Below are 72089 nucleotides of genomic sequence, written 5' to 3'. Positions count from 1 at the left end.
AAAAAGCTTCTTCCATAGTGAACCATCTCCACCACCTCTTGGCAGAAAAACACTATCAGCAAGCAGGTGAGTTCTGTTTTTACAATGGTGGGGGTAACTTGCTGCATTTTCCTTTTGCTCAAAGTGTTACTAAACAAGTCATAATCCACTAAAACCCTCTGCAGGGTGCAATGCTATTTTCATGACTTACACTTGGAGTATCTTTTGTTCAGGGCTATAGAAGCTTCCTGTGTTTTCATTTTAATAAATGGAATCATATGCTACTACACATTATGAAGATGTTACAGTCTGTTACTGTTTCATATTTATGGTGCTGTTTATTTAATCTTCTACCCATAGAACTTGCACACCCATTTATACAGTTTACCCATTTTACTTTATGTTAAAAAGATGATATGAATGCATTTGAAAATACTTAAACAGATAAATATCTTTGAGGAAAATACAATGAAAATTCTACTCATAACAGTTTTATATGTATTTCTGCAGTACCAACAGTTGAAAGAACAGCGTGATGGCCTTACTGACTGAGATGCTATATACAGACCTGTTTTTCCAAGAGGCTTGGGATCTTCCTAACATCTGGGTTTAGCTGCAAGAAGAAAACAAAACCTTTAGGAAAGTGGAAAAGTGTATTTTCAAAATATTTGTCAGTAGCTTAAATGGTATTGCTTAATGGATATGTCCATGGCCCACCGTGTTCTTTACAGAATTGTAAAATTTGAGATGTCTCTGTAATGGAAGTAACCAGGATTAAATATCCATATGAACTGAATAATTAAAGAAAAAATTACAATAAAGGTAAGATTGTAGGTTTAGGAGAAGAATCTGTATTGGATGACTGCAATGGGTTAAGTTACCTTTAAGATATCAGCTCTACAGGCAGTCACACACTGATACAAAGATTCAGATCTATAGTCCGGAGCAAGACTGCTATATGGTACATGTCTTCCATCAAGTATTTGTGTACCAGTTACAGAGAGTAAGTTTAAAAGAATGATTGTCAATTGCTTTGATTTTTAGAAAGCCCAGTTACATGAAGAAACAGTAATCTGTTTGGTCTCTTTGGTCAAGCAGGGTGCATAGATCCTAACCTCAAATACCCAGGTACAACTTTCATTCATATCCTATCCATGTTGGTTTCTGAGGACAGAATATAGGAGATGGACAAGGAACCAGTAATCCTAGTGGACTCTGACATTTTCCAAGGAGAAAAGCAATCTTAATCAGAGTTCATGCTCCCAGCTCTGTTTTAGATTTCTCTCACTCACTTTGTTGTGGCTTGAAGAGCTACTTGTTCTTAGGTGACTAATTCTATCCATATTCTGCTCTCTGTCAGCTTAGTTATGTGCTAGATCTGGCAAAATGTTCCACTCAAGGTAATGACACTGTTATTATCCAAGTCAACCTTTGTTGTGATTTGTGCTCTTGAAAGACACTGTAATATTGCAATGCTGAAGACCAAATGAAGCTAATTAGTACATCAGATTACTTATTCTACTGGGTACGACTGAAATGCATCAGAGAATATGGCAAATAATGTATTTAGCTGGATGATAAAATTTATATCAATTATCTATGCAACTCTTTGATGTATTATCAGTAAACCTGCCTGATGTTTGTCCATCACTGGATGAACTAACAGTAGCAAATATTAATGTAACCAACGTGTTTTTACTATGGGTTAATGGTTGTCATGGCTGTGCATAACTTCAAAGTGTATCAAGTGGCTTCTTCAGGAGGCTTACAGTCTCCGTGAAGACAATAAATGCATGGCAGGTGACAACAGACAAGAACACAATTCTGAAAGCATAATTTCAAGAGCCTTTAAATTAACTTATGTGTCTTACTTTACTGCTATTGTATAGTTTCATCTTTGTCCTTTAAGTGTACAGAATGAGCTTTTTTATGCTAAGATTTTTTATTAATAAATATTTAATCAGTAGTTGGTCTGGTTTATTTTTGGCTTTCAATAACAACCTGGTGTTCCATGTTCTTTGTGGTGCAGTTGGTGGGTGGTCTGGGGGTCTTTGGAATGTATATATGTTTTTTTTTTAACATGAAGAATTTTTAAAATTTAAAATTCCCTCAGAGGTCTGTGTGTGTGTCACATTCTTCCTTTAGTCACTTCAAAGTCTGATGCGAGGTGAAAAAGGAACACAGGCTAGGAAAAAGACGCTAACGACTTTTTATATAAGATCATGTTGTAAAGGAAGAGAAAAAGACAACTTATACATTGCAAGAAGGTGATTGTGTCTCTCTTTGAAGATGCTTGAAATCACAGAAGAAATAGATGCTGTAGCCTTATCATTACACATGAGAAATACTCATTTCAGAATTAACGAGCTCCCCTACTACTTGTTGAGCTTAAGGTGTTTCTGTTCTTATATAGTCAAAAAATGGGGTGCAGAAGAGGCTTAAAGAGCCGATAAGCTGTTAAGACCCACCAAAAAATCAAAGCACTTTTGTTGTTGTTGGGGCAGCAAGGCTGGTAGTAGGCTCTATGAGCTACTTATTTTTGTAATGGCATCATGGTGATAGAAACCTCCGCTCTAGAGAGGTGTCCTCCTGCCATCCACATCACCTTTTACTGTGATCAGCTCAGCATTGGAGAGGTACCACTGACAACTCATAGTGATTTCTGCCAGTTCTTCAAAGTATGCAATGAATCAACTCAATTAAATAACCTCCAATGTTGTTATAACAAACTCCTGAGAGTATATGGGTTAATGGGACATGAAAGTGCTTGCTATCAAAGGGCTGCATCTTGTTACTTCAGGGTGATAGGGAAATGTTAATTTTCTTGATTTAAATGCCAACACAATGTAACTTTGGGAAGAGGGGAAAGCCAAAATTTAAAAGATTTAAAGAGAAGCTGTGATAAATACAAAAGGGAAGCTGTATTGTATAGTTTAAATACAACTTAGATTAAGAAAAAGAGGAAAATAATATGATTTCATATACCTATCTGGGCAAGACAGGGACAAATGTTTAATTATAGTACAAAAAAATGCTTTTTCCTGTTAGAAGGTCTATAGGTAGAGATTTATTTTGATGAAGTTAATTTGTGTATTGCTATCCATCTGGAAAAAAATAAGTATCAGAAACGGGACTTGTGCCAGTATGGAAGTACTAAGATCCAATTATCAAAACCAAATTAGGAATGGAGAGCTGGACTTGAGAAAGAATTTTTTTTTTCTCAAGCATGCATATAGCAGTGATATTTAATAATGGGCTTTCATTTCTTTCCCAAGAGAAAACTGAAGTCATATTCTCCTGATCCTAGTAATGCTCTATTTTAGGAGTCAAAATAAAAGAAAAATCTTATATAATTTGCTTTGGTTCAAGAAGGATGAAATCTTTCTATTGACCACATTTAGAGAGAGAAATTCATTATAATGAAGTATTTTTCCCCTCGTTTGTTGTGGTTTGGAAGAAAAGCCATAAAGTTACATTTCTTTCCAAAGGCTTTTTTACCTGTGTGTGAGGTAAGCAATACTACATATTATGGATGGACAATAGTGAGGATTAACTCTAAAGACTATAGCTACTGCAGTCTAATGGGATTTTTTGGCATAATTGCTTTTTCTACAGAAGCAAGAATGATAAATAAACCCAAGTAAATAAAACTGGTTTTCAAATAAGAATGAAGAGCAAATCAAACAGCAGGTCAAACTCATTTTGAGTTGTTGGGAATAAGTAATATCTCTGTAATTTATTTGTTAGGGTCACTTCTCTTTGTGATATTAAAACATTCTGATATTTTAAAATAATTGCAAATCCCTCTTTATTTTTTTCATTATCTTAACTAACCATGTATTATTTCTTCTCAAAAGCAGACTCTCTATAATTGTCACTTCTCAACTCTTCCATGAAGGAAAATCCAAGCAGGGTTTTTCAGCCATTTCTACCAGGATTAATGCTGTTTGCAAAACATTTCTCTGATTATTGCACTTACAATAATCCACAACTGGTGGCTGAAAATTTTGACCATGACCATGGTCCGTGCCCTGGCTGACTCTTCAGTGATGGAGGGATTTCTGTCATCTCTGTTTTGTCATCCACTCTGTCATATGCCATTTTAAGCCATTCTGGCAGTACCAGATGTGAAATATACTGCATGTAATCACTGGAATATAGGTCTTTGTAGTAGAGAGAGGTTATCACTAATGGGGAAGAGAATCATATCAGCATATTGGGAGGAAGTTGTGGAAAAGCATATTTTTCCTTTTTTCCCCATTCCATTTCTCTCAGAAACTCTGAAGAAAGAGATCAGTTTCCCAAACCTACACCAAAAGAGAAGATTCAGCTCCCAGTTGCAGTAGTCAGTGGTATGTTCAGAGGCACTCGATTGGCTTTTTCTCAAAAATGGAATTCTAAAAGTGCTTGTAGTCACAATGGCAGGGCATGATCTGGACAGAGATATACTGCTAGAGTAACTCATAACAGGAAAAAAAAAGGATTCGTGCAGTCAAACAGTTTCTTTTCTCAGCTGTATTAGCCACTGCATTTCTTTTAAACTTGAATCATCTTTGGCTTCAACAAAATTAATTGTCATTTATACCTGTAAAGCAGAACCTATAATCTCCCTTTACATGTTTCTTTGAGGTAGCCCTACTGGATGCAAGATAAAACCGTTTTGTCAGTTTGTAGAGGAGCACCAAGGTACAGCTTGATGTCAATCATCCTGCAGGGATCATCTCCTGGGCATACTGAAGCCAAGATGTCCAGGAGAAAGGCATCAATACTGGAAATAGCTTTTTAAAAAGACATTATTCAGATTTTGTTTTCCCTTTGTTTTGTTTTCTGTTGGTTTTTTTTGTTTTATTGTGAAAAAACAACTCATCCTGACTTTGAAGTAGTTAGTGATGGAGAGATCTGTAAAACACCCTAGTAAAATTTTTAGGGGTTGATCACCCTCACCTTTAAAGATCTTCCCCACTGGTACCAACTTGAATTTCTCTATGAACAGCAGTTCAGGGGTTATGCAGGAATGCATGACCCAAATAACAAGCAAAGTTTTAAAGTGCTGATTCCACCTCCTCTTCGAGGATCTTGACACTGATTTCCAAAGAGGTTGCATCATTTTGTTTAATATCCAGCTACACTGTCTTCAAGAAGTATTTCAGCACAGTAAGAGTGGATCAATAGGTGGAAGCAGCTGGAGATGTGCTTTTTGCTTCTGTGATTCAAAGCTAAAAGCCAGGCTCTTAGAGTATGTTTCAAACTGTAGTTCACAAACTGAGGGAGCCAAATGAGAAGGAAAAACGTGATGCGCAGTTTTGACATGGCATCAAAATGTTGGTCAGTTTAAAATCTTGGACCCCGAAGCACCACTCAATTCACTTGTAAATGGAATTTAATGAATAGATTTCTTAATATCACAAATAATAATATGTTTGAAGAGTTCTACTCATTGCAACTAACTACTTGTAAGAAATATGACAAAAATTAATTTTTTTAAAATTTAATTAAAAAAAATTCAATTCTCTCTTTGATGATACGTATCACACTTTTTTGTTTTTAATTCTATTATTACATTGTATATAGAGTTGCTTCTTCATCTTGAAAATAAACATTCTACATTTTAAATATATTTGGATATATATTTCTAAGAACCTATACATTTCACATTTCACTATCTCATAATAGTGCAGTAGTGCAAAGATAATACTAGGGGTAAAATACAAAATGAAATAAGTTCCTTTGAATGGATATTTTCCCATTGTATTGTACCCAGGTTAATTTAATGCTGTCATGACTCCAGCTCAGACTCACCATATATTTAAGTTCAGATGAAACCTAGAATTGCTATAGAATCAAATTGACAGGATATGTTAGTGGCTACATGATTTCTCCGTGGCAGTAGCAGATTGAGTGAAGTCTTGAATATAAAAGGCAAGGTAAATATATGTTGTATGTAGTAATTCTTTCACATTCTGCCACAATAAAATGCCCACCTGCAAAAACCACAATAGCTTTAGGAAAAAACCAACATAACCCTCCACCTAAAAATTCTCTTTCTTCTCATTTTGCATTCCAGAAACATATGTTTCTAATCAAGCATTAGTTGCTTTATAATTCTTTCTAGTGTTGTTGCAAAAGACTGGCAAGCTGAAATGCATTACCCAAACAGATTGCTACTTTCACTAGTAGTTTTAATTGATGTTAAAATTATTGTCCTACATTAATCTTATGCCATTATTGTTTAATGTATTTAGTGGGGGAGTTGTTCTCTGTTTATCTGTCATCATACTGTGAATGTAGCTGGTTTGTCGTCTGGAGGGGGCAGCTTTGTGGTATAAACACTTTTTAAACACCTACACGCCACTAAAATAGAGCTCCAGTTACTAAGCGGGTCAGCTCAGACCTTCTGAGATAAATGTGCACAGGCTGTAACTGTCTCGTGTAAGGACTGATTTTTATTCTGCATTTTTACAACACAGTATTAAACATTAATCTTGAAAGGCATCAACAGCTAGGCATTATAAAATTATATGAGGCCTTTATGACTGATTCTGAAAATGGATGTCCCTTCTCTTCTCTTTGGACGTTAAACATCCACAACATTTATTAAATATTTTAAAGAAAGACTTGCCAAGAGTAAAGATTAAAATTTATTGGCTAAAAAATTCTTCAGCAGGCCTTTTTCTGTACAATAACAGTCAAAAACTGATATCCTCTGTATATTTATCTTGCTCGCACTGACACCATTTAGTTCCACCCCCAAACAGGAAAGTCTCTTGAGATTTTTTTAAACCGGAGGCATTTCTTCTTCAATGTCACTTAATATTGAAATACACTGAAATCAAAAGTGCTTTGCATAATAAATAAATGTAAATTCATTGATGGTGGATTTGAAGTAAAAAAACCCAAAAACATCACAAGGTGAAGGATGTTGATAGTCATTTACAGTTACATGAAATCCTAATTATATGTAGGAAGCACTATGGCTCAAGGACTCATGGAGATTAAGTTGATCTCAATGCTCATTCAGTCTTTCTCCTCTCCCCCAGTTGTTCTCTGAACTAATTAAAAAAATCAACGCAGAAACAAGCACCATTTTAGCAGCTACAAAGAAATAATAGAGAAATTAGATAGAAAGGATAGCCATGAAAAACAGCAGTTCTTTTAGTCCTAGAATGGATCAGCCTGTCTCCAGGACATTCATCTTTCTGTCTCTGGTTAAGAAAAAAAATGCCAACAAAACCCCAGAAGTATTTTGCTGTGGCCAAGAAATAATCTAGATCATATTAGTAGCTCAGAAAGATCAGGTACTTGTATCATTTATACTGAGCCAACTCTAAAGAAGGAAAATGGATTGAAAGAATCCACAGTGTGGCTGTAAAACAGGGGGCAGGATTGAAGCACAATCTTTTGCTTCAATAAAACCTTGACTTTTAGGCTGAAAAATAGCATTCCTGAAACATGCTGACAGGATATGTTCCTGAGATGTCTAGTGGGAATTTTGTTTAAGAGCTCTTTTATGGGCTAGTCGTCTCAGAAATTGCTTCTCTTGTTGGCCTGTTGTCCCATGTCTCCCTCAACCCTGTCCCCCCATGTTTCATGCACATGTTACATTAAAGTGGATGAAGTCTTTATGGGGCACATGGTGATGGGCTGCAGGCAACTAAAACGTCCTTGAGACATACCCCAAGTGTGTATCTAATTCAAAATGTTGTGAATTTCAGAGCAAACATAATTCTAAAAAAATATGTAGTATTTCAGTGAAAGAACATAAAAAATATATGTCAAAACATTTTGACTGCTCATAACAATGACTGGTACAAGACGCAGTGTGAGGAATAAACTGAATTCAACACTGACCTGCAACATCAGAGAGAGCAAAAATTTTACTAATCTCTGATAAAGCAACCCTAAAAGCAACAGTACATTGCATATGAGGGCTTTATTCTCTCTTCCTTTCAACAAACAGCACTAGCAGTAATGTCTCAGACCAGAGGCATCAAAGGGGCAGGCCGAGAGCAGGTGAGGAGGATGAATAAATCAAGCTTTAATTGACAGTTGCAGATTATCAGAAGGAAAATCTGCAGGTTTATCTAGGGCATAGACTTAACATGATGAATTTCTCATCACAGAATTACTGAAGGTTGTTCACTCTTTTACAGTAAGAGTTGGACCTTTTTTTTATTTATTTATTAAACCTGATGAACACTTTAGCTATAGGGACTGGAATTTCTACTGAAATAAAAATTCTCAGCCAAACTGATGCTGAGAGAGTGATGTTGATAGCTCTTAGCTCCTGAGAATTTATGCTTGAAACACAGCTATATGTATTAAATATCATTTTGATGTGCATTAGTTTAAAATAATCAAATTCATTAATTGAAGTTATTTTTTATTTACTAATTTACAATTTGAAGGATGACTATGCAGTGTATGGCAGAATATACGTAAGGACATATTTTTAGAAGGATTTCTTCTATTTTGGTATCCCTTTTGTTGATGAGAGGAAAGAACTTTCAGTGTGAAAAAATAAAGGGTATTTTCAAGATTGAATAGACTGTACAGATGAATGTAAATTTCAGTTAGTAAACCTCACTTTCATTTCTCTCATGTGAAGGAATGACCCTGGAAGAGTACTGCTTATGTTTGGCTGCTTAAATAGTGTACTACAAATACAAGACAAGCAGTTCATCTCACATAGCTCCTTATTTCCAAGAAATCCAAGTACCGCTAGTATATACATAAATCATCCTGGACACTACAGCTGAAGTTACTGTGTTGAGGCTTGCTTAACACTGTTCTATAATTAGTTAGAAAGTCAATTCAACATTTATTTCAAGTGTATAAGGGAGAAGGAGGTTCATGAATAGATAATAGACAAGGCATAAATTGTCTGAACATGTTAGTTTAAAAAAGTGTTCGTAAAATACTGTTTTATTGAAAGCGTGCATTTGAAGATCTGGGGTTATTCCATTTGCAAGTCAACACACTATGTGCATTACACTTATATTAAATTATTATGCCTCAGCTAAATAAAGACCCTCATCCCTGCTGCTTCACTTTTATGAGCCTCCTACATTAATGTGTGTAAAGTCACATGGGAGAGGAGGAGAGAAAGAATCTTTGTACTTTCAGTGTTTATTGAACCACAGTTTTTGGGTCATCTCAAAGAGTAGGCACATTTCAAGCAGTAAAATTATAAGCAAGATCTCCCTTTTGAGAATTTTCTTTTGTGACTTGCCAAGATTTCCTTTAGTATTGTGTAATTATTCCTACTTTCTGACAAAGCATGAAATGAAGATACAAAGAGTTTTCAACCTGTGGGGCAGCGTGGGGCTGTTTCATGAGTTGTACATTAAAAAAAATTGATGGAATGCAAGACTTACAGTCAGTATTTAAAGATATACAAAGCTAGAAATGTTTGAGAGGGGAGAAACAGGAGCAGAGAAGGTGGAATATAAACTCTCTGCCTTTAGTTGTCTTCTTTTGCAGTTCTCTGAAAACCTCCTGAAGTTTGTTATTAATTGATTTTTTTCCACATTATAACTGTTCTACTCCTGTCAGTGAAGACTCTGGCTGGACAGGAATAGGATGCTTAACATGAATGATTAGCATGTGGGTTCTAAAGGTTGGAATTAAAACCTAATATCAGCAGGTACAAGCTTTTTCTTATTGGGTAAATGTTATTGAAAAACCTATATTAATATAAAGAAAAGCTACAATGTTATATCTTAGCAAATGCAAAAGGCAATATTTCTGGAACTGATTTAGAAATTTGATATGCATACATACTTTATAATGCTCATTAAAGTGTATAATATGTATTTATTGAACTACAGCCCCTCCCCCTAAAATTACCAACATACTGTTTAGCACTACCATAGAAACTCTTACTAGCATGTGACAACTTTTTTGAATGTGTAATCTTCAAAATGTATTAGCATCTTTTCTTTCATATAAAATATGTAATGCTACATGTATTTCACAGAGTAATCTATTTAATTTGTCAGTTCCTCCTCTTCAGTCTCATACCAAACCACCAAAGCACCGCTAATGATGCCTTTGCCTAATTAGTAGGACCTGTACTAGAAGAGTTTCTAATCAAGGACGTTATGTAATGGTGTCTGCATTTCTGCAGGGAAAACTGTTTCTGAACATAGTATATTATTATGCAGCAGTTTTCTTTTTCCTAGCAGATTGCTACATTTTTGTAAAAAGACACACTTTCATACAAGTTTTTGTGTGCACATATAAACACAAATAAGAATGGCTATATATTGCATATTTAAAAATTGCTTTTATTTTTAAAATATAACAGTAATAATATTAAATCCAGTAATTTTTATACTCATTATAATGCTTATGCAAGCATTAAAATATTATTTAATTCGAGCTGAGCTTCAGACTGAAATAAAACTTTACCTTGTACAATTTTCCATGTGAGTTATCTTTTAGACACCATAGTTAATGATAGCTTTCTTAATACCTTTTACTGAGCCAGCTGAAAATATACAAAATTTATCTTCTGTTATACTGATGAGGTGATATATTAAAATAATTGTGTGGATGAAGTTTCCTGGCCTGTATTATGGTCCTCACAGACTGACTGGATTCAAAATCAAGAATCTGGACTCAGTTTTGCCTGCTCTTCTACCAAAGGCATGTTGCTTTATTTTTTCATGATTGATTAAGCAGGCTGATGCATATGTCATCCTCCTTTCATATCTATCTCAGATCCCCCTGCGTCTGGGAATCCATCAACAAATTAAATGACCCCTCAGTAAATCAAGTTAATCAGCAAGTCCAGAGATGCTCCCAGTTTTATGCACGATTGCTAAGACATGCACTGAATACTGTAGTAAAAGCTGCAGTGCTATCTGCAGTAGTAATGATCTTTAGTCATAAGATCCTAATTGGAAAAACTGGCATCTGTGTCAGAGTACCTAACATCAGCTTTGTTGGCCCAAGATGTTCTCTACTTCTCTTACCTGATAGTCATAGCCAGTGTCTAACTCGTCTGTACTTTGCTCAAGATTTAATCTTATTTCCACTAAAATAATAATTATTATCGTAGTAATAACAAACAACAATAATAGAGCCCTCACCTCTAGCCCACTTGAAGAGGCTGGCCCCATAATAAAGCAGGAAAGAAAAGTCATCTTGGTGCAATTATGCATTAAAGCAGGTTTTGAACTTTACATTTTCTTTTTCTGAAAGATACATCTATTCTTGAGCATATAATTTGCCCTTACATTTACCAGGGTCAGGTATGCCCTTCCTTCTCATGCAATTTTCATATTTAGGACAGTTAATCAAAAATGAAAATCAAAGAGGTTGCAAAGGTGCTGAATTTTGCTAGAAGTCTCTCTAGTGGGAGTTGCTTTTACTGGTGGATCTAGGACTCAAGTGTTTCACCTGCTAGGTCTAAGTGGTGTTCCATAATGGGAAAAGGATCAACAGGTAAAACGACTAAGTAGAACAGTAGTCCCTGAGATTTACTATTTGACTTAGTGTGCTGATGTATATTTATTTTCAGTGGCATAATATGTCATTACTCTTATCTTTTTATACATGTCTTATCCTTTTCCTTGTAGAATTCATGCAGTGTGGAAGTAGGCATTTTGTTTATTGAGCCCTTGTAATGCCATACATGGATTTCTGAGCATGTGTGCTTACAAATGCTGCAGGGATGACCAATTTTTATGAAAATACATCACTGAGGAGCCAACATGCCAATTTCAAATAGTGCAGGTGTTATACATGGAAGTGAGAACAGCAGCTAATTTAAATAGCTTCCCACTGCCAAGCCATCTCCCACCCAAAGAGGATTCTAAAGCACATTTTGCCCTAGAACGAATGATGTTGTTTGCTATTTTTCTATGCAGCTGAATTATAAATTACTTCTTCAGCATAGACCAGAGGGGAGAAAAATAGTCATGTGGGATACTGATATTCAAACAAGATTTTGGTAAATAGACAAATAAAAAATATTCTATCAGTGGTTGATTATAGCCACTCATTCACATTTTTACTATACACTAGGTACCAATTATGTGCTCAGAGCTATATAAAATGCATACTGCCTACTCTTTAAGGCTAGGAGTCAGACAGTACAGATACAAAGAAGGACAGGTGTTTGTGAAATTCCTAGAGAAAAAATAATTGGAATTATTTTATTTTAATAGCGGATTTCTGTATTGTTTCAGTGGAAAATACCACATAGCCTTTTAAAGACAGAAAGTGTTTTGTAAACTTTTCAGAAGATATCACTCCTAGTAATGTCATGACCTCACTTGTCTTGATGAGCTGAATAATGTGATTTTCAGACAGACACCTAAATCTGTCCAGATGAGATGGTAACTGTCCAATTTACTCAAGTTTCCACTCAGTATGTGGTTTATAAATCACAGTTTCTTATTGCCATTTAATGGATCAAAAGTATATACACAAATGTCTAACTAAGTACAATAATTTCCTAATTATTTTTGTACTCATGCTTTTACATGAGTGCAATTTGCATGAAAACCTTCTGAATTCCAGCCTGAAAGAGCACTGAACCCATCCAAGGTTCATGACACAGGAATCATGGCTAAATAAGCAACGTGACCGATGTCCATAGTTCTGGTTTGAGGCATTCTCTCTGCTTTTCTAGAATTTCTGTGGTTTGTTACCTGGGATCTTTATGTCAACTTTGAATCAGGATTTATGTCAGTTAATTTTTGCATCTACCACTTTCTTAAGTTATGTGGAGGCATGGGAGTGAAATCTGGTCTCGTTGAAATCTCAGCCAAGAGTCCATGAACAATTTTTCTTCAGAGTTTAGGTGAGAACTCTTTATGCAAATCAAATGGCTTTTGAGACAGCAAAGTCTTCTGACTCTGATGGGAGATAATTTTTTTGTCAGTTTTTCAGCATAGTAACCAGACTAAAAATTAACATGCAATGTCTTAGTTGTCTTTAAGAATTTAAGTCAGTTTTGTAAAAGTCATTTATTAGAGGATAAAATTAAAGCCAAATAACAATTAAAAAAAAATCACACTTCTGAAAAATGTGAAGAGTAAAACATTAGATTAGTGAAGGCACATCTGAAGGAGAAAGCCATATTCATGAATTATTAGTACAAGAAAAGAAAAATGCTCAACTTTTTATTAAAAGTCAGTTCAGCTCACACACGATCACAAAGTTACTCCCATAGTTCTTTAATTTTGACAATTCCAAATCAGGTGCAACACGACTGAGACCTCTGAGGGGTGTTTTATTTTTATCATAATTTCTCCATCGCTTTACTCAATAGTAATGCACATATGAAAAGAAAAATACTTTAAAACTCAGACTGAAGCATTTTGTTCAAAAAATTACATTTTGCCAAACATTGACTTGAAACATGACTACCTTTGATGTCCTGTCTGTCACTGTTTATTGTATAGAGAACCTAAGGAGATCAGTGTTATAACTGAAGGCACTGAGATAGGGGTACAAGGTATAAGCAGGAACAGACTACTTGTACACAACAGCAACAAGGCAATCAGAAGGATTCTCAAAAAGGAGAAAAAGTAACCATTTTATATTTAGTTTATATCTGACTTCCAACTTCAGTTACTTCTAAGTAGTGAGTTTAAATATCTTATAACTCAACATCATTGTAGAACTCTCTAGAAATGATTCCAGGTGGTCTACTTCCATTGTATTTATATATAGGCAGAGGGGATGTGATACCCTCATTGTTGGTTCTACTATGTGTTGCTGAAAATTATGCTTTTAAAAGGGTGGGACACAGGTCTCTCCTGCGAGGTTTAGTGGAGGGAACTGGTGGTGGAGATAAAACAGGAGAAATTTGGAAATGAAGCTTTTTTAACATAAAGCATTTTTAGGGAACTGTATTTTTACCAGACTCACATCAGTGGTGGTGTGTCAAGCCATAGCTTCATGTTAAACAGAAAAGGTATATTTTAAGGGGCATTGATTGCAACAGACTTCTCTGGACCTCAGCGGTTGTGAGTGAATACCAGATGAGAGTAAAGGAAACTAAACAGTTGGTAGAAGAATCACTTAAATTAAGCTGAAATGCTATGGCAGTGTAACAAAATAAGTGGAGAAGGATTAAGCAATCTCTATTAACATGGTATTAGCAAGAAACAGTTGTCATAAAAAAATTAGAAAATCATAGGCAGCCTTTCCAGAATACCCTTTGAAGTTGCTGTGGACTTCACAGCTACCCAGAGTAGAGGAGAGTAATCTTGATAATGTATTACATACCTGTGAGACCTCATTAAATAAGAGACATAAAAGGGACAATGTTTGATAATACTCAGAGAGAGAATGTCGTCCATCTTTTGGTTAAAAATGGGGCACATCATCAAGAGTACCTGGAGCAGCAGTGAGTCAAATCCTCTGAGAAATCATTTGAGATTTTTTCCCAAGGATAAGGAAACCCTGAACACAAAGTATATATATGTGAAGGCTTTTACTTTCATTCGTTTTCCCTGGAAGCATTTCCCCCTTTCTGATTAAGAGCTGAAAGAGGAGTAAGCAGATTTCTTACCATCTATGTTGCTTACCAAAGAAAAATATGATTCTCACTGGTCACTGAACAAAGTAAACCTGATGAATTAGCTGACTAAAAGAGGACTGAAATGGGCAGGTTACCAGAACTCCAGCACTTAAATTTAAGAAGTACTAACTCAGTGCTGCTGATGTGAAATGTTGGGAAAGAAGAGCCACAGAGTAGTTTGGAAGCTGCAGAGACAGGATGAAAACAGTAAAGAGCAGTGTTCATATTAACCTTCTAAAGAGGTGATGGTCCAGTCTGCTCAAGAGAGAAAGAGGAATGGTGCAGCAGTGACATTTAGACATGACATAGGAGCAGGCACTTCACCAGCCTATCCAAGAGAGAAAGCTAATTATTGTGAGAAATCTATGCCTGTTTCTGAGGTCCACATTTATTTAAATTTATGAGGGAAGAGTTTACTCTTCTACAGGGCAATGTGTGGAGCAATTGCATTTGCAGCAATTTTGTACTGTCCTGACACACTGAAACCAAGAGTTCACTCTGTGTTTCTATTGCTCATGAGAATCAACTCATGCTGTATACTGAGAATCAATTGTGTTAGTCTTAGGAGTCTAATGAAAAAAACTTCCGAAGCAAAAATCCATCGTAAAACAGTTAAGAATTAATGTGATTGCTGCAGAGCTATTTCCATACATGCATTACCTGCTTCAACCTGAAAAGATCTTCCTTCCATGAAACTTCATCTGCAAGAGGAATCAAAAGGTATTACTGGAAAATGGGAGAAACATGCCTCCTGCCATTAGGAAGCAATAGAACTGAAAAAAAGACCTGGGAAAAGTAGGAAATACAATTTTATTTATTTCTATACCATATTGTCATCCAAATCTGACCTGGATAAAGTGTTTGTTAAAAGGAAAAATAATAATTTACTGGAATCTTGGTGTAGGGTAACACTTGCATGGAGAACCAAATCTCTAAAGCAGAACTACTAATGTCTGACCAGCGGTGAGGGGAGGTTTAATTGCTAGGATCCTCCCAGTGGACCATTCAGCTGAATCAGGAGAGACTCCCTAGATTACCATTTTTTTCTGTTCTTACAATTCAGCTGACCACAATGTTATGTGACCACCGCAGTGCATAGAGAACTCATTGTCATTGATACATCACAACTACACACAAAGCACCTCTTAAGGACTGCATTAAGAAGACTAAACTTGTGACCATTTTTGCAGGAAGAGTTTCTGTTGACTTTTACAAATGTCTTATCTATGCACAACCTGACACTTCTGCAGAAGTGACACTTTGGGGCACTCCAGCATGGATGTTAATAAGCACATCTAGGCATACAAATTGGGCTAGACACAGAGGGAGTTGCTATGGGGCAATTTCTTCAGCCATTCAAAACCACCTACTGGAGGGCTGCTGTAGCCATCAGTCAAATAGTTAAAGGTGAAGGGTCAGTCAGCTTTCAGGTTAGTCCATTGTCTCAAGCTGATCTATTATCTCAGCTACGCATCTGACTGACTGGGGAGTTCCTTAACCACTCAAGGATTTAAGTGTGCACTGTCATGCATAAGGGTACTGCACCAGAACTCAGCCACACCACAATTATAACATGAGCTAAGTTTATTTTTATACTTTGAAGTCACTTTCAGCTAAAGTCACATAGCCACAGTTTGAGAGAGATCATAGTACCAAAATTAATGATAAATATTCAGCATACAGGTGTTGTTTGTCAAGGCCGAGCCCTAACGAACATTTCTCAGGTCACAGTGAGGCCAGGGGGAGGGGGGGGATTGTGGTGAAATTGTTCTTTGCATTGGTTTTAGATATATTTCTACAAGTTTGATAAAGAGAGATAAAAGGACAGCATCTCTTGAAAGATTTGACAGGTGAAAAGGCTGTTAATTGAAAAAGACTAATATTTATGGAATGATAGTTCCTGTTTCAATAAAAAAAAAAGAGAAGACAGTAATGATGTATTTGGAAGATTTCAAGAGCAGGAAAATAAAAAGAGAAGTTAGCTCAATAAAAAATGCGCAACAACAGAAAATAATGAATTTTTTTGATGGGACAAAAGAAATACAAACCTTTTTACTAATTAACAGTTTGCAGCTGCTCTTAAACTGTGTAGCAGTTCCTCAGGGCTACATCAGCTTTTACTCAAGAATTAAAGAGTTACAAACATGGCAGAAGTAGAATAGCTGGCTTTCAGGATGTGGTTTGATGTTAGTGTGGGCATGGACCATATATGAACCAGACCCAAGATACAAAACATATTAACTTGTTTATCTAGGCTAGACTATTGTTGTTGCCTCCTGGTCCCATCTCTTTAGGCAGTAAAAAGCTGCATTGTTTTATCTGAAATAATTATAGTAGTTTGGAAAACAACAGTGTTTTATTAGGATACTGTCATTTTCAGAATGTGTAGTTCTATTGTGCCTCCTAAGATGAAATTCCTGACTGATCATCTCAAAATAATAATTTACCTTAAAAATTCTGATTTGACTTGACAAAACTTCCAGTGATTAAAAATCTGACTAATAGTAGTCCATGGTAACTTGTTTTAGATCTGAAGCTACTTTCACCTCTGAAAAAGAGAGTGAAGCTGAACCCAAAAACCTCTGAAGATGCGTAGACCTGTGCTGTGTCTGTGAAAAATAACATTTTCAGCCTTTGTCCTCTTATGTGACTGAAGAGACTGAAGTGCATTAAACATGCATTAGACCCAACTCCAAATACTTAGGATCAGAGTATTTTTAAACTGTCTGCAGATGCTAAGAACAATTCTAGTTAAGCCCAAGTTACTATATCTGCTGTAAAACTGATAATTTCTATTATTAATAATAGTATTATTTTTTTAGGCTAGACTTTTTTGGACTCTTTGAAAACTGTATGAGAGCTCTCATGTAAAAAACCACAAGAAGTAACATGGAATCCAGGCCATTTCTAAATGTCCAAAAGATGCTAAAACATTTTTTTTATTTTAGCAAAATTTTGGACGAAACAATTATCTGTTTTTCTTTTCGTGAAAATTCATTCTCATCAAGTTTTCAGTGGTTAGGATTGTCAGCTCTAGTATTAACATTTTCTATCTTTACCTACCCTGTATTGTTCTGGCTAGAAATAATATTTTAGACCAGACAAATTTAACTTGACTTCTCTTTCGTCCTTTCTCCAGTTTCCTTTTCAATTGACTACTCAAATATGTCCAAAAACTATAATCACTTCAATAAGAGAAGTTAACTTTGTTCCAGCCCTCTTTCTCTTCCTTTCTTTCATTTTCTATTTTTGGAAACTTTTCCAAAGGTATTTTGTTGTTCCTAACGAGAAAAAAATGCATTTCTGAAATGTCTCTTCCTCTCACCAATTCTACAAAGACCTGGTTCAGGAAGAAAGCAAATGGATCCATCTTTGATGGTTGGCTTTCTTGTGTTCTGGATGTGAAGCCAGAAACAGCTCATTTTATCGGAACTTGAAAATCCGATGATGTCTAAAACTAAACTTTTGTAAAAAAAAGATATGATGCACTTCACCTCCAAGAAATAGGTTTCAATTTGTTTCACTCATATTTCAAGAAGCCCACTCCCACGATTTCTTAGGACATGACTAATCCTGACAACTTTATGAGAACAAGACATGCAGGATCAGACCTTACAATTTATTCACGAGTTGCTATTGTGTTGAGTTTTCTCTCTAAAGGTCATTGGAATTGCTGTTCTTACTGATAGCAAAAGAAAAAAAAACTAATTTATTTTGGGCTAGCTTCAAACTAGGTTTTTAATTAAATGACTGCTTTTTTCTCACCATGACTTGTTATATCAGGTAAGAAGCTGTGGGTACCCAGATTAGAGACAATGAAGTATATTTTTAAAACAGATCTGACTATCATTTAAATTTTACTTTAGACTCCTATTCCAGGCTCCAGGCTTCAGTATTTTATATAACCCCAAGTGAAATCTCTAAATCTGAAAGTCTCTACCATCTATTCTTTGTCAGAGGCTACCAGCATCAGCTAAGCTCAAAGTAATTATTATACATAAATGAACTGAATTTGATTTACCACAGACTTTATTATCACAATATTTATCAGAAGTATCAAAAAAATTTCTTCTAGAGCACTACACTGGAATTTAAAAAAAGCTAACAGAAAATCACATTCTCAGATCCAGCCAAAGCTTTGTTATTCATGCAGAACCTAAAATTATATAAACATATATTAGAAATATGTAATAGAAGTTAACTGACTCTTTTAAGTCTTGAAGACCATCTCCTATGAAGCTAGACCATCTCCTATTTGGGGCTGTTCTATAGTAGTGGCTTTAAAGTCCCTCCTCCCCTCAGTGAACTCATTAATTAGGGCAACAAGCAAGTATTTAAAAAAATTGTTATCAGCTGTGCATGCTTGATACTATTTATTGCCTTCAGAAACTTCTCAAACAATAATTATCACTTCATTAAAATAGAATTTTGCTCTATCATACCCTGTGTATACATAATCACTGTGCAATATTCACTAAGATTTCTGAAAAAAACCATCTTATTGGCACACACAACTAAAAGCTTATGAGGATTAAATAAAACAGAACTGTTAGCTTAATTTAACTCAGTGGGATCATTACTGAACTATGAAATTACTGAATTAAAGGAAATTTAAATATAATGGGTTGCCTGAGCATGTCTTTATTTGGCTAACCAATCAGGAGCCATTATTAGGAATCTTCTCTCCAGAAGAAGCAATCACTATTATTGGGTTTCTATACATCACAATTCCCTGGATGAATCAGCCATGGGAAAATGTGTGCTAGAGTGTGTATGTGTGAACATTTAGGCTGTTGTATATGAAGAAACAAGAAGGGGATATGGAAAAGAAACTGCAATTGGGAGCACACTCAAAGCTGATGAAGACAGATGTTTCATGCGGACCCTGGGGCAATGTTATTTCCTGCAATCCCAAATGCCACTGGAAGTTGCTGGACTGAGATTAACTTTGGAGCAACCTGCAAGGTCTCACTGGCTATAAGGGATATATGTGTTCCCAAAGCATTTTATTTTATCTGCGAATTGATCAGAAACTTGCTGTACTTAGCAGCTTTTTCTATCATGTTCCTTTTGACATGTTCTTCTTAAGAAAAATAGCAGATAGATTCCTCTCAAGGCTTCAGCTGAATTTAGGTCCTGTCACAAAATATTTCACTTTTTTCCCCAGGATATTATTTTCCCTAATTTCAGATATATACCTTCTTAGAGCCATAAATCATAGGTCCACGTTTGCAGTCCTAAATACTTAAAACCATACATCTTAAAATACATCCTGGCTATGGATTTGCCAAATTAGAGGTCTACTTAAAATTTTCTAGTGTTCTGTTCCTTCTCTCTTTCAGTCTATCTTTGCAACTGAAAAGCACAATCAGGGTACTAATGAAGGTTAAATAAAAGTAATGTCAATAACATCTCCTTCTATAAATGAGAAATTGTTTCTACTGAGTGCTCAGGCACTGCAATGAACTGCAGGGAAGAAATGCTTAGCTCTTTAAACAAGCTTTGGGAACACTTAAGTATTAGCTATTAGGAACTGATTTTACTTTAAACTTATCTTAACCCATCCATGTAGATTCATATCATGAAAGCTAAAAGCTCTAGACCTTAAGGTGGGAAATGGACACTTATCCTTCTCATTATCTACCTACATCTCTCTTTTCACAGGCAGACAGAACTGTTGTGAGACTCATGAGGGCCAGGGCATAGAGCAGTAAGAGTTGAAATCCCTCATCTTTCATTTAGCTGCTAAATGACAGACATTGCCATCTAACTCAGGGGAACAACTGCTACACCACCTCTCAGCAACTGCCAGAGCTACAGGAAGCTATAACATTTTAAAGCTAGACTATTAGAGGGAACTGTGGTTACTCCCTACCCTTTGGAGGAGTATATTTAAATTTGAAATTCTTTTGACTTTTTATTATAGAGACTGCAGTCACCTGTCCTGGATAGATGCTACATGGGAAGCGCTCCTGTGCTTTTCTACTTCTGTACCCATGTAGAAAAAGACAGAATTTAGCACTGGACACTTTAACATTCGGTTTTGATCTGTAGTGAGATCTATATAGGAGTTGGACAGCACACAGGCAAAACTGTGCTCAGTCTGCCTAATGTCAAGAAAACTAAGTTTATTATTATTAATAATAATAATAAAATAATAAATTTACTATTAATATTATTAACTTTCTTGTGCCTCTAGTAAGTCCTGAATGTTTTAAAACTAAATCTTTAAGAGCAGGCATAGGCACAGGCATCTGACATTTTTTTCAATTGGGTTGATTGGTTGTAGGATGCAAAAAGTTGAAGCGCTTTTGGCTTTAATACATACTTTCATATGCTCATGTTCCATTGTAGTGTTTGTTTAGAAAACTCCTGAACTTAATATTAAGTTATTTGCTTTGTATTCCACAACTAGTCTTGGCAGTAGCAATATTCTTAAATCTATAATCAACAAAAACAGGGAAGATATTTCATTTTTTCCCTTATGAGAGCTGGAAAGATAGATATGGTCACAAAATAAAGTGTTCTGAAAGAGAAATTTTTACTAAGAGAAAAAAAAGGAAGAATTCAGTAACAGTTAGCTCTAAACAATCATTTCATGATCAAACTCCAAGGACCTAAATTTAGCTTTTCCTACATTGACCTGGACTTGTGAAAGGCTGCTGTACTCCTTGAGGGGTCAGGGCATTTAAAGAAATAAACACACTGAACCAAGTTTTGTTTATTACCAAGCTGATATTACCAAATATTCTGATTTTAAGCACTCTGCTTTTCTACTGTTTAAACAATAGAAAGTAATGATACAGATATTACAGGATACAGATGCTCCTGTAAGTCTTATTAAATTAAAACTCAATAAATTATTGGTTTTACATGTGTTCATTTTGTATGGCACCTTCTTGAAGCAGTTATTGTATGACATCTTTTTGAAGCAGTTATTGGAATAGAGTTTTTCTGAGTAATCTAATTTTCAAGTTATTTTGCAAGTCTATTAAATACAGCTCACAATACAAACACAAAACCTCCCCTCTGATTTTAAAATAAATTATAATTTAACTGAGCCTTACACACTTTTATGCAGGTGCTCAAACTGTTTGGTATTTTCCTGAGAATCAGCTTGATCTTTTATTCACTGTTTGAATATCAGTTGAGAGTATTTGCTTCTCCTCTTGTTGAAAGCATCTGCTGCTGCTGTTGCTACTACTGCAACAGGTACAATTTAAATTTACTCTTGTTGTAACCAAACATATTTTAATATGCTAATTTTACTGGTGTATGTGGGCACTCTAAAAATGTCTTTACTACTGTGTCTCTAAACAGAATTTGATTTATGCTAACAGTAATACTTTCATAAAGAAATTTAATGTTTCAGTGCTCCGTAGGATGTCTTAGTACAGAATTTCAACACTTGTTAGCCATTAGACAACCAGAACCTTTTATCTGACACTATGTCCTGCAAGAAAAAAAGGTGATAACTTGGTTCTGTAATACTTCTGAACGAGCCAAATAAAGATTTTTGTCTTGAATGCATATAATTATAATAAAAGATTTTTGTCTTGAATGCACATAATTATAATACATAGATGTCATTGCAAAAGAGAAGTTTTAGTCCATCAGAATTTGAAACTAGTACTTTTAAATTTTTGCTTTACGACACCAAAAGAACATGTACCAAAAAATAAACTGTCATAGATATATATCTTTTTATTTTAAAACGAGCTTCAGATTCTCATTTCAGAATACACAGGGGCCCAAAAGAGAAATGCTTTGAAAATACCAGCAACATAACAACCTTGCGTTTTATTGCAATTAAAAAGCTGAAACAGAATTGATAGCACAGTTGCTGTTTCAGTGCATCTGCCCTGTTCAGCTTTACCTTCTGTTGTATATAGTGAAGTCCCATTGAAAAGCTGGTCCACAGTAAACATTTTTTAAATTGCCTGTGATGTTGAGCTTTAATAAAGCATTACGTTTTCTCTAGAATTAGCAGGAGCTACATTCCACCCTATGCAATACAGATCAAATCTCAGTAGTATTTGCATAAATTTACTCCTTCTCAGTTTGATTATGAGGCAGTTCAGATGGATATGAAAGGCAAAGCCTTGAAAAAAATGGAACTAGAGCGTGATATATAAGTAACTCTGTGAAGAAGATGACTGCAGACTTTTTCTCTGCTCTAGTCTTACAATACCTCATAAAGCTTCTAAAGGACAAATGGATTCCCACAGGTGATAAGGAAAACTTCAACCTTTTCTTTCTTTCTTCTAGGAGCAAAATACTATTATTTACTGAAATTTTTAAAAGCATAGTGTATCACAAGGTAGTAAGACAAAACCTGCTCTTACATGAAACAGGAAACCACAAGGAGTGGCTCTGCAAAACTGCTTCTTAAAGTAATGGTTAGTAATATGATTATGAGTAGCTGAAATAAATATTCTGCAGCTGAAGTGCAAGCAAAGATGCAATCTTGTGTCCTGAATCTGGAAAACTTCTAATGTCAGCTAGAGACTAAACCAAAATACACTGCTTGTGCTTTCCATTTTAGTACTGAATGGACTTCATCAAGTAAGTACTCAGGTATTCACAAAAAATATACACATGAAAGCACTTTACACATACACAGATATCACTCTTGGAGGAAATGCTTTGCATCCAGAAAAAGAGCTGAATTAGCATATCCGCATGACAGGGAAAAGTGACATATTGCTTTCTATAAAGCAATTATACAACTCACATTGGCAACTGTTTGGTATGCTACAGCATTATTGATCCAGGAGCCACGTCACAATCAATCAGACTCTCAGAGGACCGTGAAAGAATTGCAAATGATTTAGTTAACTAAACACACAGTAAAAAGTTTTATTGAAATAAAAAGTGACTGTTTTCAGCTGCAGATACCTACTCACTTATTTTTTACCTTAGCTTGCTTGAAAAAAAATATTATGTGAGCTTAACAACTCTTTCATAATTCTGAGATCACAAACCAGCTCACTAGGGGTGCTGTTCTCTAACAGGAATGTCAAATCAGTAACAAAATCTGCCAAAACAAATCTCATAAACCATTATTTAATTCTGAGCTTTATTCAAAATAATAACACTCTTCTTCACCATTTTTACGCTGAAAATCAGGGTGCAAGACCATTGGTTACTAATGCAGATCAGCAATACATATGCATAAGTGTCTAGTCCCTTATCTGTATATTACTATTTGTTCTGTTGGCACCACCTTTACTAGTAATGGGACTTTCTTTACATGAAGAACCTCATGTTGAGGTTGCTGTAACTTAACTAGAAATGGCTGACATTATCTGTGACTCTGCCTGGTGCCACAATGTAGACTTACTCTCTCTTCTCTCCACGTCTACTTGTTTTACTACAGCAAGAGCAAACTTGGGCACCTCGGAATGCCATGAAACATCCTGGCTCCACATGGTAACCTGACAAGGACTTGTCAGTATTTTGTAAGTACACATAAATATTTCTCTATTTTTCCTCCATATTAGGTCTAATTTTTGTCAAGTGTGCGTGAGTTGTGGGTCATAGGAAGATATTTTGCTATTAATCTTTCCATACCTGTCTATTCACATATGCCTTCTCTATTAGAACTTGTAATGTTGCCTTTAGTGAAAATTGGATATTTTTGTTTAATATCTTTAATTGAAGTCTTACATTTCAGATGTAAATTTATAAGAAAGCAAAGCTCTGCTCTAGGTGATATATATTCCAGATTGTAAGGAACTAAAATTCCAACTGCTGTTTCTAGAAGTTCTATATCTTGTCTACAGGCTGCCCCTCTAAAAAGGTTATGCAAAATCCTTTCTTGGATGTTTTTAAAACTAGACACTGCCTAATATGTTGTTGTAAACTACTTTCAAAAATCCTCTAGAAGAAAGCAATCTAAGATTTGATTCCTCCTAATAGGTTTCCCCGTACTTCTTCTCAAGAGCAAGTCTGTAGCTCAAGGCCTCCCCCAATAGTATAAAATTATTTCAAAGACTTAACAGAAATATTGTAAACTAAAATTCAGAGCTTCAGAAACTGCTGTGTGCAGTAAACTTTCATTAAATGTACATTAATAGAACAGATTCTGTTAAGTATGACAGCATTTTTCCCATAAGATGGTGTAAACTGAATTACACTTGCCTCTGAATATATGATTGAATGTAATCTAGTGTGTGATACTTGTCTAAATTGTTAAGTGTTGCACAGAGAGATATATACACAAAAACTACACTCCTACATGCAATTTCCCTTTGAGGTCTTAATTTAGCTCTGGTTTAAATAACCACAACACTTTACTCTCTGAAAAGTAACATAGAGGAGATGCAGAACACATTTTAAGAAGCTGGAAATTTCAGAACCTGAGGGCTAGATGGTGACTCAGAGAATAAGAAATCAAAAGTTCCTTCATGCCTGCAAGGTATCAAACTCAAATTTGGGTTTAGGTATGTGATTCCCAGGAGCTTTGGACATATCCCCAGCATTCACTGTGAAAGCATCCTTATCCCAGTAAGAGTAGTCCTTTGCTGTAAACTGTAAGAGAAGTGTGGGGAACAGAACAAAGGTCTCTATGTAACCTTTGTCGACCTCACCAAGGCTTTCGATACTGTGAGCAGAAAAGGCCTATGGCAGATTTTGGAACGTTTAGGTTGCCCCCCAAGTTCCTTAAAATGATCATCTCACTCCACGAGGATCAGCATGGACAAGTCAGATATGGCAATGCACTCTCTGAGCCCTTTCAAATAACTAATGATGTGAAACAAGGCTGCGTTCTCGCTCCTACCTTATTCACAGTCTTTTTCAGCATGATGCTCCAAAGGGCCACGGCAGACCTCGAGGATCAGGACAGTATCTACATTTGATACCGTACTGATAGAAGCCTTTTCAACCTAAGGCGACTGAAGGCCCACACCAAGTCCTTAAACCGTCTTGTCCAGGAGCTGCTTTATGCTGATGATGCCATCCTTGTTGCCCACACAGAAGCAGCTCTGCAGCGTTTAACATCCTGCTTTGCAGATGCTGCTGAGCTCTTTGGGCTGGAAGTCAGCTTAAAGAAGACAGAAGTCCTCTATCAACTGGCACCTCAGGAAGTCTTCTATCATCCCCACATCACCATTGGCCAATCAGAGCTCAAATCAGTCCAGCAGTTTAATTATCTAGGTAGCCTCATCTCCTCAGATGGTAAGATTGACGGGGAGATAGACAACAGGTTAGCAAAGGCATGTAGTGCTTTTGGAAAACTTCATAAAAGAGTCTGGCAAAACAAACACTTGAAGAAAAGTACAAGGATCAATGTGAATCATGGGTCATCTACCACCACCACCTGCGACTCCTAGAATGCTTCCATCAACGCTGCCTCCATTCAATCCTAAACATTCACTGGTCAGATTATGTGATCAATACATCTGTTCTAGAACAAGCAGCAGTCACAAGTATTGAGGTCATGTTACTGAGAACACAGCTGCGATGGGCAGGGCACGTCTCCAGGATGAAGGACCACCGCCTCCCTAAGATCTTGCTCTATGGTGAACTTGCCGCAAGAGAGGAGCCCTGAAGAAAAGATGCAAGGACTCCCTAAAACAACATCTCAGCCTTGGCCATATTGATCAACATAACTGATCTACTCTGGCCTCAAATTGGAAGGTCTGGAGACACACTAACGCTGTTGATGCTTTTGAGAAAGCACGCAGGATCACTCTCGAGGAGAAAAGACAATGCAGAAAGAATTGTACCTTGCAGAATATATCTCCTAAGGAGTCTTTCTGCTGTGCCTTTTGCAACTGGACATGTCTATCTCGTACCGGCCTTTTTAGCCACCAAGTTGTTTGTAACAAACGTGGGTAGAGCCCTTCCCAAATCTTTGTTCGCGAAGTCTAGCCATGAATAATTAAACTGTTAATGCTTAAAACAAGACCAAGAAGGTCTGCTGTGTAACTCAGTATGTGCAATAAATTTCAGCTGATTCTACTAGGGTGACAGAGCTGTTATAAAACAGAAAAATATACATTAACTGCATAGCCCAAGAAGAAACAGACTATGTACTAGCCTACTACTTGGAGAGCTTCTGGAGTAGCTTTTGTAGCCACAGAACAGCTAGTCAGAAACTAGATAGAATCACTTAGACATGTGGTAAAAAGAAATTATCACAGTGATATGAAAATAGCATTTTTTTTGAGCCAGTATCAGCTTCCTGCCTATCAGGTAATTTGACCTTCTCTAAAGACTTGAGGTGTAGTATGACACATTAAGTTCCTTGAATGGAAATAACCCCGAACACATAACAGAAACCCCATACACTTTATTTGCTGAAAACATGATGGGGGTGGGGGAGAGAGTGGTGTTGGGGTAGGGTGTGGTGTGGTCACAGCTGAATCCCTGTGACCTTCAATGAGGTAAGTTTTCTTCCTTAGATAACTGTAGCTAGATCACATGGAAAAGAATAACAAGAAATTCCTAGAAAAAAATAAAAGGACCACCTGGCAATCTCAGGACTTTGAAGCAGTATTACCGATCAAAAAGAAAAAAACGAAAAACAAATCTGAAAAAAAGAATGTAGATGTACATACTGAGAGCGAAACTGCAATGGGGTACAAAGGATCACTCTTTTGGATGGTACAGGGATATGACATAGCATGTCACAACATCTGTTTCTCATTCACCTAGAAAATCCTCCTATATTTTCACTTGCAAGTGCAGTTTTTCATGTTTGAAATGCAGATTTGGTGCTCAAAATCACAGGAATATTGTTTGACCCACCAGACAAACTAAGAACAGTGCAGTGAACCTTGCGTTAAAGGAATTTTAAAATGGTGATCAAGCTGTAACACTTTTGTCTTCTGCCCTATGTCTTATTTATTAAAGATGATAATGTAACTGTTTAAGATCAGCTCCCTTGTGATCCTGCTAACGTGTAACAGAAAGATTAAGGATAAAGCTTAAGAAGTTCAAAGCTTGGTCATTACCTTTCCCTGAGAAAGCAGAAATGCTCAGCTTCAACTCTTATTGTATGATTTTTCCCTGTGTCAGCCAACAGAGCTATTTCCTCAAACAACTCTCCTCCATGGGTCTTATTCCCATTTCCAAGATCTCATATTTTCTGTTTTAAAAATACGGTTTTGCCTGCAAATGTCTGTGACTAACATCTTTACTACAGGACTGAACAACAACAACAAAAAAAAAAACAGAGAAAAACCCTACTGAACAAACAAGTTTGTACTAAGTCTTATCAGCCTTGCCCTCAGGGCCACTTCACACATTTACCGTGTGTCTGCAACAGAGGAAGCTGCTCTTGGCAATGACCTTTCTGAATCTGTGGCATATCTGAAATCTGCAGCACAGTGCAACATTTCTCACCAGTAACTTTTTTCCTAATTGCAAATGATTCCTTTCACTGTATTAATCCTTGTGGATTTACTACACACTTTCTCTCTCTTGATCACACACACACACACACACACACACACACACACACACAGATACACTTTCTCATTCATTCTCCATAGCCTCATGCCCTGATGGGTTCTCTGTCCCTCCATGCAGACATCCCTTCAAAACATGGTACATTGTCGGGGTTGACAGAGAATCTGTCAGCAGGCTGGCAATTAGTGATGAGGAATTTAAACAACTTTTAGGAAATATTTACTGTAATGCCGGACAGAACAAATGTAATGCAGCCCAGACCAAAGGTCACCAATCAAAATGTGTATAGTGTCACCAATAGCATGTCACAGCATGCACAGTGTCTTCAGTGTCACCAATAAGAGTGTGTGCAGTGTCTTATGCTTGAGACTTTTGACCAATTGTGTTGTGACACGATAGTGTACAAAGAATATAAGAGAAACACTTGAGAGCAATAAACAGCTTCCTGATCACCTTGCACCTGGACTATGTCTGACTCTGATATCTGTGTCGCATTGGCCGTTCCGACTTTATCAGCGACATATGGAGACGCCGACGTGATTACAGCGTTGAAGAAGGATTTATCTCCAACTCCGAGAAAGAGTTTGGAGGGATTCCTCTCCGAGAGAGAGGGGCTGCCGTGACTTCCCTCCTAGAGGGGGAAAGAGCAGAGGATTTTCTCTCCTAGAGAGAGATTGGACCTGTGGGGCGAGGCACAGGGGGAACGGAGCCCGGTGAAGCTTGAGAGCGGGTGAGTTCCCGCCAAACGGTCCGGACCTGAACTTTTTGAACCCTCATTAGGTAAGCTAACGGGGGTGCCACCGGGGACTATATTTTAACGACGGGTCAGCATATAACAAAGGAGGAAAGTGTAGTTCTATCTACGTGGAAATCCCTCCTTAATTGAAAGAATGTCAAGGTTGCTGAATTTAATTTACGACGTGTGCTGTTATAGTACTGAAAATAAGGCTTGGAAGCTACTACGTTAAGTTGCATTTCGTGTGTTTGCCTAACACTTGCTCCGTGAGACTCTGAAAGATTTAGAAGCATACGGGAGGCAACAATCTATGCAATAATTCATATAAGAACTAAAACTCTGAAACGCAGTTGCCCAGAAAGATAAGCAGGTTGCCGATGTAACAAATTGTCCTTGAACTACACCTCCAAGCAAAAAAATGCAGAAAAATTTAATAATTCACTCCCGGAGACAGAAAAGAAGTAAGGATCCCCCCTCTCCATTGCCACCGCTGCAGAAAAAGCAGTTTTTCCACCAGATAACTCCACTGAGAAAACAACTAAGAAAAGAAATTCAAGTCAAGATATTTAAGCAAATGGAGAGAGACAGAGATAAATTAGAACAGTGGGGGCTGGGCAGAAAACAAGACAGCAAGGCCCATCCCTGTATAAGCCTTTGAACTTCTTTGCAGCCTGAGTTACTTATTTTTTTGTTCATGTACTAATTGGCTGTTTCAGTCTCACAATATGTGTAAGATAAAACACAGAAAAATATGCAACAAATCAAGTTTGGTGTCATGGAAGCCTGAAGACGACGATCCCTACCAATGGGGGGGGAGAAAAGGGGGGCAAAAACTGCCTTCTGATATTTCTGTTAATTCTTCTGTTAACTGTAGTGTCTGTTGAATGTTTTTGTGAGCTCACAATATTATTGTCACTGTGTGTGCGTATGTGAAGAAACAAAGTTCTTTGCCAGGACAAAAAGGAAAAAAGAAAAGTAAAAAACCGTCCCTTGAAAAGGTTCAGCCTTGCCAGGGAGAAAAAACAGTATGTATTTCTCACGACAGAGACGGTCTGTTGCTTGGTAACTAAGCAGGATCTCCTACTTTGTAAAAATTGCAACTTTGTAACCTTCTGATTGGAGAAAGAAATTGTCTTACAATTTCATAACATAGTCTTACTAACTGTTTTCTGAAGTTGTTCATTAAAATAACCAAAATTGTTTTAAAATACATACATAAATGTAATGGAGAAATAGAGTTTTTAAAGTAACTGCTGACAACTGCGTGTGATAAGAAAATTCCAAGACGTGTGGGGGGAGAGATTCTCCAGCAGAGCTGTTAAGCACAACTGCTCTATCTTCCCTCTCCCCCCCCTGCTTAAACAGCTCTGTAAACATTATTTTGTTGCTTCTGTATTTTACAGATAGGTTTTTTGAGATTGTTGAGGAAGCTTTAAGGTAGACTTATTTGGTGGAATACCTAGCTCAAAAATATCTTATTTGACAGGGGCAGGTTTTGCCAGAGAAAAAAGGGAAAAATAAATAAACTGTTTATAGCTGGAAGTTTCCACCTTTGTGGAAAGAGAGATAAAATCTAAAGATATAATGCAGGAAACTGCCTAACAACAGACAGCGTTTCAAGTTTAATCTACATCTGTCCTAGTCTCTGTGCTAAGCAGCAGAGGTGTGTCCCTGTTATCAGGTGACAAACCAGAACTGTTGCTGCTTTGCAGGTGTGCATTCTGGATCCCCTGGTATACTCTTATGAGCAAAACCCTAGTTTAAAGCAGCCTGAGTGAGTTTTACTGTGGCTTTATGTAAGTTGCTAAAGTTGAAAGCTACTTTACAAGTGTTAACTTCTTAAATACATTGATGTAAGTTAAACTGTTACACCTATTTTGTTTAAATAAGATGTTTAAAGTTTTCATGCATATCCCAGAAAAATGTATAAATATTAGCAAAAATTCAGAATTAGCTGCTTATAAATCCTAGCTGATCATATTGTTTCAGAGGCTGGGTGAGACTCCTTAAGTTGTAAAAGGACGTGACTGTTCTCCAGTTTCATTTTTTACATTTGGAGAGGCAGGAATCTGCCCTATGAATTTGTGAATCCTGTTCAAATCCCAAGCTATGTGTGGCTTGAAAAAAGAAAAGATGCAAAACTATATTTAATCCAATTATGCAACTAAGACCCTTATCAAAATCAGTAATCCCATCCTCTGAAAGATTTCCATATGCTGAGATTTTGAACAGCCAATTGTTTCTTCATAATGAAAGCTGCTATTTGCTTTTATTGAAGTTACAGTGACCTTCCTGAAATTCAGTGTGTTTTACTTTACAATAGGAGAGAATTTTTCTGCAGTACAACATGATAAAATGCTGCTCAAAATGATAAAAGCAAAGTAAAAGGAAATACAGAAGTTAGAGACCTAAAAAGATGAGTTAAAATTAAATGTGATTGTTCTAACCAATGTTATTTGAGAAGCAGGATTGAAGAATGCTCCAGGAAAATTCCAAGAACCAAGCCATGGAACCTATCTCCAACGGAGAGAATTACACTGCACAGAATCATCACTAGGCCTTCAGCTTCAAAGAAAAACTGCAAAATTACCCACGATACCCATTTAAAACTGACTGAACTATTAATAACAAATTTGTGAGTTTTGTATTAAAGGTGAAGAACAACTAAAAGAAACAGATGAACAAGAGCTGAGAGTTAATTACGTCCCAGACATCAGAGACAACTTGGACTGACTTCTCACAGAAGACACTGAATTTCAAGCTGTATTAGCAGACTGCAATAGTGATTTATCTGTTCATTTTTCTAGGTACCAACTATAGACAGAAATCATGTGTTGCTGCCAATCACACATTACTCACGTAACTCAGACATTGGTTTAACTTCTCCACAATTTAGGAAGTTTTGAAAAACTGTAAGGACAAGTAATGTTGTAATTTGCTGGTTTTCCAGAGCTAAAACAATTCTTGCAGGTTGGAGTGTACGTCATGCTGCAAACATCCAGCATAAATCTCTAAAAGTTACATTGTACTCAGTGTGAGGGGACATGAACCTCTTTAACAGAATTATTTGCAATGTACTGCATGAATTCTAATAACTGTTTTATTTTCCTTTAGTGACTACTGCTGTGAAGCTTCTCTTAGTATATCTAATGTAAACATTCAGAAATTCTCTTTCAATATTAACACTGTTGAGTAGATGATCCCATGATAAAGTATTGTACAGGTTAATTTAATCCATATTTGATACAATATTCCTTCAGTTCAATCAAGATGCGAATTATGAGTAACTAAATTCAAGAAGTGAAATACCATTTGTATTAATTTACAGCTCTTACAGCATGTTGCTAAAGGATGAACAAAAATATAGAATTAAATGATGTGCTAATAGAATAACATAACCCTGAATTTTACACATCAAATGAACATTTTAAAATAAAAAAAAGGGGGGAAAGAGACTATGCAGGCACATAAACAGATGCTAAATCAGAATAGATCTCATTTAAATTTGTTAGGCCTTATATTGCTTGTATGTATTCCTTTTCAAGCCAGGTACAGTTGTTAGATGTGACTGCCAAAGATGACAAACTGAGAAGTACACAGCCAATAACTACTTAAAATGTAAACTGTGTAATTAAAATGTAAAAGTATAATAGAAATTCCAGCTATGTGTGAATGAAGAGCGACTGAGGTGGCCACCAATGAATGACTGAAGAGAGATTGTGTGAGAGAGAGAGACTGTGTAGATATATATATGTGACAATATCTGTGTGTGCAAACTCAACAATGCTTTTGTATTGGAGTATTGAGACTTTTGGGCAATGTATTACACTGATCTCTCGGACTGTAGTGGATCCTTGTTTTGAATAGTGGATAAGCTCTCTGGATTCTTTCTTGGTGAGATGTTGCTGTGTTTCTTTTTAGCTTTGGATCAGGGGTTGCCAATGTTGATGCCTTGCTTGATCAGCCTGTTGCAAAGGGCCCTGCAACAGACTGTCAAAGCCATCTTTGTGGCATAAAATAAAAAAAAGAGGGGGAATTGTCGGGGTTGACAGAGAATCTGTCAGCAGCCTGGCAATTAGTGATGAGGAATTTAAACAACTTTTAGGAAATATTTACTGTAATGCCAGACAGACGTAATGCAGCCCAGACCAAAGGTCACCAATCAAAATGTGTATAGTGTCACCAATAGCATGTCACAGCATGCACAGTGTCTTCAGTGTCACCAATAAGAGTGTGTGCAGTGTCTTATGCTTGAGACTTTTGACCAATTGTGTTGTGACACGATAGTGTACAAAGAATATAAGAGAAACACTTGAGAGCAATAAACAGCTTCCTGATCACCTTGCACCTGGACTATGTCTGACTCTGATATCTGTGTCACATTGGCCGTTCCGACTTTATCAGCGACAGTACATCTTTCTTTTTCCATCACATCTCTTTGTGTACAGTACCCTAACCACAGTAACCAGCTGTCTGTCTGAATTTCCATATCTTGGCATTAATAAGGAAAGGATGAAACATAGATGTTAACTGTCACCTATTCTTTAAGCAAAACAGAATTACCCCTAATAAATTAGCATTTCTTTAAATCTGATAAGTGGGAAATAACGAATACATCCTATTCATGTATCTGGCCAGAGTCTTAATTTCCAAGAGGTTTTTAACTAACAATTGGATAACTAAGCATTTAGCAGACACAGCCCTTGAATTTCAGACTCCACTTTCTATGAAAGCAGCTTGGTCTGTGTTTGGCAGTATTTGTTTATGGAAGTTTTAGTTCCATAGAAGACTTTTCATTCCTCATCATCCAAGTTGCAATGTCATAAAGAGGATTGACTTGTATGAAATCCAGCTCTTATGTTCAACAGAATCAGTGAGTCATATACCAAATAGCACAGAGATATCAAAACCATGCGGATGATACCATCACTTCAGCTGAGCCCAACTTTTTGATCGCTCACACCACTGCCAACCTGCTGTCTGGCAACTAAGCTCTAGGTTTGAGAGGGCCAGCTGACTCACAAGATTAGGAAAACAACCAGGACAACTCATATTCAAGTTTTGTCTATACTGATTGTATGGCTGCAAGTGACTCTGTACACTTAGCTCTACGACTTTGAGTCTGAAAACAAGTAGTTACCACAGAAGGTACGGATGTAGGACATACACGTTGTAGGAGGCAAGGGATCACTTTACCAATGAATTTCTTACATGAATGTGTACACCAGTTGGTTTGTGCCAATCTCTAATACATCATTGATAAGCAGCTCTTACTTTTACCAGCACGAGAATGTCAGACACTGCCAGGAGTGTCAATGCTTGCCAGTGTAAATTTTCCAACAGATCAAAATTTAATTTTACCTCTGTGTGTTGCTTTTTGTCAATGCCCATGAAGCTGTCAGATCTACGAGGGAGGAAGGCAGATCAAATACACACCAACAGCAGCGCTAAGTGTGATTGCATCTACGATCTAATAATATAGCAAACTGATAAAAAGGAGCAGTCTGTTGCAACAAATGATTGATGAATTTGGAGTGTAACACAGGCTTCAAATACAAAATACACTAATCAAGAGTTCTACAGCATCAAATGGAATATTAAAGCTGAAATTTAGGAACCGATACAAACTGCTTCAAATAAAACATGAAATACCTACTCACATACTCTAATTTTATCTTACTGGGCAAATACAATTAACTTATCTCTAGAAATTATGTATTAATCTTACAGAAAAACTCTAGATAGCTTGGAGGCTGATTCTAATGATACTATGGGCTCATCAGAGCTTAGACAATCACAATAACCAGTTTCTATTAAAGGAATGGGGAGAAAAGCCACAGACAAAAGATTTTTTAATTATTCTTTATGAGTGGAGAGCTTGTGTTTGAAAAAAGATTGAAAAGAAACGTTTAAAAATAAATAAATAAATTTGGAATAAATAATCTAATGTAGATTGAAGACAGACTAAAAATGGATAAAACGTAGCATGTTGTACTGTCAAGGAGGAAGAAACACTGTAAATAACATTAATGATTTCTTAAAATGAACCGGAAATTAGGCATTTATTCAACACAATGTTCTGAGGCTTTGGTGCCTGCGGAGGACTGGAAGAACCATGGCTTGAGAGAGCAGTCATAGCTTCTTACCTAAAACATCTTGAAAGTTCAGTGTGGGTGGGTTAGAAAAAAAAAAACACAAAAAAGCAAAAAGTTAAATCCCAGTTCCTCAAATCTTTGTAATGTAAGGATCTGAGACACAACAGCACATTGTCTGACTTTGGCCAAGAGCTGAGCACAGTGCAAACTGGCTGACTCTGGTGAGCCATGCCATGGATCAACAGTGGACAGGAGAGCAATAGCAGAAACTGCTGGGAAGATACACCACCATATCACTTGGGGCTGCTCTCAGTGGTGTCTGACACTGACAACTAGATGTGAAAATCCTCGACTGATGGTGCATGTGTGTGCGCGCATGTACGTGTTTTTCCTGACAGCTGATCCGTTGCTTGGACCACTTTAGAAATTGAGCTTTGTGGTGTCAGCTTGTTTCATGATCCTTTCCTTCCATCCCTGGTACACAAACTAATCTCCTGACATTGTGTACTCTGATCACTGCTTTCAGAAATAATAAGACATTTTATCAGCATCGCCATGAATCCAGGATTTAATCTCTGGTATCTAAGTAGGCAGACCTTTGCAGTCTGGCCATTCTGGTAATATAATTACAGGGAAAAAAGAGGTAAGTCTGGTGGCTATGTGTTTTTGATTAACAATTTAAAATTGAATCCCATATGCAAAGATATAGAAAATACACTGATATAGAAATATCAGCTACTGCTTTTGGAAATTGGTATTTTGATAAAGAGTTGATAGTATTTTTGTGGAGGTAAAGATGTACTGAAAGGTAGCATTGTTTTGTAGCATTTAAGAGCCTCTATTATGCTTCTATGAAATACAACTTGCAATTAGTCTGTTCTGTTGAATAACTACAAATCAATAAAATTGTGTAAAACATTAAATAACTGTAAATTCCACTTATCATTTCCACAGAAAAAATCCTGGATTGCATCCCTTTCTTCTCTTATGTCAGCTACACCTCTCAGCTTGGTGTCATCTGCAAATTTACTGAGGAATTTTCACATTTAAAAGTATCTGAAAATTTATTTATGACTCTGTAGCGTACATCTAGCATACACAAAATGAGTGCAGAAGCAAACTCCTTTCCAACAGAAGTATATGTTATCCTCAGCATTGTTTAACATTGATATTAACCACGTGGAGTCCCCCCTGCTCTCACCACCCACCTCCTGCACCAGTCCACCTGCAGGGCTGCTTTAGTGACCCACTTCATCAGGGAAATGGGAGGAATTTGTGCATGACCCCTCTACCCTGGTGCTGCTGTGACTTTGATGCTGAGTTTGGTCAGATCTAGGAAGCAGAAGATGTGATTTCATAGTTTCTTTACAATCCTGCTGTCTCCTGGCTGACAGATGCTTTCATATCTGGTTTGACCTCAAGTTTTCTGGTCCTGCAAGGTAAGAAACCTCCTCTCCTGCAGCATGTTTTCACTTGTCTCTGGTCACTCATTCTCCCCATTTCAGGGCAACAGTAAACAGACGGATTCTCTGTGAGTGTAAGCTTGTGCTTCTTTTTCCTTAGTTATTTTGATATAGTTTGAACACACAGAAATTAGAATAGGCCCACATGTAGATATTTGCAATCATAAATGGCAGTTCCATATTTGATTTATTTTGCCATCTGTAACAGAAATGCTACAGGGGTAATTCCCAGTACATGATAATTAAAAAATATATATATTAAAAAAGATATCTTGGTATCTTATACCAGAACTCTCTGTTTTTCTTTTCACCGTTGCCTGTCATCATTCTACACAAACACACACAAACCAGCAAAAAGCTGGAAAACTGGAAAGAAATTCCATTTCAATATGATGATGAAGCTAATACGTTGGTGTGCTTTTTCTCTAAAGCAAACCCTATTATTCTGTTAGAATGTAGAAATTTTCACATTTATAAAAATAAATATTTTTCTGTTGGCTTGGCTTCATTAGAAGAGAGATGTAATGCAGAGGAACAATAGTTTTACTCATTTAAAGGAAAAATATAAATGCAAGCCTGGAAACTTGTTACATAATAAAATATTATTAATTATGCAAAAGGTTAATTAGGTATTTTGCTGTTATATCTGAATAGTGGCAACAGTTAAGAATAAAAATAAGTAAGAGAAGGAAAGAAATGTAGCCATATGGGAATATTAAGCAATATACTTAAGTGCCCTTATATTTCCAACTGTAAAACTTCATGAGGATCCCCATGAAGGAATTTTCTTTGTGTGTTTTTTTACAAGTATGCAAAAAGAGAGAGAGAATCAGAACTTGTGCTGACTGCTCAGTCCCTATAAACAAAATTTATCACAGTGTGGTTTAATTTCCTGTGTATCTGAGCCCCGATGGAGGAACTTATCCTTGTTCAGAACATTACTTAAATATATGCCCATCCTCCTGCTGATTTCAGTCCACTTTGATTAACAGCTGATATTTATCTCAAGATAAAAATATTTGTCTTAAGAGATAGATGCAAGTATAGGATTAATTTTTTCCTGAACCAGGGCTAGAACCACAGAAACATAGTTTATGTTGGTACTCTGGAATTCTCTAGTTGAATTCCTTGCTCAAAACAGATCTCATCAATTTGAGACCATCCCACACTTATGGTAAAACCATGCAAGCAAACAAACCACCTAATATTTGATTAGAATTTCCCATACTCTAGCTTGTGTCAATTGTTCTATTCCCATGTACTTCTAACAATAGTCTAACTTCTTCTCCCCTGATCAAAAAAATATTTAATAAAGAAATAGGTCTCAAATTAGTCCTTATTCTCCAGCCTAATTAGGAAGTACGCATTCCTAAATCATGGCCATCCTTATCAATGTGACATCCAATTCCTGTTGCACTGGATCTGACTGGGTTGGAGTTGACTTTCTTCACAACAGTGAAGAACCATTTCCCTACTCTGCTGTGGTTTTGGATTTGTGGCTAAAACAGTGTTGATAGCACACCAACTATTTTGGCTGCTGCTGAACAGCGCTTGAACACCATCAAGGCTCTCTCTTCTTACTATTCTCCCTCCCCCTACCCTCTCCCAAGAGTCAGCTGGAGGTAGAGAAGAGTTTGGGAAGTGACAGAGCCATGAGAGTTGACCTGAATTGTCCAAAGAGATATTCTCTACTGTATAATGTCATGCTCAGCAATAAAAACTGGGGGAGAGGAAAAAGCTTCTTCCCCTTCCACCAAAGCAGCTATTGTTTGAAGACTGGCTGGGTATCAGTCTGCCTAACAGTGGTGCTGAGAGATTTTAATTTCTTTGCCTTGCTTGCTTTTTATTTTCCTACCCCTATTAAATTGTCTTTATCTAGACCCATGAGTTTTCAAACTTCCAGTCTTCCTACTTTCTCTCCTGTCCTGCTGTGGGATAGGAAGGGAGAGGTGAGCAAGCAGCTGTGTAGATGCTTGGCTTCTGGCTTCGGTCTACCCATCACATCCATCTCAGGTGCAACTTTCTCTTGTTGAACTTCACAAGGAAGTTCATGAGGCTCATTTCTATCAAGGTCTCTCTGAGTCACAGTCCTGTCCAGCAGCTGTAGGGCTCTGAACCTTGACAACTAATTCTAGAACTAAGATAGATTTGTGTGGTCAAACTTGCTATTAAAAACTTTTTGCAAATAAACTGTTCAGAAGGATCAATAAACTCACAGAGAGGCATATAAAATGTGTCCAGTAAAAGAAAAACATGGAAGCGTCTAAAATAATTGTTGAACAGGTGGGATATATAGTTTAAAAAATAATGAGAATATTGCTTTTCAGGTAATGAGCAAATCAATTTTCTCAAGACAATAAATTCTTGACATTAACTACTTAAGCCAATACCTACAGATGTTGCCCGAAATCAGATTAAATAGAAAATAAACCTACACATATAATTATTTTAGAGTTGTTTTTTAAGTGATTCCCCTTTTATTTGTAAGGTTTGCTGAGCATTACTCCTTATTTAAACCACAGTGTTTTGTAATATGATATCCATAGTAGATGTGACTTCAATGGATGCTTTCCATCCTGTATTTGTGGGTGAGAAAACAAACCCTCTAAAACTTGAAAGAATTAAAAATTCTTTTTTGCTTTGGGCAGTTAACTGCCTGTGGTAGAAGGAAATACACAAGAAGGTCGTTCCTCAAAATCCTCATCTCTAGCAGGTGACATGGTGGTTTGAAGAACATTCTCACCTAACAAGCTGAAACATGCTGCAGCTTGTGACCACAGTTTTGATAAAAAATTCCTCCTCTAATTTTACCATTAATATAATTTCTGCTTTCCATTAACTATTCCCTAACAAATTAAAGTCTTAATGGTTTCACAAAAACTAATTGCAAAATAGCCCACACAACAATGGGAAATCTAATGCTTAAATTTAAAAGAATTTTTGCTTTTGTGGGTAATGTAGAAAAAAAGTTCATGCACTATACAAATCTTCAGGATTAGAAATGCTGTTCTTCTGCAGGTACAGTTTACCAGCTTGCAACAGGAATGTCTGAAAATGATTGCAGTGTATGAAAAATTAATCTGATGATTATTCCAGGACTGCGCTAGAGGCAGTTTTGACTGGTTTAGAGATTATTAAAAATTTAGTGGTTCCTGGCTACTAAATCAGCTACTAAATGTGACCTGTCAAGCTGTACTGCCTGCTGCCACTCTCACAGAAGGTGTCACACTGGTCGTGTTCGTGATTCTCCTTCTCCACCCAGTGTTTTTATCTTGCAACTGGAAGAGAATGTTGCTGTAGAAACCTGTCGAGCATGCTGCACATAGAGTTGATGGCTGAAATTTTATTTGTACCTGACATCAAAGCAGGGTATGATAAAGCTGGCTGGAATACAGATAAATCTGCTCTGGTCATGTGTCCTACTGCCATGTAGATGTACCCTGTAGATATGCATTTTTCAGAGCAGTACTCTAACTTGCAAGTTAATTACAATTACCAATTATTTTGTGTTTACTTGTACATGACAGTAACTGTCACCACAGGCTAAAAAGTTCTGTGACTGGTTCAATTACTAACAAAATAGTGTTTTATTATCCACAGCTTCCTGATCCAAAAAAGGCAATGCAAGCACAGTCACCTATTCCTACAGATGAATGTGATCCCTCCTCTAGAATCATGTACTGAAAACACAAACACTTTTTCACCTCACTCTTCCCAGAGAAGTTTAAGGTTTGAAGGCTCAGTCATCAGTGTATCAGTGAAGTGTGTTTGAATAATGGGTGTATAACTGTGATGCAGACACCAAGTGGCCTTCAACACACTGCACAAACTACAATCCATGAGAAACTGTGCGTTCATTGATCTATTTTGATCTGTTTAGGACCTAGACTGATGAAGTCCCTTACTTTCTGTATATACATTGCTTATACAGTGCTTTAACTGAAGCTCTGGTGGTCGCAACAAGGCACCTTAAATGTGCACACACACATTTACACACATTTCATACTTGGAATAAACTAAATTTTGTTAAATATAAGTGCAGGGTTGACTGGATTCCTTTATGTTATCTATGCCGTACTTACAGAACTGAGATGATTCTGAAGTCCTGTAGAAGCATATCTGTTCAAAGATTATTGCTTATACACAATGAGGAAGGCAAAGTGAAAGTCAAAGTATTTTACTCTTTTATTGTTTTACTGAAATGGGATTATTTATTTATGTTTCTATTTACTTTGCTGGCTGTTAAGGTTTTGAGAGAGCCTAATATATATTTAGCTTCCTTGTAAAAAATCTTAGCAGTATGTTTTAAGGATTTTCCTATGAACATGGGGTATTATGATTCTACAAGAACCAGAAATGTTCAGTTAGAAAATAATAGAGTGATCATGAAATACAGTCATTTTTTTATACATTGAAGAAGCTCTCAATTTAAAGACTCCTAAAACAATTTTTTAGATTTGCAAGGTAGCATAAAACATTAACCATTACCAGTCCTAATTAAATGTCAGGAGACATGACAATTTCTACAAGAGAAAAATCTTCTTCTCTTTTCATTTTGGATCTTTGTTTTGCACTTTTATTTGGATGAAGTTTATAAGATAGAAGTCTGCTGTTAGCTTTATTCCTCCTTCACACAAGCTACAGTGTAAGCTTCAAAGAATTCTCAATCTTCCTACACATTGAAGGCATTTCTTTTGTCTCTTTCCTCTACACTTGTATATACCATCTCCTTTGTGAAATATATTTCATTATGCTTAGCACTGAAAGCCATAAAGTCTGCCAATTGATTTCAGTTTTCGTCTCTATTCAAGCATACAAATGCTAATAATTTTTCCCTTTATTTCAGTCTTAGAGACTTCCTAGACCATTTGACTATTTACCTTTCCTTCCAAAGTATATCATAAAACATCAAATGAAGTAATTCTTTATGATCTTCGTTATATCAGAATCTTCACTGTCTTCTGTGTTTTCCAGGAGTAGGTCAACACTTCACAGTCACTTTAATTAGTACTTGATCTAACTGTATAATTAACTCACTAGCTATATATTCTCCTCAGATCAATGTTATAGAATATATTCATAGATAGATGGTCTTGGAAGATAATGATTGGACTTTGTGGAATGCACTAGGTAAAGAGAGATTATAGCATCTCAAAAGATCAGTGTTTTGTGCTGTTATTTATTCTTCTGTGCCTCTAAAAAGAGTCCCTGAAGAATTGTTTGAACCGTTCATTCAAGATGACAGTATATATTGCAGGTGAAGGCTGGAATACTTATGTAAAGAAAGCTACAGAGCTGCATATTGATTAGATGAAGGTACATTTGTTATCTGGTACTGCAGCATGCATAGTGGGCCTGCTAATTAAAACATTTCACCCATCCTTGCTTTTCTGTTCAAAAAGAAACCAAGATGGAAATTAGTGTAGCAAGTCCACTTAGTTTTAAATGAGAAAAGTATAATGGCTTGTTTTGCATAACTCTCAGTAGGTTACCACTGTTATTGTGGACTTGATTACTTTCCAGTACAGGCAGAGGCAGTTATAGGCTAGAATAGAGAGGAAATGTACAAAATCTTGGCCACGTCACTTCTATACGTTCTTCCACCCGAGGATATGTATGCAGCATGGACTCTGTAGGAGGGAGCAGTTTGAAGAAGATTAGAACTATCTCATGTACAGAGCAGCAGATGCCACTAAAAAGTGCTGTGTGTCACTAACTAATTTCAACACTGAAAAGAAACCCATGAGATTCTTCAGACTGCTGCATGGCTCAACTGGATAAGAAGAATAGCAGTAGAACACTTCAGACATGAGAAAGAAGAAACTCTGTTGACGCAGTGTGGACATCCACAAAGTAGACTAGGGGATCCCCTGAATAGCCACTGTGAGGACAAGGATACTTCAAATCTGAAGTTCATGTCATGCTATTGCAGATGACATGGGTCAGAGGAACTTTACTTTAGGTTTGGCAATTTTCCTCAATGAGCTATAGAAGTTACTCAGATGACTATCATCTCAGATAAATAAGATTACTCTGCAGGTATCTAAAGTCAGAAAAAACATATTCCACTTAGACTGAATGAAAAACAGATTATGATGGAGTTCTATGGGATTTTCATGGCTACAAAAATATTCATAGTTTCTGTAGAGGGTAGTAGAAAATATGCATCTGGCAAAATGAGATTTGGATTTCTTTGTGGCAACTACTGGGTGTAGTTGACATACTAAGATAATGCTGAAAATCCTTGTTAAGTGTTGCTTCATTAAATCTGGCAAGTAATTCCTAAGTCACAGAAAATAAAACACCTAATGAGAACTTAAAGTATGAGTTGGTACTAGAACAAGATGAAGAAAAAGAAAAAAGAAAACAAACAAACTGAATTTTCATATGTATGGAATTTCTCATATTCCTCAGAAGTACAGAGGATGACCCAGGAGCAAAATATTTCAATATGAGAGTAGTTTATTCAGACACTAGTGGGATAAAATAGAAATTGAAAAAGAAGCTGGCATTGTAGGTTTTATTTTTTTAATGAATCAAAAACTTTAAAAGTCAAAGTATGTGTGTGACTATGTCAACTGATAAAGGAAAATGAACTATCAAAGCAGAATACTCTAATATGACAAAATATAAACTTGCTCATGAATTTGCAAAAAAAAAGATTAAATACCAAAATGAGAAAAAGCTTGTATTAGAGAAATAAAAGGCAGTATGAAGCAAAAGGAAAAAATATAAAACAAAGAAACCTGCCTCTTTGAGATACTCCTCAGTTCTGTGATTGTCCTGGATGCTCAGCAGATACTTAGCATTTTGTTAATGCATAAGACAGAGTGAAGCTCCATCTACCATGAAGTATCCTGTCATGATATTCTCTCTATATCATGTGCTTTGGTGATTCCAGGCTAAGAAAACAATTACATTTAAATTGATTAGCATAATATACCAGCCTGAGGTTATAATAGAGAAGGGATAATACAGGGGAGAAGAAAGTAATGAAGCTAATTATATTTTGTATTAGTGTAGACAGAAAATAGCTGGAGAGTGGATATTAATAGTAAAAATCTAGAATCACACTTTCTTGTTGGGTAAGACTAGTAGCAATGAAGTCAGTAGCCTGTTTTTATTCTGATGAGACAGAGATTGTGGTACAGGATTCAGAGCTGAGTTCAACACTGGGTTTCCACGCTCAGATTTTTTGTAGTGGGGGCTATAGGGGTGGCTTCTGTGAGAAGCTACCAGAAGGTTCCCCCATGTCTGACAGGGCCAATGTCAGCCAGCTCGAAGATGGACCTGCTGCTGGCCAAGGACAAGCCTATCAGTGACAGTTGTAGGGCCTCTGGGATAACAGATTTAAGAAGGGGAATAAACCTGCAAAACCACAGTGAGAGACAGGAGTGAAAATATCTGAGAGAAACAGCTCTACAGGCACCAAGGCTAGTAAAAGGGAGGGGGAGGAGGTGCTCCAGGTGCCAGAGCTGAGGTTCCCTTGCAGTCTGTGGTGAAGACCATGGTGAGGCGGGCTGCTCCCTGCAGTCCCTGGAAGTCCATGGAGGAGCAGAGATCCACCTGCAGTCTGTGGAGGAGCCCACACTGAAGCAGGTGGATGTCTGAAGGAGGCTGTGACCCCATGGGAGGTGTACACTGGAGTGTACAGCACTGGCAGCACCTGTGGACCCATGAAGAGAACCCACATGGGAGCAGGCTTGCTGGGAGCACTTGAGACCCCACAGGGGATCCACACTGGAGCAGTTTGTTCCTGAACGACTGCACCACATGTAAAGGACCCACACTGAAGCAGTTCATGTAGAACTGCAACCCATAGGAAGGACTCATGTTGGAAAAGTTCATGGAGAACTGCGTCCTGTGGGAGGGACCCCATGCTGGAGAAAGGGAAGAGTGTGAGGAGTCCTCCCCTGGAGGAGGAAGGAGCAGCAGAAATAACATGTAATTAACTGACCTCAGCCTCCATTCCCCAATCCCCTATGTCCCCAGCAGGGAGGAGGTAGAGAAAATCAGGAGTGAAGTCAAGCCTAGGAGGAAGGGAGAGGTGGGGGGAAAGTGTTTTAAGCTTAGGATGTCCTACTGTAATTCGATTGGCAATAAATCAGACTAATTTCTGCATGTTGAGTCTGTTTTGCCCATGATGGTAATTGGTGAGTGACCTATTCCTACCCTTATCTCGACCCATGACCCTTCCATTCTATTTTCTGTCCCATCCAGCTGAGGAGGGGAGAGACAGAGCAGCTTTTGTGGGCACCTGGTGTTTAGCCAGGATCAACCCACCATACCTGGATTTGGACACACAGCATAAAATCAGGATGGCTTTACAGAAAGTACTACAATTCATGCATTGAAAATTGCACATTTCTTACCCTGTGTTCACTAACTGTAAGAATCCCATCATTCCCTCTGAAAGGAAAAAATAACATAGTTTTTCATAACTGTGGCAGAATTGCAGATATTTTCAGACACTTCTGAAAATTGTCACTACCAAAAGTTCCCTCCAGATTAATTCTCATTTCAGTTTAAATCTCTTCTGTTGTTATCTGACCATTAGGTATAGGAATACCAATTCAACCAATTGTCTCTGAGAACAAAAAAATCCTCATTTCCAGATTTTCATTACATGTATTTGATTCAGGTCTAATACCAACACATTTTCTTACAAATTTTAAGCATTTACATGATTCCAAGATAAAATTGAATATACAATTGAAATTACATCAGTTAAAAATTCTACTTGTTGAACCTCTTGGATCATTTATAAGTATTATAGTCAAGGGAGAGCTGTTTTCTAGAGTCTGACCTAGCTAGTGTGAATAGCTGTAATTTCTTTTAAAATGAGTAATGTGTCAAACTCACCAAGGGATCGCCTTCGTTAGTGTGACAGGAAATGGATGTGGACATTTCTATTAGCAAAAACCTATTAGATTGTCCAGATTGAAAAATGCAACTCTTAATCAATGACTGTAAATAAATTCATCAAAAATAATGAAAAAGAAAGCCTAGCCAGGTCAAATAAGAAGTCTGGCTGTCTTTCAGTTAAGTTTTCCCAAGGACATAATGAGAAATAAATCCACTCCCTTGCATTAATGAAGCCTCAATGAGAAGCAGCAGCAGAATATCAACCTCTCATGTCAGGAGGAAAATATTCCCTATGAGATGAATAATGTTTCTGGCAGGGAAGTATGTATTTCCTGAATTAGCTTCAATAAAATAACATTTACATAAAATCATATTAATTTCAGCAGGGTGTTTAACATTTCCACTGGATCCATCTGACAAAACAAAAATGGTGTGTAACGAAAATGTATGTTGAAGTTGTTATTCACTCTTGGAATCAGAGTAATATTAACTAAGTTTAACACAAATGTTTCAGTTTATACATAGCTCTTTCACCAAATTACAGTCTTGCTATGAACTGTTAAGGGCACATTATTCCATATTTTTAATTGAATCTGCCCAAAATTTATAGTTTGTCAGCATAAGAAAAATTAAACTTTTCTAATGCCTGCAGAGAGCTATATTTCACTAGCTGTCCTACTCCCTGGGTACTGCTGTTGTCAATTATAGGCATTTCTGAAGTGCAAAACAAATATGGGAACACTTTGTTCCTCAGTACTCTCTGTTTCACTGTCTGAGTAATTCCCAGATGACTCCAGTACACTCTAAGGAGACACATTGGATTGGTTTTGGAACTGGAGAACAGCTATTTGACTGTGTTAGAAACCAAAAAAGTTTCATTTCCATATGTGTAGTCCTGCCCGAGTATCTCTGATGTTGTGCTAGAAGATTTCTAGAGATGTTTTCAAATTTTTTTGTGGTAACTTCTGTAGTTCCTCTGAATGTTAGTTTCATTTATTAGATAATTCCTGCTAGAACATAACCATTTGTAGGTAGAGCTATTTGCAGAAGCACACAAAAACTGCAACAGAGGAAACAGAGATGATTTTCATGTAATTCCTATGTAATTCTGATACTACAGAAGGAATAAACAATGCATGAGCGTGCAAAAATAACCCCAAACCTCTCCAAATGGACTCCTTCCTGCCCTCATCCATTTTCTCACATTTACAAAGCATTAGTCAAATCTTCAGCCACAACTGAGAAATTGATCTGTGATACACAGGTGATAAACAGATGCCTGAAAGTACCCCATGTAAGAGTTTTTCCTGATTCAAATCAGAGCTGTTTAATAATCTCCTATTAATCACCACTTGTAAAAGTTCACAACTATAGCTGTATTTTAGAAAGGTTCTGGATATACTTTATTTGATCAGTCCTGGCTCCTAAACTGGTAGTTGATAGAAGTGCTGCATCCAAACTGTGGAGCAGGAAAGTTTTGTGGTGTTCTCTGCACTTCTGCAAAAACCCATCCAATCTGGGTTTGAACAGTTCCAGGGATGCATCATCCACAACCTCTCTGGGCAACCTGTTCCAGTGCCTCACCTCCCTCACAGTAAAGAATTTCTTCCTTATATCTAATCTAAGACTGCTTTCTTTCTGTTTAAAGCCATTGCCTCTTGTCCAATCTAGTAAATGTAGCAGAACATTGTCTTTTCAGGAAGGATCAGGTTAAAAATATTGTTCCTATTTTTTAGCGATTTTTATAAAGTTATTTTAAAATTATCATAATTAAATATTGGAGATAATAGAGTGAATATATACTTGTTATAACTGACCATTATCTAGAGACTTTTCCCTGTCTCTTCTTTACATAGCTGTGACTCCTTTAAATTACTCTGTAATACGTGAAGAATTAACTCTTCTTACTATCTTGGGATATGTTTTTTAAAACCAGTCATAAATCACCCTGTGCCTTCAGTGACACAAGACCTGTGGTCCAACACTCCAATATTAATCCTTTTATAAAGAGTGAATTCACAGATATTTTAAGTATAGTCATTTTAGAGCAGGTTGAGAAGACACAAAATCTTCTCGGATAAGTGTAATGTGAATTAGAAGACAAATTAAAGCTACTGTCTCTTAAGTGTCTGTTGTCAAATAAGAGAAGGTAACTTGTTAAATTTATTTGTAGATGCTTCCTTATGAAAAGAAGAGAATTGAATGAAGACAACAAAGAAAAAAAAAGAAAAACTAGAGGGCAGTGATGAAAGAAGAGTCTTAGAGAAATAGCTTTTTTCACAAATTAAACATTTGCACTGGTATGGAGCAGACTGTAGAACAGAAAATGCTGAAATTATGATGATCAAGGAACCATCATATACATCAAATAGTTGCATCATACATTATGACATTTAAAAAATTAAATCCATTGACTCCCAAAGACAGATGTCACTAACAGATGAATACCATACTTCCCTTAAGATGGAAATAGAAGAAAAATTGAAAAATTGAAGTAATGCCACTGATTTTAATAAAGTTACTGAGGTTATAAATGTAAGCCCTGGAGATCTATTTAGGTCATACCTGAAAAAGAGTTCAGTATCTCTAAAAGTAAATTAGGTACTTTGAAAGTGAGGGCTGACTAAGGAGATACCAGTAGTTGTTGAACATTTTAAAACAAGAGAGACAGAAAAAAAAAATCCAAACAATAAAGCCTCATATGAAAGGTGATATTAGGAAAGAAATTGGGAGGTAATATTTTGCTACTGTAACTCTGACATGAAGTTTTATACTTGCACTGATCTTCTTTCTAAGCTATTCCACGAAAAGATTCTCCATCCAGGCCAATCAACAACAAATCTTCAAATCAATTTCTAAAAAATCAACCTTTTTTTTTTTCCTGTAGCTTTTCTAAGCGGCCTGCAGCTAGAAAGCTGCTCCTCTTTTTTTGGTGCAACTGCTCAACAGAAGCCCGAGACATTTCCTGTCAGCCGAGATGCAGTCAACAGTATTGGGTACCCCCTGAGGCCGCCCTGTTTCCTTCTGTGGGATCCACGGTGCCCTGTGTACTGGTGAGGTGCATGGCAGCAGGAAAGGCACCTTCCTCCCTGCTCCTCGGTGCCCACAGCCAGCATGAGAAGGCATCCGTGGGTGGCTATGCTGCCTGGATGGACTGGAGGGTGTTTAGACAGGCTGGTGGCCTGGGGAGAAGGCACCTAGTTGTGGATGAGAACTCTGAAGAATTAAAGAGAAAAGCCTACCAGCGCTGGACTGCGGCATTGAAAGAGGTTGCGGAAGAAGAGGATTGGATCTAGAAACAATGGACTTGCTTAACTGAGATTGTTTAATGGAGAGAATTCACAGATTCATGTTTTAATATTTTAATAGTGGTTTATTCCTGCCCCTGATTTCACAATGGTTTGTTCCCACAAGAGTTCCACTCCCTTCTTATGCATATTCTATTGTAATCTCTCTCCTCATGTTCTGCACCCAATCGTTGTTCCTCTTTCCCAAAACTCTTCCCATTGTTTACCATGCTCTGGAAAGTTCTCCCAGCTCCCCTATAAAAGGGGAGCCATTTCAATAAAGTGGTTCCCTGCTTTCTACCCTACAACCTGTGTTGAACCCTGAGTGAACTTCCCCGTGTCCCTAGCCAGGCTGTGTTACCTAGTGATGCAGGAAGCCTTGCCCAGGTGTGGTGGACATGTGTATAGCTGGCTTTTGTGGCAGTTTGTAGGTCTGACCTAAGAGAAGGGCTCTAGGAGTATCTTTGGACAGGAATATGCATTGCAGCTCAACATTGTTCTTGACACCTGTATGCATAAAGAAGCTTACTGGAATGGATGTTTTTGTAAAGATTTGTGATGAGATTTACATCTCTTTTACTGGCTTTTCTAAACTTGTGTTTTGGGGCTTTTTAGGCATCCAGATCTGTGAAGCCCATGGGAAGGTGGGGACTGCTCTTTCGTTTAGCCCTGTGCACAGAGGAGAAAATGACAGATGGAAAGGTAAGAGAGGCAAGAGTCACCACACTGAACTGGGAGTCCACAGCTCATGCTTAAATAAATAGTGCAGTGAGGAGCAGAGAGCCAGCTTTCAGCAGTGACTTGTATCTTCCCAGGGGCCAAAGTAGATTGTAGTTCACTGCAACTCAAAAAATTGCTGAGATGCCTGGAAGCAAGAACTCACCTTTGAGCACATAGTGAGGAAAAGAGTTGAGTCCAAGAACTTGTAATTCTACCCTGTCTTACCTATTTTTTCCCTGAGCCAGTTTTCTTTGAGAGTTTAATTTCCAGGTTCTTTTTTTTTTTTTTTTTTTTTTTTTGACTGTTTAAGAACTTTTGTGGAGAGATCACAGAGAGGAAGAAGCCTAGCTACAATCACTCTAAAACTGAGGTTATTTCAGGGTCTGGCTCCAAAAAGATCAGGTGTCCATTGAGAGAAAGGGCTCTGCAGTTTGAAAGCAGGTTAGTACTGTTACATTCAGAAAAATGAATCAAAATTGTTGTTAGCTCCAGTAGAAGAGATAATGGGAACTTGTTGAGGCTTTCCACCCTACAGAAACGTGATTTGTAAGGCAGGAGCTGATAGTAGTGCCATTTTCAAAGTTGTTTGGGTTTCCAAGTTTCATATGTTGTATATTTATCATTCAACTTTAATACCACTTACAACTTTGAAGAGGGAATGCTTTTTTATTCATTGTAATGAGGGGTAGTGATGACAAAAATAATAAGAATATTCCTTTTCAGTAGAATTATTTTGGTCTCTGGGTCTCTGTTATCATGTCAGCAGGAATGTTAAGGAGAAGTGAAATCTCTGTTTTATGCAAGACACTTCTATAATTTTTCTGTATCAAATTTAATTTTAGGAACCTGACATTTTTATGATTAAGCAATTTGTCAAGCTTGCTATCTAAAGATTTGTAAGCTTATTCCATACAGATTCAAATTATTTCACACCATTTCCATATTGGGATACTGATGAGTACAATCATTTTGTCCTGAGTTTTTATTATTTATTCTCAAACAGTAGTAATTGTACATCATAGAAACTCCAATGTAATTAATTCATAAGAGTTGCATCATGGACTCAAAGTTATGCTATTTGGTGCCAAAAAAATTAAAATAATAACACTTTTTTGGAAAAGTTTAATCACAAGAACAGCTAGTGAATTGCAAACTAGCTTTAATTTAAAGAAAATTTAAAGAAGGGCATTTTTTGTGATGCAGAGATCATTTGAAGTTGTTATTGATAAACTTTGCTCTTTTCTGGACTTGCTATAAGTATTGAAGGACACTTGAAGTAGCCAGAAATACCTTTCCTAATACTGCTGTTTCTCCTTCCTCCCATGCAGTTGATTGGGAGACCTTTCAGTGGCAAACTGAAATGCAGACTTCTTTATGCTTCTGACAGTTTCCCTGTTATTTCTACTTGATCTCTGTCATTTTTTGTAGAACTGAGTCATATAGCTCTATTATTATCATAATGATTTCTGCTTTAGTATGCAAATAAAAAAGTGGGTTAGAAAACCCAGCTAAACAAATTATATTTTGGTTATTTTCTTTTCTCCTAGAAAGAAAACTAAATTTCTATTTGCTGTGCATATTGTTTCCTATGGTGGGACTAAATTTTTTTTTTAATGCTCAGTGGAAACTTTCTTCTTATGAGAATGTAAGTAGACACATTCCTCTTCATGAAATAAAAATAGAGGAGGAAAAATCTTTAAGAACCATAGAACATGATTTGATTTCAAATAAACACTTCTGTGAAACCACATTTCCTTTTTTCTTGAATGAAAGCAAGAGAAGGTATTTTTGAAAATTACAATGAAGAAATCAAGCAGTACAAAACAGGTGGAGTGTTTCAGCTAAAATCAATGCCACTCACTAGTTCACATACAATATGTCTACATAGGCAGATTAATCTATTAATGAGCTCCAAGTAAAGAATCCTTATGTTGCATGTCTTCTTGGGAATCATAAGTTATGTCGTAGTCTGTGAAAATCCTTGCAGATTTTTATTAAGTTTATATTTTGTTTACTTAATATTTTTCCTATTTATTATTTTATTAAATATTTTAGTGGGTTTGGTCTCAGTGACTTGTAAAAAGATATCCACTAAGTTGTATCAGCAATTAATTCTGGGATAGAAGGGAACAGAGATGGCAAATGTGTTCTTAACACAAGGACATCATGAGATGTTTGGACAAAGAAACAGTACAATGTAACATCTTGACACAGATTTTTCTTGTACCATGTCACTCCTCAACTGAATGAAGATGTATGAATGAAGATGTAGTCAGTGTTATTACTTTTCTAGCCCAAAGCACACAGCGCAGTTTATCTTCAAGTATTTGTTACATCCCCTGCTTTTTTGTTGGGAAAGAGTACTCTTTGTCATGTTTCTAGGTTTATTAGAAAAATACCTGCTCTTGCTGTCTTAACTCTGTTGATAAAATGATCCACAGAAGTGTAATAGAGTTAATGTTTCTACACTAACAGTCTCTTTTTTTATCCCCTGTAAAATGGCAAAGCATAATTATATATAAAGAAGAAAACACTTTCATACTTGGTAGTCTCTCATCTCCTTCCCTCTGCCCCTGTAAACATGTAGATAGAAAATATGAGAAGTCAGTTCAGCATCATTTTTCCTCTGGTGTCACTATTTGCACTTTCTCACCGTAAGTGGTAAATGTGTTTAAAGGACTGCTATTCTTATTTACAGGCTTCAGATTGTTTACACATAATAAAAAACAAAAGAAAGGAAATACTCAGAATTCAAAAGTTATCTTGCTGCAGTAGTATAATGTAACATTTCTTTTGCAAATAAAAAAAGAAATTTGATGTGAACATGAAGCTCCCTCCTCTAGTGAATTATTAAATATCAACCTAGAAGTATTTGATGTTTGCTAGGATTTATTAAATACTTAAGTATTTAATACTTAAGTATGTATCTTTCTCAGCCATATTCTCTAGATCCATTATGGGGTTTTGAGAGAATGAGAAAGTATTTTCAGTATTTTGAAATTCAGTATTTATGCATAAGAAATCTGAGATCAAAGACTAAAGAGCTCTCTCTTTCTACCACTATAACTCTAGCATATTTGTACTTTTTGATTCTTACAAGAATATTCCTATGTAATATGTTTAATCTTACAACCCTTGATTTTTATTTTAAAATTAATTTTAGTAGTTTAATGCAAATGTTATAGCAATGCAGGTTTTCTCAAGGCAGTAGTGGTTCACATATTGCTGTGTCCACGGATAATATCTGTGCCTGGTCTTTGCTGATATCTTTTTTGTTATTTTGTTGTTTTTATTTGGTGGTTTGGGTTTTTTTCTTTTTTTTTTTTTTTGATTAGTACTAGAGCTTTTGCTGTAGATACTTTGTCTCCATAATTGACAATCTCTGTGTTGAAACGTATTAGTTTCTTCCAAATCTTCCGGAAGCGTCCCTGAGGGAGATTGTTTTGGAAAGGTACTGGAGCTAGGGACAGTTTTTGTTCGATAGACTAAATTCTATCATATCAAAAGAATATGTACGGAAGAACTGAGGCATAGCTTACCTTTTTCTTACTTGTTTTCCTAGTGAATGTTGGGAACTGGAGTTAGGAAACATTCAGGGATATGCTATATAGGAAAGAGTTGTCTGGAAAGAGGCAGAGGTAAGTTATTTCTTCACACAAGCAAATCCTAGTGCTTTGCGGGAGAAATTTGTTCCATTTGTGCCTTTTTGTCGTGGAAAAAATAGGGGCAGAGGTTAAAAATGCTAATTTTGATTAAAGAAGGCAGATCTTCCCAGATTTATAGTCTCAGTGGAAAAGTTGCTTTTTAAAGTCTAAGCAAGAGCAGTTGGCACTCAGACCCTTAGAACCATTTAGGAAGAAGTTGAACTCTTCCTGCAGACTGTGTCCCAAAGATCCCTCCACAAGATAAAGACAGTCTTTATGAGTATCCCTTTGAATGTTTAGTTATATGTTGTTCCCGTCATAGAGCACTGGAGATCATAAAACAAGCTTCAATCTGGAGTGGAGACAATAATAATTCTGAAGCTGTGATGGTTAGCATTCCTGCCTATCCTGATAAACTTTGACTGTGCTAGCTATGGTAGTTGATGTCAATACTCACGTCCTCCTCAGTTACAAGCAGCTACTCAGGCTGATTTCTTAGAAGGTACTACTTTTAACACATTAAAGAAACTTTAAGAAAATTGAAGAGAGGGCATAAGTGGATTAAAAGAAAATACAGGCCTAGGAAGAGTTCATATCCTGATAAATTAACCTTGAGTTGAGAGGAGAAACCACTACTCCTGGCCACTTCCAGTCAAGATGTACACTTGAATGGATTGTCCGTTTGCATGGATGTAGGTCTGAGTTTAAGCCAGGGAAAAAGATGTTAGAGAGGACTATCTTCCACTGAAGCTTTTGACTGGATGGGAGAACAAAACACTTTGGAAGTTCCGGTATGAAAACTTGTTGTTAACTGCTGAATAAAATAAGAAAAACCAGCAAAAAGTCCAGTGAAGTTTTGGGATATTTCCTTTGGTTTTGTTTCTCAAAGTAGGAAGCAATTAATTTTTAAAATATATTTCAAATGAAAGCTAATGTAACCAAATGCATGATTCTAATTTGGTAAATGATAATATTTCTCAAGCATAACAAAGTAGTGGAAAAATTAATCTCAAATTTGTTTTGAGTTAATAGTTTTACAAAGTGAATAAGTGGCTGTGTAATGAAACAAGATTAGCTGAATATGCAGTTCAAGAAAGTAATTTTTGTTGTTTGACTTATCTCCTCAAATTAAAATCTTCCTTGGTTCTTGTAACATTTCTACTGCTCTGGTAGACAGAGCATCTTAATGCTTCACAGCGACAGTGATAAAATGGTCACATCAAACATGACCGCCTGCACTGTATGAGATCTGATAGAGAATAAATTTCAGTGTCTCAATTGTTTCACAGACAAGTGCTTATGAAATTAAAGTCACTATGCAGATTAACTGTGTACAGTAAGGAAAAGTATCTTTCTTTATTTTAAACTGCGTCAATATTTTTTGTTGGTTTTTTAATGACTCTATTATGAACGATGGAAAACAACTATTCATCATTGAATTTCTCTATGCCACACAAAGTTACTCTATAATATGCCGCCCTTCTCTGTCTCTTAGCTGACACATCCTGCTTTGTTTCATTGTTACTATTATGGTAGGTATTTCATACATATAATAATTTCTGTTGTTAATCCTGATAGTTTACGATTCTTTCTGGGAATGAGTGGCATCAGAAAAGCAGAACCTGTTTGAAATATTGTTATGCATTGATTTATTTGGGTTGTTCTCAGAAGGAAATCATAGAATCATTGAATGGGTTGGAAGGGACCTTGAAAATCTCCTTGTTCCAACCCCTCTGCCATGGGCAGGGACACCTTCTACTAGACCACGTTGTTCAGAGCAACATTGAGCCTGGGCTTGAACACTTCCAGGGATGGGTCATCCACAGTGTCTCTGGGCAACCTCTCCCCTTAAAAAACCCCAAACTTGCCTGCTCAACCAAAACAACCAAAGGTATATATTCACATAAAGGACTTCTGGTCGTCTTTAGGTGTATCACTGGTTCTTTCCCAGGCCATTAGTGTCTCCTATCAGCCTGTCATACATGACCTATCTACTTTGCTGAATGTTAGTGAAAGAATCTTGACTGGAAGTGGCCAGGAGTAGTGGTTTCTCCTCTCAACTCAAGGTTAATTTATCAGGATATGAACTCTTCCTAGGCCTGTATTTTCTTTTAATCCACTTATGCCCTCTCTTCAATTTTCTTAAAGTTTCTTTAATGTGTTAAAAGTAGTACCTTCTAAGAAATCAGCATGTGTTCCTCCAAACAGTGCACACCTTTTCACACAAACCTTCAAAAGGATGAATTATGTTTTGCATTTAAGCTTTAAAAAAATTATCCTTGACAATCTTAGTATTGTCAAAAGTCACTTACTTGGTTATAAAACACCAGGATCATGCCATTTTCTATATAACTGAACAGTAAAATGAAGGAAGACTCAGTATTCTAAATGCATTTTTCTTGCAACTTGTAGGTAGGTATCTGATTTTAGAGAAACCTAAGACTATAATAATAATTTTTGGTTTGTATGTAGCAATCCCTGATTTAAATATAACGTACATAATTCCTTTTTTGGCAGCTTAGGAGGTAAGCATATAAGGGTATATATAAACATAATGACAATTTATCCAGATTTTTTGTAAAAAACTCAGGCAAATTTATCATTTGGAGAAGGGGGATAGTAGCAGAGGGGAGAGGTTTTTCACGGGACAGCCCAAAGGACTTTGGCTTCAGGACAGTAGCTTCAGTTAAGCTGTTGTTTAAAGGCCATCTTCAGTATAATGCTGTTCTATATGTGGATACAGACCTTTTGCTATGTCAGTGTTCTTGTCAACTCTTAAATTACTATAATTTCCTTAAATTATTATCTCTTCTTAGTACAGGAAAGGATAAAATTCCCTGTGAGTACAATTGTCTTGTCTTAGGCAATGTGAAGAGGCTGGTCCTCATGAAAGAAACAAATAAGTGTTCCTGATGAATCCCACATGCTATAGTACATGATTCTTATTAGAGAAAGGATTGGGTAGAGACAGCTGCCTAAAGCAGCTCTTTGAAGACAAGACCAATATATAGTTCTTGTAAATGCTGTGATGTAAATAGTTGTCTGATAAACTTTTAACTTGCTGTTTGCCTCACTGATTTACCGTTAATCTTTCTTAAAAGCTGAGGTGTGTTAATTTACCTTGTGATTAAAATACTAGGGTGGTTTTTATTTTCATGACTTATTTTGTAGAATTAATAAAACAATAGACAATTGTTTTATTTGAACTTTATTTAATTACAGCTGGTATGATGTATTGTTTAACAAGTACCTAGGTGCCATGTTGGTAAGAATAGTTAGTAACTGCATAAGCACCTAACTCAGATTGAATCTTCCAAAGCTTTTGGATATATGCTAGGCTTGCCAAGTTTCAAAATAGTTTAAGAATGCTCAAGCTTTTATTAAAAGTACACAACTTTATTTCTACAGCAATCCAGTGCCATAAATTTAACGCCTCTTTTTATTTGTGAAGGTGACTCTACCATGATTCGTAGACCTGCAAGGCAATATGAAATGCACACAATAAAGATGACACTGTACTTTACCTTCTTCAATTTACTGGTACAGTAGGGTGATGTTTTTAAAGCTGGAAGAAAAAAAGATATTTGGAACCGTATAGGCAGGATCAGGTTTATGTTTGATATAAATGAGTAAGAGCTGAACCAGCGGTGTGGGTCTTGTTACACTCACGCTCTTCAAGAGAAGTTTTCTCCAAACCACAAACCAGCCTTCACCTCCCCCCTTTTTTGTAAATGTACTGACTTGATTGACCACAATGACTGTGTGGGATTCAGGTGTTGTTCTAAGGTGCCTACCCTCTTGCTGGTCTCCAGCTGGCTTTAGAAATAGCACTGGATTTTGTCCAAGATGATGAAAAGTAAATCTACACAAATAAAGCTGTCTTCTCACTACTATGAGTTTAAGTCCCAGAGCCAAGAATAAGGTCTATGGCTGTTCAGCTTCAACTTCACAGCCTCCAGGACGGTTTAAGGCAGAAGTCTGACATTTATGAATTCTTTATAATTTTTGAAGACTACTGAAACAGTAAAAGATAAAAGTAGTGCTTCTGAAGCCATAATTTTTTACTGAATCTCCAGGACTTGTTTCTCTCTCTTGAACAGTGTATGAGTTTCCTCAGTGCTGGTGTTTTTCATGTAGAAGAAAAGGCAATTTTGAAGTATACTTTGTGCTGAAATATATAATACAACAAAGTGCCCTTTAGATGGAGAAGAAAAGCCCCAGAGACTGTGATCCTAACACATGTATATATTTCTTTACCTATTCCTCTTTTGAGAATGTTTTAGACTAGACTACAGAAAATGTTCTGCTTAAAAATTGAGAGATTTGCAAAGATTCTGTAAAAGTGAACAAAGAATTGTGAATTCTTTGTTAGTGACTAGACATCAGAGTTTTCTGTCTGTGAGGGTGGCATCTCATGAATTATATTTGCATTGCTGTACTAAGGATGCCATATTATAAAATGTGAAATTAGTCAAATTGAACTAATTTTTCTTCTTTAAATATATGGTTGCTAAAAACAATACTGAATAAAAATGGTTACTTAGGTGTACAGTAAGAATCACACACTTGCAGTCATTGGATACAATTTAGTAGTTTGGTGAAGCCACTAACATGGAAAGTTCAAATACTGAAGAAGTGTTGAAAAATTTAAGAACCTGTGTACTGTAAGAGTGGGAGTTGGACTTTATGGGACGGAGTTCTGGAAACCTAATGGAGACACTGATGAATTCAATTGCAGATGTCTTTAGGGGAGAAAGACTGATTTGACATTGTGAAACCTGAAACCTATTAACCTGTACTTCTCGTTGTGATTTCAACTTTTTTGTTGCTTTATTGCTCTCACAGTCACAGTTGCAAATAACATACCTCACTTGTAAGCAATACATTTCCTCTGCTTGTTTCTGTAAAAAACAAAACAAAATGCAAACAATCAAAAAAGTTGAGTGCTTCCGTAGTTGTATGTCAGTATATATAGTTATTCCTTCTAACAATGTAGAAATATTGCAGACTAAAAATGGTCAGTTTCATACACTAAAACTTTTAAAAGACTTTTGAGGTTAGAATGGCCTATTTCTAGTTGTTTTTCTATTCTTACCATTTTTACTGTAATGTCCACTCTTTACAAATTTTTAATACTGTCTTTAAAAAAAACAACAAACACACCAAACTTTAATTTTGAAAATTAAATCTGTTTTCCAGGATGATGCAGAGGAAGCAAAGAAACAATAGAGGACTTAAGTTTTCCTGTGAATAGCAGTTTATGATTTAGAACAAGCACTCATTAATTCAGGAAGGTAGAATGAAATGTTAACATTTAAGTATATTGGTGTAAGAAATACTATAAATGTCCAGAAAAGTAAAGTGTATTGCTACATTATTTCCCTATAAGGCTTAATCAGTCATGTTCAAATTCAGGAGACAATTCAGTAACTACATTATCCAGCACAGTAACTTGGAAAGCCCCATTCAGCTTTATGGATTTAGTACATTGTTCAAAATGGAATCCTGAAAGTCATTCAATTTCAAGTAAGAAAAAAATTGGTTTTTTTTCATACTTTAAATTGATCATCTACAAAATTCATCCAACGTTTTATGCTGAGTTTTATTTTTCATTTCTTATGGCCTGTAAAGAGTCCCTGAACTTTTAGTGAACTCATTACAAGCCATTTGCAACCACACTTAGACAGTTGTAGTTATTAAAGTGTAGCTTGACATATATGTTGGAAATGTGCATAAATGAAGAAATGAAGGTTGGAAAAGACACCAATAAGGAATAAACCACATGTATTTGCACATGCTCACACCTCACATGTATTTACACATGTATGTGGGCATTCTTGCACACATGTGCCTACATTCATATTTATGTGTTCATGCACATATATGCTTATCTGCATGCATATCTGTACACTTACACATCTCTACACACACATCCATGTTTATGTGCATGCACATGCATGTGTCCACCCATGCCCATTTGTGCACAGATATATGTTTGCATACACGTGTGCATATTTCCCTCCACATGTGTGGATATTTCGGTAATACTGCAGCCAAATAATATCTTTGAAGATGTGAGTAGAATAATGAAATACTTTGGTAAGGTCTTCCTGTCCATAAAAAAAAATAGGGAAGGAAGAATAAAGATAATTCTTGGGTAACATGACACATGAACAAGGCCTTTGAACACAGAGGAACTGTTAGAAACAAAGATTAAAATTTGGTGACAAATATGAGAGGAAGAAGTGTCATCAATCACTAAGGAACTCCTAGACTTTAAGCCTCCTGGAAAGGGAATCAAGACAATCTAGTTGACACATGAAGAAGTTAGTTCTTAGAACAATTTTTAAAAGCTATGCTGGGACATGATTATTTTTGCCAAGAGGAAGTGATGATTCGAGAAACAGAATAAAATAGAATGAAGATTTAAGCACCTGCTTTGGCTGAATAAGGGTATAGAAAATGTTGTATTTAGCAATCTTGTGCAAAAAAAAGAAAACTCAGAAAGATTTAGACATATCCTGGAGGTGAGGATTTATCAGGGTCAAACAAAAATGCCTAAAATTATATGCCTGGCAGGCAATATAGCAGTTAATAGGATCTATGGTCTTACAGTGTTACATTGATGGATAGGAGAGCTGGCTCAGAGGGGTAAGGAAGGAATTAAGAGCTTTGTTTAGTCAAATTGTGCATGAGCTAATAGCTAGCCATCTAGGAGAAAGTACTGGAAAAAGAAGCCAGAATTTTGGTTAGCTTATTATTTCTGCACTGAAGTTGAACTCCAACTATAGAATATGCACAGACATTGGTAATTATGAAAGAAATTTTTTATATCTTGTTATACCAGAGGGAAAATACATGAAAAGATGAATAAGCCACCTCTTTGAGGTAAGGAAAAGCAGAAAAGATTAAGAGAAAGGGAAAACCAAGAAGAGAAATGAGATAGGAAAACAATGAATTTATGAGAACAGAGGGGATATAAAATAAGCGAACTATGAAAATGTCAAATGAGTAATTCAATCAGCATTTTTCAGTGGCATATTAGTAACACTGGTCTCGTTCTGGAGAGAAATACTGAGGTAAAATAAAGCTTGAGGACTTGATGGGCTTTGTGTAGCATGCCAATGGTGCAGTGAAAAACTGATTTTAGATCTTATGTCTCCCTGTGCTGCAATCTGCCCAAAAAGTGGTACCGTGGGAAAAAACCTATGAAATATAGCAAGCATAAAAATATGCAAAAAAGGTATTTTTTAAGTCAAGATAGGCAGAATGGGTATAAGAGATTGACATATTGAAGAGAAATAGTGAACGTAAGAAAAGGTGTAATTGCAGTAGTGTCAAAAGAAACCTATATGATGGTGTGTTTTTCATCAAACACTGAAGTATTAGGTTTTTTGACATATCATGATCTATAGTAATCTTACAGCTTAAGTGTCTTCCAGAAATTTGTTCAGTGTACATGCCATGGTAAAAAAGGAAATGAAAAAAATATACTCCTGGGCATACACATCTGTGACAGGAAGCTTTTAGTGGATGTGAGCTTGGGGAAGAAAGTGAAGGCAACAGTGTTGTGGAAGCAGATAGACAGTTAAGTGTGGATGGAAGTAGAAGGTAGGCAGAGCTATGACAGGCGAGAGAAAAATAGGCAAAGGCCAGTAATAGAAAGCTCAGTGGAATAAGTAATGGTGAAAACTGGAAGTAGGATGTTTAACAGAAAGGGAAACCCAGAAAGATGAAACCCAGAAAGGGGCACTGATATCTGATATCTTAGTGCTGCTTACAGAATACTGAAGAGCTGTGTAGATGAGGCCATAAGTAGAAGCAAAGAAAAAAAATGAGGGCAAAAAAAGCCTGTTTGCAGAACTGAAGAGTTTTGCAACTGTTTTTCTGTGATTTACTTGTGCTTTACTAGAAACTTGAAATAATAATTTTTGAGGGATAGTTTTTTAGATTAATTACTATGTCTTACATGTATTGTCTGTCTTTGAAAGTAATGTCCCTTAGTACGAGAAAAAATTCCAAAATTCCCTTGATTATAGACTTCTGGTGGAGCCAGAGTCAATTTTCAGAGAGCAGCAATGAACTAAACTCTCAGTTTTCAAATGTATTGTGTTATGTGGTTGGAAAATTTTTTCCATAGGGAGGAAGCGCATAGTTGTAGCTTTCATGATCATCTAATGATTTTGCCTTTATTTTCTTTCAAGAAAGTGACACTCATATGTTTGAGTAACTTTAAAAAAGAGTTTTACAATTTTCTTATAAAGATTCTATATGTGTAAGATACATAATGTTAATATCAATAGGTTCTATGGAGTCATGTAGGGCAGCACCCCTTTCTCCAAATGGGACTTAACGAATTCAAATTTTACTGATATTAATATTTGATGGAAGCAGCCTGTGAGATTTTTATATCTACCAGTCTGCCTGCTTCACATGTATGAGTTGAATAAATGACAGCTTCTGCAAATGCACTTAGGCATTTGTGCTTAGCCCTGTAGTATTTTATACAAACAGCCTAATGGTAAGCAAAACTGGAACAAGATGTGGGAGTGCTAGAAGGGAATGGTGCTCTGTAACTTCTGCTCTTTGGTCAAAGCATTTTGGCTCTGCCTGGGGTTTTCTGTTATTGTTGTCATTTATTCTTGTGATGGAACCTTTCCAAATCCCATCCTTAACTAAGCCGTATTTAATATGCAGCCGAATGAACCATGGTTTTGTTTCTTCTTTTTTTAAAAACATTTTTTGTCTATCTATCTATCTATGTATCTGTCTATGTCAATATCAAGATATGAAATACCAGTTTGGTAGGAGGAGCCACTATTACATCATGTAAATGAGACTGTTTATTGACTATCCAGGTATTAATCTTGTCTGTGTCTGCTCAGATAGAGGCTTACATATTTCAAAGGCACATGTGCCTACCAAGGACTATTGCCGTAACAAACAGCATCTCATCACCAAGAAAGCTGCTTAAGAGAGGTAGCCAAAGCAGCACTTGTATTTAACAGTATTTTGGTGAATATGTAAAGGAAATAAATTCTAGAGGTTTCCAGGCTTTCAGAAATTTGAGAAGATAATCTCTAAGTGAAGATGCACAAAATTATTCTATCATCCGGTTCGATTTCTCTGCCAGCTGAATGACTTACAAAGAATATTGTTTAGCTAAGGATAAAAGTACCAAGTATTAAGAAATATTGTTTCTAGTTATGTGCCTTCAAATGTAATGACTTGGCTAATGAATTTGGTTAGAATACAAATTTTACTCATTAGAATTGTGTTGAGTGATTTCCAGACTAAATGATCTAGATATTTGACTTGTTCTTATGGTGCCTCTACCTCAGAGTATTAGCTGAGACAAGGGGTGCACAGTTGCAAGGAATCTTTTAGTCATCTTAACTTTTTACATAAGACTGAGGCAGTCTTGGAGCACACAACTGGATTTCTTTTCAGATGGATGCCATATGTGGTTTAGTATAGCTGGAATTGGTAATGGATGTTCAACTTCCCAAACTGGCTGAGAAATCTACAGGAAAAATTGCTGGAGATGTGTATAATGTGGATATTAGGTTATAGTTAACAACCACTTCACTGTATAAATTTAGTTGCAGTATGTGTGTGAGTGACAACTTTGTGAAGAGAAACCTCCATTAGCTGCCGTGTGCTGTAGTGTGCCTTAGCATCCAACAGATAAATGTGGGATTCAGTTCTCCTAGTGCAGCTGGGAGGATCAGTCTCATCAATGTGATGGCAGACTGATCTTGTTGATCTGTTACTGCAGCTGGGGAAAAGACTGCATTCCCATGAGCTCTCCACCCTCTGCTGCTTTGGATACCAACCTTTCTGCTTGCTCAAGTCTGCAGCTGGGATTTAGCTTTACTTGGGACTTGGACCATTTCCCAGTGGTTTCTAGAGAAGTTTTTCTATATTTACTTTCATGAATTATCTAATGGGACTGAAAATAATGTTCAGTCCTGTTGTAACAGAAGTCTGCTGGACATCTCCACTAGAAAAGAGTGAATTGGGACAGACATTTTTTTTCATTTAAGCTTTGAATGGACTGTTGGAGCCTTGAATGAAATGCGCTGCATTTTGGTTCAGATATGGAAAAAACAGGTAAGTGAATCTCTACCTACTTGGTGTTCTATTTCCACTAATTCTAAAAGGAGAGATTGTGTAAAGTTACAGCCTTGCTTTAAATTAATATGGATTTTACTATCTTACTAATGAAGAATGATGAGTAATGCAATGATAGCTGTGTTCAGAATCTTCTCAACCATAAAATGTTCAGCTCTGCAGCTTCCTGAATAGTTTATCAACCTGTTTGCAAGCTTTCCTTAACCAGTCTAAGTTGATCATTCTGCTGAATTTCCTGTGCTGAAAGCAATTTACCTTAGCTATTTGTCCTCTAGGGACCAGCTGTGTATTTGATCCACAATAAAATTTATCCAAATGATTATTCTGTATTGAAATTTTACGATTTAAATCTTCAGCTTTTCTAATTCACTAGTTGTGCTTATTAAACTGCTTAGAGCAAAAGTAACTGACTATGAAAACATCCTTTTCAGAAGACATAATCATTTGCTCTCAAATAATGATGATTAAGAATATGGTTTTGTAATGTTATCTCTCTCTCAAACATATTGTGAGTACTTCTTCTACCTCTGTAAGATAGGCTGTTCTGGGATGTGTAGTTCATGTGTATCTTGACAAACTTTTGTACTCCTTCTATCTGTGATAAGGTTTTTATCCATACCATGGACAGATTGGTGTGTTTAGCAATTGGATTTGTCATGCTCTTTTTCCAGTGCAACAATAATTTCATAAAATTTTCTTTAACTGCATGGGAGCCAATCCTTAGCATTTATTTAAAGTAAGAGGATTTTGGTAGACAGAGAACCCACCCTGAGTGAACTCAGGGAAGCATGGGCACACTGCTGTCTCCAGTGCAAGTATAACCATATGGCAGAAGCTTACTGTGAGGCCATCTGAAGTTTGAGATTTTTAAGTGCAACTGGAGAGCAGTGAACCTTCCATAGATGCTCGGAGGCACTTCACCTCTCTCCAAAATAATTTATAATTTCATTGAAACATCTTCCCCACGTTTGTAGTGCATTGCCAGAGGTGTAACTGTGAGACCTGCTGACTGCAGAAGTTGTCCAAAGTATTCTTCATAGTGAGCAGAGATAAATAAATGGATATCTTAAGATTGGTTCATTCTTGGTTAGGAGTCTAAATGGAAAAGGGACAATTATGTCTGCTTCTCTTTACTTTCTGTAAGAGACTATGGTGGCTAACTCAAGCTTTGATGTATAGGATAGAGTCATCATGTACAGTTTTAGATACTGTATTTCATATTTAGTGTGTGATAGCAATTTTGGTTTGCTCAGTGAAGTCTGTTCTCTATTGCATTTCTCTTATAAATTCTGTCCCCAGAAGAATAACCTAATAAATGGATAGCTTTTAAAAAATATTACACAAAGGAACACCTCTTTTTGAAATCTGCAAGATTTAAGCTTAATGGAGTACAGAAAAGAGACATTCTCAGCTGTGATTTCGGTACAGAATGGAGAATCTTATAGAACAGCAGAGGAGATTGATCAATGTGAAACAAACACTGTAGATGACTTTTGCTTTTCCAAAGAAGAGGTGGCATAGAATTCCACGTCAGCACAGCCATAGTGAGTTGGTGGGGCTTTTTAAGCATTATACCTTGAAACAGTCTTACATACACATTTTGCTTGGAAACAAAATAGAGCATAGTATAACAGTAATATGTTATTAATTTCTGTTTGGAAAAAAATGATCCAAGAAACACCCAACTCCTTGTGACTTCTGAACACCTTTTAGGTTTTGCTTTGACACAGAAAAGGAATTGATCATGCTAAAGGATGTTTTTCTACCTGACTAAATGAAGACTAGCAGGACAATATGATAATGATTAAAACACTATCCTTCTTTTTACCATTACTTGCAGGGTAATACTTTCCTTACAAGCACATTTAGAGTAAGTTTTGTCTGTGCTTGTTTAATGGAACTTGGAAATTACCATAATGATGTGCTAGCCTTCTACTTGAATAATAGTTTTCACTGGTTGCAAAGGTTAGCAAGTTCATGAGACAGAAAAACCAAGACAAGTAAATGCTATCTATCCACACTGTTACCATTTCTCCTCCCCTGCAGGAAGGAAGATCTTCAGCATGTGAAGAAATCTGAAAAGTAAAAGAAAAGTAGCTGTAATGACAGTAAGTTTTAAAATGAGAAACTACTTCTGCATGGACTTGAAGTTCTTATGCCTGTACAGGGAGTGCCCAGAGTAGATGGAAGTATTTCTTCAGAGGTACATAATGTGGAAGTGGTGAAGATGAACTGACACATTATTTCATGCACGTGGAATCTAGGACATTACTGTAAGTACTTAGTAATTGGGCTTTATGTATATCCTAACTTGCGCAGTGAAAAAAGAGGCTATATCCTCTTTCTGTCTAGGACATAGTAGTTGTATACTAAATTATTTTCTGGACATGTCACTACGTTTGCATAAGGTAAATCAAATAGACTTTCATTCCAGAATCTTTTTATGTGGTGTGAACCACTACTCAGGTTTGCCTGTTTAGCTTTTAGAGATCTGTGTTAGTGAGACAAGTTGCACCAGGAGAGGCCAGAGGTCTGTGACTAAAGTACTGCTGTTTGTGATGCCTGACGCCTCATAGGGTTTTCCACAGGGCTTGAATTTCCTCATCCACAATTGATTTCTACCATGCTCACCTGTCCTGTGATTTAGAACTATTTCATGGACTAAATTTCAATTGCCTGTGCCTGTGCATGATTTGGATGAAACAGAAGAGTTCATTATCTTCTCGGTTATATTAGTTTGTAGACGAGCAAACATCCTCAAGGTATTCTGTCAAACACAGGCTGTAATTATGAATCTTTTTGACTTATAGCACTGGTACCTGCACAGTTTGCAAGGTATACTTTTGAGACACATTTGAGGAGAGGAGAGACATTCTGTGATTAAAGCATAGAACTGGGAAATCTGATTTATCATATGTTCAGTCCTAGCTTTCCTGTGTAATCTTGAGCAAGGTTCTTGAAATACATTTCTATCCTGAAAAAGTACTTATATTTAAAACTAGCACCTTGTTCTTCAGGAGAGTGAAAGCCTTTGGGTGTTCAAAGTGTTATATGCTAATTCTACTATCACACAGACAAAAATAACCTATCAAAACCCCCAAACATTTCCCTTCGCCAGCCCAAAAACAAACCACTGCTCTTTTTTATGATTATTTCTGTTTACCCTGAAGAGTTATTTCTCAGGAAAAGAAACTGGTGTTCTGTCTTGTATGCCAGGTAAATGGGAACCACAGGGCTCCCCTGCCTTCTGTTATACATCCAGCCTTATCACCAAAGGCGATCACACTATTTTTTCAATTATCTGTGCACAGAAAACATCTCACTTTATTACCAATATTTTTTGACTTCTTTCTGGCCTTCAGTGAGATTATGTGGTTTAAATAACCTGCTTCTAATGAGTAAGAGGTGGGCCCAATTAAAAACATTCCCAGCTTGCAAAGCAAAGGAAGACTTCATCAAGAAAAACATGTTATATCCAAATCCTGATTTAACTTTACTCAGCACTTGCAACAAACTTACATATTGTGGATATTTCAAAACATAATATTCTTGTTTTATAAAAATATCAAACTAATGATCTGTTAGCAAACTTTTTTTTTGATCACCCGAGTAACAGCAGAGAAGATGCAAAACCAGGGATCATAAATTACCAACCAACGTGAACAGATATATGGCACAGCTTGACTTCACTTTGTCTCCTCTAATCAAAACAAAGCATTCAATATGGCTTTGATGTTTATGCACTGTACTCAGTCTAGAGATATGACCACTACTTCAGAATCAGGAATTTGATATGTTTTTCCAGGAAATTTTATAAAATTTCAAGAAAATGCACAGAGCTCAATTCTTGATTTCTGTGCTATCACTTCCATGCTTGAATAATTCTAACAAAAAAAACCAGAAAGGAAATGAAAGATCTTTTGTATCACAGTACCTGGATTTGAGCTTCAATGATGTTACTCCACATATTCAGTATTAACTGTAGTCCGCTATTGAATAATCATTATACACAATATGCGACAATAAGACAGCTGTAAATAGTAAAAGATCAAGAAGTTTGCATTTTCTTTCATCATCTAGCATAAATTACAACTACAGTTTAGAATGGAAGTGTTTATAAAATGGTAACTTTTCTCTTTTGCATAGAAAACATAGGATTACTCCTGGAAGCACTTGAGATAGAACATATAAAGGAAAATGACAAAGGAAAACAAAGAAAAAGAAAACAAAATTTGATGTTTACAAAATACTGAGCCTTAATATGTGCTCTGATGCTCTAGTGGATGTTCATGTACTGAGGGATAAAAATCAATGACTGACAAAGAAAATAGTAACAGTGTCCTTAAAGGGCAGGCTTTTGTGAATGGAAGTTTTAGATTAGACTGGAGATGTGTGTGCACAGAAAACTAGGATTCCAGGAAACTACTATTTTATGATTTGATGTCATAAGAAACTTTTTTGTTATTACTATGTTTTCTTCTAAACATTTGTAAGATATTGATATTCAGATCCAAGAAATGACACAAGAAAAAACGAATGCAGCACAAAATGTACTGCTCCTAGTCCCAAGAGTATGCTTTCAAACCTTCCTTGCCATCTGTTTTCAGAAATGCTTTTTCACCATCTCACTCATCTTGATCCCTCTTGCCCTCTCTCCCTCTCTCTTAAACACATTTGTATAGACAGTAGGTCTTGCATTATTCAACAGGCCTGGCATAGGTTGTTTCTTATACCTACAGAACTACATGAAATAAAGAAACAGCAATGATTATGACATATAATAGGAAAAAATAATTTATTCCTTTGGATATAACCAAGAATAAATCAGGAAGGTTTTAATGACAATGGCTCTTAAAGAAACAATGTCATCAGGTGTTTTCCTAGAGGTATGATACAATTCAAAATTAATACACTGCAGGTAGGATGTTTAAATGAGTTCAGAATTTTTAAGAGGGTTATTATATCCAAACTTTGTCAGTTATTCCAGGAATTGCATTTTGAATAACTTAATTGCCCGGTAGTTTAACTTGATTATATAAAAAAAATTATGTTTTCTTTGTTACCTGTTGAATAAATTTCTTCATTTCTGAAAGTTAATCAAATATATAATCTAAAGCAGTGATAAACATTTGAACTCTTTCAGTCTTATGAGTAATATCTTCCAACACGAACAAAAATACTTTATGGTAAACAGAAGACTTTGGAACATAACAGTCTTCTCTGATATAGGCAATTCCATCCTAGTTGCTTTGGATTATATTTTGATTTCTGAAAATAATATGAGTGTAGTTGAATGCTTAAACAAATGTTGCTTTAAGCATTGGAACCTCAATGAACCTGCAAAACTGAATGAGGAGCTCTAAGTGCTCTAGTTCTTTTGTTATTTACACTACTCAACTGGAAGGCATAAACAAACACCAAAGACAACTAGGGTCTGTGGTTAAACATGGCTAGGATAAATCATTTAAGAGCAAAAATATTCTGCAAGAACGCATAGAATAAATCAGGCTAAAAAGAAACAGGAATCTTCTGTCAGCCCTTTCAAAAGAAGTAATAGAGACCTTAGTCTGAACATATGGTGTTGGTTTTTTATCCAGTATTACTGAAAAACAAGAGTAATATTATTATATGTGCATATCATTGGTATACTAATAAGAAAAATTGTTTAAGTGTTTCAAGGATTTTTTTTTATCAGAATACCTGCTACTTCTTCTTCTTATCCAGATGGACACTATATATCTTACTTTTTCTGATATAATATAAAAAACAGAATCAGAAAATGAAACACAAAACAGCAAAAAAATAAACTGGAAATCATCTAGCAGTTTCAGAATTTTCTTCTTGAATTCACTTACACAAACTTCTGATCCTTGTGGTAAAGAGGTAGATCCTTTTTTTCGGGGGGTGGGTAGGAGTACCTCTATTCATGTAAGAGCTCGTTTTCTACCTACCTGATAACCACCTATGAAAAATACTGCCCAGTTGGAAGTGTTTAGTCTTGTTGCAGTATTTAAACTTAAAACAATTCACTAGATTTCCAGCTGCTGAGATGCCAACTAAGATGAACACAAGAACATAACTTTAGCACTGAAATTATATCTCATATATCCCCTACCGAAAGATATTCCATAGCATGGTGAACAGATTGTCCTAAAATGCAATTAAGCCTACCTAATTTGTCTCCTTAGAGTTTCTACATCAGCAAATCCTAGAAGTTTTTATCTACTAGTATCCTTCCAATCCAAGCAATTCTATGATTCTATGATCTATAGCTTCCATTCTTAAAACAGTACTCTGTATCATTACCCTAGGTCACTATTAAATTGAACCCATTTACCATTTAGTTAAGCTTTTTCCGAGAAATATTATCCACAGTCAGTTATTATTGCCTTTTCTCATTACTGTGGTGCAACTTAAGGAAGAAAAACAATGCAAATGTTTTTGAAATAACTATTAAGGCTTTTATTGCTCTGTTTAGAGAGGGGCTAATTTTTTACTCAGACTTAGATGTAAAAGCACATAGAATATTTAGTATATTTTGTCCTAATGGTAGGAACATATTGTTACTGCAAAGGTTGGATTGGTGAATGTTCAGGGACCTGTTCTTGAGTGGCTATGTGATAGATTCAACTAGGAGCTCTTATGTGAACAAAACTGTCTGGTGAAAAAGGAAGGAGAATGACAAATGGAAGCCAGGATAGTTTTCTGATTTACCAGAGTGTAACAAAGCATAGGTGTCTATGTACGAATTAATACAAAATGATTACTATGTTTTGATTGTTTTGTATGTTTCCAGTATGTATGAGCTTTAAACTGTAATTCTGCAAACAATGCACAATGTTCTCACTCAGTAGTCTTGTAGAGTCTGCTTTTCTCAGATAGAATTATTCATACATGTTAAGGTAAATAAATTCAAAGTTTTTGCAACATCAGGGTCACATAAAATGTAATGACAGTTTCAGTATGTCAGTTTCTGAGAACTTTTTATGTAGACTATGTTAGAGCTACCTAATAGCCAGTTATTTTAAATGGGTTTGTTTTTCATGTATTTTAAATCGAACATAAGATACAGACATTAAATTATTAATACACAACACTGTAATTTTATAAATGTGACTCATGCTTTTGAGTTTAATGAGACTCTGTATAGCTAAAGTTATTAATGTATTGGATTTTTTTTCAGTTTTATTGGAGTCTATGGAGTATAATAGTTGTATGAAGTACTAATGTGACCATGTATTTAATACTTTTAGACTCTTAGGCAAAAAAGTAGAGGGCAATTCAACTTTGTTATTGGAAATTAGCTAGTCATCTTATGGCACTGTCTCATTCAAGCATCAGTACCCTTTTATAGTTCCTTTTTTTCCTGAGTTTTAGAGGATGAATGACTCAGCTAGCGTCATGCAACATTTTAGTGCTCCGGATGCAGATGCAAAGCCAGGTGTATAATTGTTCTGGCCTTTATATACTGTTGTCATCTACGTCTAGTCTTCTCACCAAAAGGAACAAACACATTCTATAGAGGCATTTGGCCTTTAGTTACTCTGTTCTAATTGCAGTTCTCTTCCTTTGATGTAATATTACTGATTCAGCATATGAGGTGAAAGGTCTTGTGTTAGTCAGTGCTAGTCAGGCAGGGTTTTCCTTTCTTTTTTTTAATTGTGTCAAATAAGCTAACTTACATGACTAATATTTCCGTTTAATACCTAAACTAGAGGAAAAACCAAGTATACACTTTCAAAAGCACATTTACAATGGCTCATTACCAGTGTATTTTGAAACAGGATGACATATTTGGTGTTAATACTAATTTTTATTTTTTGGTATCTCCTTTTAATCAGTGGAAACTGTTGAAGAGATGCTTGCAGGCAGAATTTTTTTATCAAAAAAAGAAATAGCACTTTGGCAGAAAATAACACTCCTGATAGGAAACCAGTGTCTTGAACAAGATGGCTGTTTTCTGTTTGGTTGCAGGAACCTCCTTTGCAAGAATCCTCGCAGCGGTGTATTCACCTGGATCAGGTTAGATTTCTTGTGATGCTATTTCACTTATTTCCTTGAATTCAGTAACTCAAACTCAATTATGCGCAGATATGGGTGATCACAAAGGTTTCTATGAAGCCTTGAAGACAGCATACGGGCCCACATACCAGGTACAAAGCCCTCTATTCAGTGCTGATGGTCAAACCCTTCTAACAGATAAAACCTCCATTCTGAATCGATGGTCTGAACACTTTCAAACTCTTTTCAGTACCAACCGTGTGGTCCAAGGCTCAGCAATTCAGTCCATCACACAACAACCAGTAAAGTATGAATTGGATACTGCCCCCACTTTAGGAGAAACCCTCAAGGCCATACAGCAGGTGAAAATCGGCAAGGCAGCTGGGGTTGATGGAATTCCACCTGAAGTCTGGAAACATGGGGGCCTTGCCCTCCACACCAAATTTCACGAGTTTGTGGTGCGCTGTTGGGAGCTCGGTGAACTACCTTCAGACCTTCATGATGCTGTCATCATCACTTTGTATAAGAAGAAAGGTATTAAATCTGACTGCTCAAACTACCGTGGTATTACTCTGCTCTCCATTGCTGGCAAAATCCTGGCAAGAATACTCTTGAACAGACTAATACCTACTATAGCAGAAGGGATCCTACCTGAAAGTCAGTGTGGTTTCAGAGCCAACAGGAGCACCACAGACATGGTATTTGTTCTCAGACAACTGCAAGAGAAATGTAGGGAACAGAACAAAGGTCTCTATGTAACCTTTGTGGATCTCACCAAGGCTTTTGATACTGTGAGCAGAAAAGGTCTGTGGCAGATTTTGGAACGTTTAGGTTGTCCCCCCAAGTTCCTTAAAATGATTATCTCACTTCATGAGGATCAGCACGACCAAGTCAGGTATGGCAACACACTTTCTGAGTCCTTTTTAATTAAGAATGGTGTAAAACAAGGCTGCGTTCTCGCTCCTACCTTATTCACAATCTTTTTTAGCATGATGCTCCAAAGGGCCACAGCAGACCTCGATGATCAGGACGGTATCTACATTCGATATCGTACTGATGGAAGCCTGTTCAATCTAAGGCGTCTGAAGGCCCACACCAAGACCCTAAACCATCTTGTCCGGGAGCTGCTATATGCTGATGACGCCACCCTTGTTGCCCACACAGAAGCAACTCTGCAACGTTTAACATCCTGCTTTGCAGATGCTGC

The 72089-nt window shown here is 36.4% G+C and overlaps 1 protein-coding gene and 1 long non-coding RNA gene across 4 annotated transcripts in view; both read left to right on the top strand.

The window, feature by feature from the left end:
- PPDPFL (pancreatic progenitor cell differentiation and proliferation factor like) overlaps positions 1-1948 on the top strand; it is a 7071-nt gene extending 5123 nt beyond the window's left edge. For both annotated transcript variants that reach the window (XM_032704053.1, XM_032704045.1), the window contains exons 3-4: positions 1-66; positions 490-1948. The exon at positions 1-66 is cut by the window's left edge and continues 34 nt beyond it. In XM_032704053.1, the coding sequence (XP_032559944.1) occupies positions 1-66; positions 490-502 (79 nt within the window). In that variant the 3' untranslated portion in view covers positions 503-1948. The remainder of the gene's footprint in view (positions 67-489) is intronic.
- Positions 1949-23747: 21799 nt separating this feature from the next.
- LOC116779964 lies at positions 23748-57957 on the top strand. Of its 2 annotated transcripts, none has more exons than XR_004354269.1 (3): positions 23748-23979; positions 48999-49085; positions 57947-57957. It is a non-coding gene; the product is annotated as an uncharacterized LOC116779964 (long non-coding RNA). The 2 variants fall into 2 exon arrangements; XR_004354270.1 differs by lacking the exon at positions 57947-57957 and adding an exon at positions 49414-49449.
- The last annotated feature ends 14132 nt before the right edge of the window (positions 57958-72089 follow it).

The sequence above is a fragment of the Chiroxiphia lanceolata genome, chromosome 1 (assembly GCF_009829145.1).
Source record: "Chiroxiphia lanceolata isolate bChiLan1 chromosome 1, bChiLan1.pri, whole genome shotgun sequence".
In the NCBI taxonomy this organism is placed as follows: Eukaryota; Metazoa; Chordata; class Aves; order Passeriformes; family Pipridae; genus Chiroxiphia; species Chiroxiphia lanceolata.
Note: the sequence above shows the minus strand (reverse complement) of the source record. Positions and strands in the feature narration are given on the sequence as shown.